The following is a 72089-nucleotide window of genomic DNA, read 5'->3' on the forward strand; positions in this document are numbered from 1 at the left end:
CTCTTTCAACTCTTTCTGAGCCACTCTGTACGGAGCTATAGATATTGGAGATGTTCCCGGTACCAACTCAATAGCAAACTCAACCTCTTTGAATGGTGGCAACCCAGGCAATTCCTCTAGAAATACATCCGAATATTCATAGACCACAAGCACCAATTCAATCTTCTTTTCAGACACTTTGGCATCTAAAATGTAAGCGAGATAAGCTTCGCAACCTTTTTTCAGAAATCTCTGAGCTGACATAGTCGATATCGCAATTGGTAATCCACCCGATTTATCAGATTCAATTCGAAGAATTTCATTATTCTGACATTTCAATTCAATCTTTCGTCTATAGTTCACAACGGCATAATGTAGAGTCAACCAATCCATACCCAGAATCACATCGAACTCATCAAATGGAAAAAGCATCAAGTCAGCTGGAAAACAATAACCCCGAGTCATTAAAGGACAGTTCTTGCACACTTTGCCAGCTAGAACATACGTTCTTCTGTACTTTTCCAGCTAGAACATACTTGCCTAAGTGGTTCGATACTTTAATTACGAATCCTGTAGACTCAATAGGCAATTTCTTACTAGACACTAAATTCTCACAAACATACGAATGTGTCGGTCCAAGATCAATTAAAGTAATCACATTAGTGTCGTAAAGAGAAAATGTACCAGTGATAACATCTGGTGACAACGCTTCTTCGCAAGTGCAAATAGCATAAGCTCTAGTTGGTACTCTAGCTTCGAATCTCACAGCTGAATCCCTAGTCACACCTCTACCACTGGATGCAATCCTCATATTTCTCGGTGGTCTCCCTCTCACAGTGGTATTACTCAGTTTTGCATTCTGAAATTTATCTTTATCGAATAACTCTGGGCAATCTCGAATTAAGTGATCTAGTGAGCCACATTTGAAACAAGCTTTAACACTCTTACTCCAGCACTCTCCAAAATATCTTCTCCCATATTGTTGACACTCAGGTTTGTTGTTTTTCATACTGCCAACGCTTGAGACAGAAGTTGCTTGAGCTTTAGGATTCACATGTTGATTTCCACGATCTCTATTCTGATATCCCACTGATGCATTTGATTGACTATATGAATCTCGGGATTTCGTTGATGAAGAATGTTAAGGTTTATTCATCGGTCTATTTCTCAAATCTTTAGCCTCTGAATTAACCTGTAACAGTCTGATTTTGACCCTAGTCGGAATAGTGGTTTCGGGACCACAAATTTGAATCTGAAAAATATTTTAATATTATTTTTTGTGTCTATGATATGAGAATTTGCATCTGTGAAATTTCTGTGATTTAATTTTTCTGTTTCTGTGCTTAATTTTGAAAAAGGATTTAATCGCGTAAAGTGTAAAAGTTGAGTGCTAGATGTTAAAGCACCTATTTGGCTTGGCTTTTAAAATATGGGTCCCTGCATGTCAAATTTACCATTTATGTTAATGGTGGACAATTATGGACATGTTAGGTAAGGTTTAATGATTTATTAATGAAGGGTACAATGGTAAATGCTGTATTAAATGAATTAAAGTAAATTAAGTGCATGAAATAAGCCATTTCTTCATGCATTCTTGCCGAAAATCAAAAGAAAATAGAAAGGAATAGAGCTTTAGGGTTTCGACACTTGCAAACATCAATTAGGTATGTGTTTTTGGTCGATTTTTTATAATTTCTATGTTTCTGTAATCGTTGCTTTGTGTTCTTCAAAACCCATATCTAAATTTCTATTTTTCTTGAAGATTATAAAATGTGTCATTGATGATTATATGAGCTTTGTAGTGCTCTTATATGGATTATGAAATATATATGTTAGATTATCATTTTATGTTCTTGAATTTTTGATGAAATAAGCTATTTGGGCTAATTTGTGAATTTAACATGTTGCATGGGTTTATATAGAAGCCATGAAAATTCGGCTAGCCTTTTTTGCAAAGAAATTTTACATATTGGTGATTTTGTGAAAATTGGACTAAATTGTCAAAGTGTGAAAATGTAAGGGCTAAAATGTAAAGTTCCTTAAAAATGTGTATATGGATTAAATTGAATGAAATGAATGATTAAATGGTTGAATTTGTATTGTATTAGATCAAGAACAAAGAAAATCGGACTTAGATTGAGGGAAGTCCAAGGTAGTCGAATAGTCGAATTTGTATTGTATTAGATCAACTTATGTGTTAAGTTGATTAAATTTTGTGTTTATAAACTATTATCTGTATTGGACGGCCTTGAGAGCCTGATAAAAGAACATTGGTATTAATCTAGATTATCGTATAAGACCGTGTCTGGGACACTGACATCGATTTGAAATTTACGTGTAAGACTATGTCTAGGACATCGGCATCGTATCTATTTTTGTATAAGACCCTGTCTGGGACAGAGGCATCGATACTGAATTACATGTAAGACCACATCTGGGACGTTGGCATTGTACTTGTCTATGAATATTTATTCCGTTTCTGGATTGTCTGATGATAAAGTATGAGATATGAAATGTATAATTCCTATAGGTACGTTCGTATCGTACTTAATTTCTAAATATGAAAGACTCTATTTCTGCGAAGTATGTTCGAAAATCATGGAAATGAATATGATATGCTTACAAGCAAATGAGCATGGTTAAGTTTATGAACAACTCTAAGAAATGGCTATGAATTCTTATTGTTGTTTTGAACTACATATATATGCTTTATGTAATTAAACCAATTGTGTTTGGCTTACTAAGCTCTTCGTAGCTTACTCTGTGTGCTTACTGTCTATTTTACAGTTATCGTAGCTACTTAAGGCTCGAGAATAGTCGAGGATTGTCATCACACTATCAAACTCTTTTTGGTACTTTTAGAATGTACATATTTATGTATGGCATTTATAAGCTAGAATGGATTAGTTGATATGTTTGTGCAAGTTATGCCATTTGAATTGGTTAGCAAATGATATATTTGTGTATTGTTTTGGTGTATGTCTTAATGTGCTATGTTCTAATGTGTTTTGGTCATATTTGAGCAATGAATTGGTTGGAAATATTGGTATACTTGTTGCATATTAATGTTTGTAGGATTGGAACCATATGGGGTGGCAAATTGATTTAAACCAAGCCTGCATTGTGCCACACGGCCAGGGAACACGGGCGTGCATTGTGGTTGTGTGAGAAAGTCAGTAGCTAGCTAAAATTTACACGGTCATGGCACACGGCCGTGTCTGTTGATCACGTTAAAAAGTCAGCTTTTTGGCACGGTTGGACCACATGGGCGTGTCTTGTGCCCGTATGAGTCACACAGCCGTGTGACATGGTCAGTTTTGAAAATATTGATTAAGTTCTGAAATTTCTGATTGGGTTCGGTTTAGTTCTGACCTTCCCTAAATGTACGTTTTAGGTCTCGTAGACCATCTTAATGGATGAATTATGAATGAATATTTATGTATTGATATTATATGATATCTGTGAATCTGTGTTACTCTGAAATACTCTGTCTGTCCGGTGACTTCCCTTTTCTATTCTGGCGACGGCTACGAGATAGGGGTGTTACATAACCTTCCTCTTTTCTCGACTAAAATCTCCGGCTTTACAAGTCCAATCAACCAACAAATTCTTTCAAAACTAGGATCTTGACTAGAAGTTTAGTGTCTTCGGTCAGCCCGTCGACAAACCGCTTGCACATGATCTCTTCAGTAGAAACATACTATTGAGCATATTTACTCAACCGCACAAATTCTCTCTCGTATTCGGCTATGGTCATATGGCCCTGTTTCAATTCTAAAATCTCTTTGTGTTTTTTATATAGAAACCGTTGGCTTATATATTTCTTCCTAAACTCGGTCTGAAAGAATTCCTAGGTGACTCTCTCTCTCTCTCTCGGTACCACTGATACTAGCGTATTCCACCACTAATATGCGGTGTCCCTCAGAAGTTATATAGCACATTTTAAACACTCAGTCGGTGTGCAAGAAAGTTCGTCAAATACTTAATTGTGTTTTCAAACCAAAACTCGGCTTTCTCAGGATCATCATCAATATTAGCTCTGAACTCTTTAGCCCCATGTTTATAGATCTTGTCAACTGGAGGCTTATTCAATCTTAAAAGCTTGACTCCTTGGGGAGCTATAGGAACCGGTTGGGGATTAGGAGGGGTGAAGGTTGTTGACTAGCTGGATTCATCCGAACATACTGAGTGAACCTTTTGTTCATCATTTGGAAGAAGGTTTCTCTAGCCTCTCCTCCCTGGCTACCCAACACGGGTCTAGAATTAGACAGTGCTCTCCTCTAAGTGGGAGCGAGCGCATTACTTTCAACGACATCAGCTATAGCTCGATTGGAATCCATTTACTATTTGAAAACACATTTTAAAATGTCAGGAGTTATCACGCTATCACAGTTTATATATGGCATGTATAGCTAGACTTTCACATACGCTATGTTAGTCCTAGAATCGACTAAATCTAGCTTTGATACCAATAAATGTAACACCCCTGAACCGTATTCACTGCTGGAATAGGGTTACAGAGTAATACTTGACTTTTAACACATTTAAACATTCAATTCACATATAATTTCACATTTCATGCAAACATTAATCAAAATCAAACATAATTTCCCTATAACGAGCCTACGAGACACTAAACATACTTTGGAAATGATTCGGGACTAAACTGATAGCTCAAGAAATTTTTACAAAACTTGGAAAATTTTCCTCAAAATAGGGGACACATGCCCGTGTGCCCAGGAAGTATGTCTCACACGGCACTAGACACGCCTATGTCACAAGCAGTGTGGACATTCGAAATGGGAGCACATGGCCGTGTCTCAACCTATGTCTGACCCAATGTAACTCTCTAACTTGTGTCACAAGGCCAACACACACGCCCGTGTGCCCTAAAAATGGCTATACACGCCCGTGTGCCAGGCCGTGTATTAGGCCATGCCAAACCTGTAGGGTATACTAACTTATGCCACATGGCCAAGTTACATGCCCGTGTGTGAGGCCGTGTAGAGCATACTGACTTGATTTCTAAAACCACACCTATAACTCCCCAAAATCTAGGCATTTACTTTTTTGTGTGTTGTGTCACATAAATGCATGCTTGTTTCAGTGGTTAAGTTTCTTGAAAAGTACTAAAGAGGTCTTGAGTTCAAGTCTGGGCTTGTGAAAGATTTTAATTTTTGGCATGAAGGAACCCTGTCTTCTGTTGGAGAGTTCTTAAGTAAATATGACTAGAAGATACCATAAAATACCTACTAGTCTAGGGGATAAGGTGTGTGGAGTGGTTTAAAGGGTCTGGGGTTCGAGGCCTGGTAACCCAAGAGGAGTTTTTATTTTGTTGTTGGCGTTGGGGAGGAGTTGTTGTTTGACTGGAATTGAGTGCTTGTATGGTGGAGGAAGTTGTGGCGAATTCTAGGTGGGTGTTGGAGTGAATTTCGAATGGTTGGGATATGGTTAGGTAGGATATGTTTGAAAAATCTTAGGAGTGTTATGGGGAGAGAAATTAGGAGGGGTTGGAGGGAGTGAGGAAGGTGTGCCATTTGGGGACTCTGTTTCTTTGCAATTTCGGCTTTGTGCTTTTGGCTAAAGGGGTGTTTTCGGTTCTATTCTTTCCTAGTATAATATTTCATTTTGGGGCATTCTTTTGATTGTGAATAGCAATTCTTCTCCTTTTCGGGTTAAGTCGGCATTCGGTTTTCTTGAATGGCTATTTCTTATCATTGCCAAATAGGCACTATCCTTGTCTTTCCCAATTGGTAACATTCTTTCTTTTCCTCTCTCTAGTATTGCCGATTACTCTTCCCCCATCCCTTTTTTGTGAATCATCATCTTCTTCTCATTTTGCTACTTAGGCTGAACTTCTTCATTCTCTTGTCTCACTTTCAATTTTGACAAGAGACCTTGGTACTGTTGGGTTTAGTTTCATGATTCTTACTCCTCTCCCTCAACTGCTTACTTTGGCCGAATATTGGTAGGTGCATCTCTATCTCATACATCTCTTTTTCCTTGTTCGGTTCTCTCTTTTCTGACATCATTCTCCCTCTCCTTTCCCTTAAAACCAATATTCTCCATTTTCTGTGTTGTTCTTGTAGATTAAGTTGTATTCACGTTATTGTTGTTACGTATTAGGCCTACAATTTCGTTTGCCGTTATTGGTAAGTGGGTGTAATGGGGAAGTGTGGTGCTTCAGTGCAACTCTAATATTAAAGGGGGTGATTTTTGTGTGTAGAGGGTCATTGAAGGCAGTTGTCATTCTTTTCTGGAAGCCGAAGGTGCAATTGCTATTGTTGGGGTAAGAAGTCGGTGTTTATTTTGAGACTCCGTTAATTTCTTTTGATATTTGAGTACAGTAACTAAATAGGTTTATACTAATTTATCTTAAGGTATAGGAATTATACGGAGCATAGATTAACTCCAATCGTATAAGGTGTGTAATCATCCCATCTCTATTGTGAAACGGAAAAAGCCGAAAAAGAGGTATCATTGATGCCACACGGGCGTGCACTCACTCGTGTGGTCACCTAAATGCTAAAGCGCAAGCATGGGAATGTAGAGACCCCCACGAGCAATTTCGTGGGCTTAGGTCGTTTTGGGCCACATTGGGCCGAAATGGGCCATGTGGACCCCACGGGCTTGTGGGCCTCACACCGATAAACCACACGCATGTGTGGAGACTATTGGGCTGACTGTTTGTCTACACGACCAAGGGCATTATTTGGGCTTAGTGGGCCACACGAGTGTGTGGGCCTACGTGGGCCGTATTATGGGCTTGGGCCCATTTTCACTATTTAATCGTTAAGGTGGCACGAGTCACACGAGACGACTATGGACCTACTATTGGGTCGGTAAGTACATCTAGACCCTAATTTATGTTATGACTATAATACCCCTATGAGGTAAATGATAGAACTACCCCTTTGTGATATATGAATGTTTGAGCATGCCATTTTATTTATGTACATTTATACTATGTTGCGTTGCATGGGGTGGGATATATGATATTGGAGGAAGTGTACTGAAAAGCTATAAGCCTATACTGGCAGCTTTGCTGCAAATACTGTTTGTGTTGAGACTGGTACTATTCTGGAGTGTAGGGATAGATGGGTCGATTTTATCCCCACATAGAGTGTAGGGATGGATAGAGTGGAGTGTAGAGTATGGATGGGTAGGATCTTTGTAGGCATTTATGATACTGTACTGATATGGGCTAACGCCCACACTGATACTGATACTGTATTGGGCTAAGGCTACACTGATATTACGACTGATATGGGCTTAGGCCCAGTTGTGCAACCCTATATGTTGATTGCTTGATAAGCAGGGATTGCACACTGAGTTTCATAAACTCACCTTTCGCTGCCTATCTGTACAGGTAATCCTTAGGCCGGTCAGTGCTGCAAAGGACTCAGAGATGGCCACACCATTGTTAATGCTTTCATTTTCATTTTAGTAAAAGTAAATTTTATTTAGGTAAATTTATGTAATAAGACCGTTTTAAGTTTTTATTATTATTTGTGATTTTATTTAAATTGACTTTAATCTATTAGCACTAGGACTCGGGTTTTAAAAGGCAAATGTTTTTCCACTACCACGCCAAGTAACCTATTTTAAAAAGCATCCGCTACGAACTATTTTCAAAATGTAGTAACAATATTAGTAAGAGATATGGTTTTGCTTAAGTAGTAACAATATTAGTAAGAGTTATGGTTTTTCTTAACAATCCTGAAATTCGTCAAGTGAGTAAGATAAGTAGTTTTTCTAAAAGGACACATCAAGGTTTTAGCACAAATGATCTTTATCCGATAAAACTATGTTTTTCCAAAACTCACTCCAATGTCCCATCACAAATTCGGCCATAACGTCTAGGCCGAGTTTGAGGTGTTACATTTAGTGGTATTAAAGCCAGGTTTTAAAACTCGGCTGTGGATTTAGGTTTTTCTAAAAACGTAAAATTTTCAAAAGGTACTGTTTCAAATAGTAAAAAAGAATTTTGAAGTGGTCTACCGAGTCTCCGGCGCTGATCCTGCAAGTTCTCTAAAACTACTGCTTGATTTAGCTGAAATGTTGAGATTATCGTAGATGATAGACTGTATTGAAACCTTTTCTAGGGTAACCTAAAACTGTAGTAAGACTATGATCAGCAAAAACAAATAACTCTGAGTTGTTGATGCTATTTTTTCATAAAACATCTGTAATAAACACTGGAACTGTAAAACTGATGCATAAAACTATTAATACAGATAATACACAAATCAATAAAGAGCACCAGAGGTTCTCTTGGAAGGGGTACCAGAGGCCGCGACTGGGGCCGTGGAGGTGCTCGGGTTGTGTCTTCGGCTTCAAGCCATATACCTAACATTGAGGTAATAGAGGCACCGACTTCACCCATGACCGAGACTGGGTCACACGACCGAGTAGCTGGGGACGAGATATTGTCCCAAGCTATGCTGTGGATTTTGGAAAGAGTTACTGGGTCCAATACTGATACTATGGGCCGTGGGTCGATAACGAAACGACTCAGGTCTGATGGGGCTGAGATCTTTAGGGGTATCGCTAGAGTTGCCCCTAATGTGACTAAATATTGGATAGAGGCCACAGAGAGGATCACGGATGACCTCGACTGCACCCTAGAGCAGAAACTAAAAGGTGCAGTATTGTTGTTGCGAGATGAAGCTTATCAGTGGTGGCTTACTATGAAAGAGGGTACTCAGCACGACCGATTAACTTGGGAGTTCTTCAAGAATGCATTCCAAGGGAAATATGTGGGTGCTAGCTATATGGATGCCCGCAGGAGAGAGTTTTTGAGTTTGATCCAGGGGGATAAGATAGTGGCTGAATATGAGTCTGAGTTTCTGCGACTAAGCCACTATGTACGTGGGATGGTGGCCACTGAGTATGAGCCCTTTTGTGCATTTCGAGGACGGACTCAGAGATGATTTACGGGTTTTGATAGCTCCATAGAGGTAGCAGGAATTTCCTGTGTTAGTGGAAAAGGCGAAGATCGCTGAAGATGTGAAACGCACTGAGTGCCAGAATCGTGAGTCGGATAGAAGAAGGAACAAAAGGGTTTGGGAACCCTCAAGTTCAACTATGAGGCTTAAGAAAAAGGCCAGGGTTGATGGACCAGTCAGAGTTGGGCCCCCTTCTGCTACTTCCGGGTCATAGCCTTGTATAGTTTGTGGGAAACGCTATCAGGGCGAGTGCTAGGTAAGGATAGGGGCATGTTAGGTGCAGATCTATGGAGCACTGTATCAAGGACTGTCTACAAAGGCTCAATCAGATGCAAGATACTGGTATGGGTACTGTTCAGCCGCAGAGAGGTTTTCAACAGCCACCGAGAGGCCATGGTTAGGTCAGCGGTGGTAGGGGTATGAGCCATGGATGTGGAGCACCAGGAAAAGGTGCGATTCATACTGAGTTGAGGCAGCCAATACTGGTTTATGCTGCTGTCATCGAGAGGATGGAGATGCCCCAGATGTTATTACGAGTACGTTCTTTATTCATCATGTACCTTACACTGCATTGAATGATGTTGGGTCTACGCACTCTTATATAGCATGCACTGTGTCTAAGACTTTAGGTATAATGGTTGAAAACAGTACGAGTGAGGTTACCATGTTGAGTCCATTAGGGCAGTCAGTGAGAGTGAACAAATTGTTTAAGGATGTACCTTTGGAGGTTCAAGGAATGATCTTTTTAGTTGATTTGATGGAACTTCCTTTTAGGGAATTCGACATAATATTGGGCATGGACTGGCTGGTTAAGCATCAGGAAAACTTAGACTGTGCTGCTAAGTGGATGATATTGAGAACTGAAAAGGGTGTTGAGGTAATTGTTATTGGAGAGCACCAGAACTATCCATCAAATGTGATTTCTGCACTTAGGGCTGAGAAGTTGGTGCGTAAGGGTTGCGAGGCGTATCTAGCCTACGTTAGTGCTTCGAGTTCTGAGGTTTCATCTGTAAAAGATATCTGAACAGTCAAGGACATTTTGGATATCTTTCCTCATGAGCTACCTAGATTACCTCCAAGCCGTGAAGTTAAATTTGGGATCGAGCTCTTGCCTAGTATAGCTTCGGTATCCATCGCTCCTTATAGAATGGCACCGAAGGAGCTTGAGGAGCTTAAAGCGCAGAGTCAAGAGTTACTGGATCGAGGGTTCATCTGCCCTAGCGTGTCTCCGTGGGGGCGTCGGTTTTGTTTGTGAAGAAGAAGGATGGAGCCATGTGTATGTGCATCGACTATTGGCAACTGAATAAATTGACTATAAAAAATAAGTACCCCTACGAGAATTAACAATCTATTTGACCAGTTTCAAGGAGCTTCAGTTTTCTCTAAGATTGATCTCCAGTTACGGTATCATCAACTGAGGGTTAAGGAGGCTAATGTTTACAAGATAGCAATTAGGACTCGTTACGATCATTACGAGTTCCTAGTGATGACGTTTGGGCTGGCAAATGCACTAGAAGCTTTTATGGATTTGATGAATCGAGTGTTCCAGCCCTATCTGGATCGGTTCATAGTGGTGTTTATAGATGACATTCTGGTGTATTCGAGGACTAAGGAGGATCATGATGCCTATCTCCGTGTTGTTCTGCAGATTTTGAGGGAGAAGTAGTTGTATGCTAAATTTAGCAACTGTGAATTTTGGATACGACAGGTAACTTTTCTGGGTCATGTGGTATCTGCTGAGGGGATTAGGGTTGTTCGTCAGAAAATTGAAGCAGTTCTGGATTGGACGCAACCTAAGTCGGTATTTGATATTCAAAGTTTCTTGCGAATAGCAGGGTATTATAGATGGTTTGTTGAGGTGTTTTCGTTGATTGCTGCACCTCTAATTGAGTTGTTGCGAAAAGGGGTACTGTTTAACTTGATTGATAAGCAATAGGAAAGGTTTGAAAAGCTTAAGAAGGTTTTGACTGAGGCCCCTGTCTTAATATAGCCAGAATTTGGGAAGGAATTCATTGTCTACAGTGATGCATAACATGTTGGGTTGGGATGTTTATGCAATAGGGTAAGGTAGTGGCATATGTGTCTCGTCAGCTTAAGACGCATGAAGTGAACTATCCGACTCATGACATGGAGTTGGTGATCGTGATTTTGTGTGATAAGTTTTATAAATCTATAATTAATCGCTCTTGAAACTAACTATTATCACGATGTAGGCAAGTGTAACTATCGAACAGTAGTATAGTTTTAGCAAGACCGGATTGTCGAACCCAAAGGAATTAAAAGTACTAGTAATGACTGTCTTTTTATTATCTAGCCTAAGAATAAGGGGGTTTGTTTTAACTAACTAATTAACTAAACTAAGAATTCACATAAAATAGAATTGGGGGATTACTTTTGGAAAACGATTGAATTAAGACAATACCTAAAGAAGAATCCACCTAGACTTCACTTGTTATTCTAACTCCGAATCGGACGATTTATTCATTTAACTTGTTCCGTAGGAATCCCTAAGTTATATTATTATCCCTCTCGAGACTAACAACGTCTAACCCTAGGTTTAATAATTGAAATATCTTCCTAATTGACTCTCTAAGGTTGCATTAACTCGATCTATGGATCCCTTTATTAGGTTTCACCCTAATCTGGCAAAATCTTGTCACCCTATCCTAGGTGCGCAACCAACTCCGCTTAATTATGACAAATGTACTCTTAGACAGGGTCTATTCCTCCTCTAAATAAGAGCTTAACTTGAATCAATATCCTGGAATATCAAGACAAGGATTAAGAACACATAATTAAGAACAAGCTAAATATTTATCATATAATTCAGAAAATAATAACAAGATTCGTCTTAGGTTTCATTCCCCTTAGGTATTTAGGGGATTTAGTTCATAACTAGAAAGGAAAATATCTCAGAAGAATAATGAATACAAAACATAAAGAAAACCCAAAACTCCTGAAGGGCAATTGAGGGGAGATCTTCAGTCTTGATGATGAATCCGGCTTCTAAGAGGGATCATTCGGCTTTCTTCGAGTAATCCCTTCCTTCCTCCCTATGCCTCCCTTTTTTCCTCTTCCTTTAGGGCGTATTTATAGGCTTTAGAGTGCCTAAAAGCCCTCAAAATTAGCCTTTTACAAATTGTACTCAACTTGGGCTCGGCAGGGACACGCCTGTGTGACACGCCCGTGTGCGATTACTTCAGGCCATGCTCGACCCTATTAGAATGGCACGGGCATGTGTTCTACCCGTGTGAGTCATGCTTTGATTCTGCCAAATTGACACGGCCATGTAGTCTGCCCGTGTGAGGAAGTCCAGGCCGTGTTGATTTCGTACGTTGGCCTATTTTCTCCGTTTTTGGCCTGTTTCTCGTTCTTTTCGCTCTCCTATGCTCACCTAAGTATAAAACATGACATTAAGGCATTAGGAGCATCCAATTCACCAATTCTAAGGAAAAATCATCCATAAAATGTGTTAAGCATGGGGTAAAAATATGTAAAAATTACGGTTTATCAAATACCCCCACACTTAAGCATTTGCTTGTCCTCAAGCAAAATTCTCAACTCAGAATCAAAATAAATTCTTCTCAACTTATAATCTCTATCGAAAATATCTCAAACTAATTCATGAGTAGTCGTACATTGAAAATTCAACTAAAAGAACATTAGAGCTTCAAACGTTCCAAGTTGAGTATTTAATCATGCAAAACTTAGGGACAATGAAAGTAGCACTCATCAGTCAATATGAAAAGTTATTACCATGGGCTTGCACGAAAATCAAATCTCCACAACTATAAATTGAGATGATACATCAATCAAAAGGTCTTTAGAGGGTTGTAATGAGGCTTGGTTAGGGGGTGTGGTCACAAGCTGAAAGAAAAAGTTAGAATCAAGATTGAATTGAAAAATTACTTAACTAGAAAAATTTTTAATCATTACTTGCGTACAATAGAGCTTTTTCTTAGAATATGGGATTTAAGTATCTAAGCTCAAAAAAAAAGATTACTACTAATATATATACACTTTTTTTAAGAACAAGTTACAAAAAAAGAATAAAACATAGCTAAGCAACTATTCCAACTCAAATCTCGACAAAAAAATAGGGATCAAATTAATTTAGAGGATTTCAACAATAATGAGTTATGGGTTAATATTGAGGGTAAATTAATGAATGGGTTGTTAGGCTCAATGGGGTTCACTAAGGGTTAATTGTGAAGGTAGGCGTTTGTGGAGTGAGTGGGTTAAACCTAAGTGCCTTTCTCATTTTGACATATCAAACCAAATGGTGTGGTCTTGACATGCATAATCAAACAAGTTCTTGAATAACAATTCAATACTGACGCTCTCATAATGAAAGTGAGCATGAAAGAAATAATAGATGCTCTAAAGGCTCAAGATCTCACAAAAATTATGGCTTTTTGATGTTTAAACTTGTGAATTCCAACTCAAGATAATACCTAAACTTGGGGGAACAACCTAAAAGTTTTTAATCTTCAAAAGTCAACTTATCATGCTTAATTCCCTAATGTCTTACAGTTTAAACAATCAATGTATAAATGCCTATGTTTTAATTCAAGATATATCAATAAACATTATAGACTAATTGTAATTCATTCTAATAATGATATGAGAAAATCGTATGAGAAATGGAACAAAATTCAGGGATTTTTCTGATATAAAAATGAATAGCCCCCACACTTAAGATGTACATTGCCCTCGATGTACAAAGATAGGTATATAGAAAAGACTATAAATATAAGATAAGGAGAAAAGTGAAACTTCCTAAGTGATGAATGAATTTCCTAGAACTGGAGTTTTGGAGGATAATCGGCATGAGGGTGGAGGAGGATACTCTGGCAGTGGTAGAGGTTCATTAGTCCATAAATCCTGCGCCAAAAGAATATTATATCTGGTGGTAGCTATGGTCGTGGTCGAGCAGGACATGGCAGTGGTGGAGAACCTTTCCTAGTGGAGTTCAAGTTCCTAAGTAATGGTGAGCTTTGTAGCTCTTTATAACTGTGATAAAATCAGGAACTTTTTAGGGGATATTAGGAAGAATAATTACTCATAAAGAATTAACTGAGATTTGTTTATAAAACCTAAAATAAAAGGAAATAACATTTAAAAGTTATAGGTGAAATTAATAAAATTAAAATTAAAATTAAAATAAAATTAAAAATTATCAATGCCGGATGGTTTGCGAGGTGGTGGTGGCAATGAGATGTGGAAGTGCTGACAAATCTGTTGTAGAGTAGCATCAGTGTTATGAAATCGTTGAAAACACTGCTACTCGAATCAAGTGAGGTGCTCAGAGATGTCAGCATATGAAGCTGCCACATGAACTGGACGAGAGGGTGGTGGTGGCTGAGACGGTGGGTCATCGTGCTGTGGGGGGACATCATCAGTAATGTCCTCAAGGGCCTCCTCCTCGGTAGATTGGGCGAGACGATATTAAGGAGGGTAGGTTCCTCAGCGCTTTTCGATCATCCTTATGCTTAGCATGCTCGAGATGCCTTGTGAAGACATCTGGCCAATGAAGGTCAAGGATGATTATTGGGCCGCGGTGTTGAGGAGCCCGAAGTGTCGAGCCAATCGAGTAACATAGGGGCTAATGGAGATAACCTTTTTCCTATGCCGCTTCGTCTGGTGCTGAATGGCGAGGGAAATGAAACAAGCAAGGTCTATGAGTTGCCCGTGCGACATACACCATAGAAAATAGGCGTCATGAGTGTTGACAACGCCAGTGCTCTCTCGCCTTCCTGTTAACGTGTGAGCCAAAATGGCGTGTAGGTACCTCAAAGATGGAGGGAGAGCCGATGCCTTTGAGCGTCTAGGATTGTAGGTGGCCGAACCTGGTACTAGTGCATCCCAGCACCGTGAAGGAGAATGATAGATGTGGTGGTTGAGATCATGTAAGTCATTCTCCTCCTTGAACTCCTCCGTATATAAGCCCAGTGCAGTACCGAATTCTGGGACGCATAGCTGGAGAACTAATGCACCTAGGCAAAATTGGACCGTGTCGAGATCATCGTAGTTTGTCGTTACGATCTAAAGATGAAACGTTGAGCATAGTTTCATCGTGAGCTCGAGATATGTCAACTCGATGATACCAAAGAAAAGCTCCTAAGGGTCAGTGGTTAGGAGGGCCCGAATCGCATTAGCCAACTGAACTTGTTCTATTGCAGCCCAGTCAATGCAGCGGCCCGTAATTAAAGGTCTGGCCTAGAGTATTTGGAAAAGTTCTTCTTAGGCCCAATAGGGAACTACAAGAAAGGGTGACAAATTTCCGAGGTAGGACCCGAGGAAGATGACACTTGCTTCCTTTTCTTTGAAGTAGGGACGATCACCTTTTTACTACGTGAAGACGACATTGTATACCTGGAATATAAAAAAGAATAATAGTAGGTAAACGAATTTGAAAAGGAAAAAGACATGAATTTGAACTAACAATTTTAGCCAAAACTACTAATACTAACCAAACTCAACTAAAATAATCAATTTGATAGCATAATTCTATGACATTAGCATGGTAATAGCATGAGAATGAGCATAGTAATGGCATAGGTATGAAAATAGAACGAGGCTTTCCTAACAACTCGATTCAACATGAAATGTATGATAAATATCCTAAAAATGCAAATTAAATGATAGAATAATGAGGAAAATGAAAATGGTATGAGGAAAATGAAGATTATTTTGATAATAAGCATTAGAAATAAGTAAAATAAAAGTGAAAAGAGTAAACAAACGCTAAAGGAGAGAGATTGGGCATCAAAAATAGAGGTGGAAGGGGAGCACGGGCGTGGCAGGGAGGCCGTGTGGACTTGCAGCGGCTAGGGTTAGGGATTTTGAGTGAAGAAGATAATGAATAGTGCAGGGTATTTATAGATTTGGGGACACACGGCCAGGGAACACGCCCGTGTTCCCCAATTTTTGCGTGTGTGATTCGTGAATTTTAAATTTGGGCGCGTCTGACAATTGGCCCACGCCCATGTTCCTTGGGCGTGTGGGTACACACAGCCGTGTCTGTCTTTGTTCGCTTCTCCCACGCCCGTGTATGTAGTCCTACGCCCGTGTTAATCTAACAGGTTTGACTACGGTTTCTTGGTACGGGAGTGTCGCACGCCCGTGTTAATTTGATAGGTTTGGCCACGGTTTCAGGGCATGGGCGTGTTGCACACCCGTGTTGTTTTGGCAGGTTCGCCCACGGTCATGTCGCACAGCCGTGGCTTTTTATGCTAGCCCGTGCTGGGGAAAATCTTTTCCCTGTTTCCACACGTCCTAAGGCACGCCCGTGTGCTAGGCCATGTCTGTATAGGAAACCTATATTTAAGAGCTTCGTTAGTAAGTTATGTGTTAAACACTAAAATTTAAAGAAGTTAGTACAGTTAGTGCTCCGATTACCTCCCGATGAGTGCTTATTTATAGTCTAAGCTTCACTTACTTCTCTATTGAATGGTCATGGTGGTTCGAGGAGTTTATACTCCTCATTCCTGCTATCATTCTCATCAAAATAAGGTTTTAGACGGGTGTTTTTTACCTTAAAAGTGCCGAACTTGGGATGATTTACCTTGACTGTACCGAATGGGAAAATGCTAAGTACTGTGAGAGGGACTTCTTCATTTGGTTTGGTAGCGACAATGTGAGGATCTGCGGCATCTAATAAAACTTTATCTCTAACCTTAAGTTGATTTGGAAAGGTATTGAGCTCGTTCTGGAATAGTTTTAGTTTATCGTGGGTTCTCGGTTTATGCATCCGCCATTCATCTTGCTCCTCGATTTGTAGCCTTCATTCTTCATGAAGAGGTCCTCTACTATTTCTTGAGAATGGCTCATTTCCTGCAAAGTAGGTTGCACCATATTGTCAGTTTTAGTAGAATGGTTTAGACGATCACCTTCAATTTCCTATGTGTTGCCAGAATTGCGAACTTGAAGGGTGATTGTTTCGTTTCCCACACAAAGTGTGAGCTCACCTGTGCCAACATCAATAATCGTTTTAGCAGTTGCTAAAAAGGGCCTTCCTAAACTCAAAGGAGTGTTTCTATCCTCCTCTATGTTTAGAACAATAAAGTCAACGGGAAATATAAATTTATCGATTTTAACTAGCATATCTTCAATAATACCCCTAGGAAATCTTATAGTTTTATCTGCTAATTGAATGCTCATCCTAGTCTGTTTGGGTTTCCCAAGACCTAATTGTTTGAACATTTTGGAGTGCATGACGTTAATACTAGCCCCTAAATCAGCTAATGCATTAGTAACATCTAAACTACCAATTAAGCAAGGAATTGTAAAACTCCCTAGATCTTTTAATTTGTTGGGTAGCTTATTCTGCAGAATAGCTGAGCAAATTGCGTTTAGCTCCACATGCGACGCCTCATCCAACTTTCGCTTATTTGCTAAAAGCTCCTTTAAAAATTTCATTGCGTTTGACATCTATGAGAGAGCTTCAATAAACGGTAAGTTAATGTGTAATTTTTTTAAGAGCTTAAGGAATTTACCAAATTGTTCATCTGAGCGGTCTTTCCTTGTCGCGTTGGGGTATGGCACATGAGGTTTATATTCAACATTCACTGATTTGTTCTTATTATGACCTACCTCACCTTGATCTCTGCTCACCACAGTTTCTTGCCTTGGTTCTGGCTCAGACTCAACGAATCCTTCTTCATCCTGAACATTAATTGCGTTGAGCTGTTCCCTTAGGTTAGGTTCAGTATTACTTGGCAAGCTACCTTGTGGTTGTTCGGAGATTAGTTTGGACAGCTGTCCTATCTAAGTTTTGAGCCCTTGGATCGATGCTTGTTGATTTTTAAGTGCTACCTCGGTGTTCTGGAAATGAGTTACTGACACTGAGGTAAATTTAGATAGCATCTCTTCAAGGTTCAGTTTCTTTTCCTGTTGATAGGGTGGTTGTTGAAAACCCGGAGGATTCTGTGGCCTTTGATTCCCTTGACTACCCCAAGAGAAATTTGGGTGGTTCCTCCAACCTACATTATAAGTATTGCTATAAGGATTATTTTGAGATTAAGGATTATTACCTATGTAATTTAATTGTTCGTTCTCCATGCTGTGGCCATAGGATTAATATTCTGAATTGCTTGATCCATGTCCACTGACTTCACAGTGCATTACTGGATGAACCTGCAAAGAACCAAGTAAACCATCAATCTTTTTATTTAGAAGTTCTACCTGGTTTGACAGCATAGTAATCGAATCGACGTTATAAACGCCTACTATTTTAGTTGGCTTAGTCCTCATGACTTTCCACTGATAGTTATTGAGTGACATCTCTTCAATAAATTCGTAAGCCTCTTCAGGTGTTTTGTTGTTGATGGTTCCCCCGGCTACTGCATCAATCATTTGCCTTCTCGTGGGGTTTACACCATTGTAGAATGTTTGAACTTGCAACCATAAAGGTAATCCATGGTGAGGACACCTTCGCAGTAGGTCCTTGTATCTCTCCCATGCATCGTAAAGAGTTTCTAAGTCCATCTACATAAACGAAGAGGTATCATTACGTAATTTGGCTGTTTTAGCCAAGGGGAAATATTTTAATGAAAATATTAAAAAGGAAAGAACCAAAGACGAATGGCATCGTCAGAAACGCCATTAATTTTAAATGAATCGCAGAATTCCAGGAAATTTACCAAGTGAGTGTTTGGATCCTCATCCTGCAAACCATCAAACTGAACAAATTGATGTATCATTTGAATAGTGTTAGGTTTTAGTTCAAAATTATTCGCAGTAATAGCAGGCCTAACTATACTTGAATCAGTTCCTGTTAAAGTAGGTTTAACATAATCATACATAGTATGACGACCAGGATTCTGATTTGCTAGTTCAGCGGGTATCGTAGGATGTATCTGATTGTCTTGATTTTCAGCCATCTCTCTGGTCATAGTTGAGATATCGTCCTCTTGCTCTTCCTCTGTGTATCTTAGGCTTCGCTTATTTCTCTTCAATTTCTACGAGCTGTGTGATCAATTATTTTCGTCAAAAAGTAGTGGTCCTGGAGGGTTTATTCTAGTCATAAACTACAAAAGCCTACCAAGAGAAAGAAAAAGTAAATTAATAAATAATAATAAAAAAAATAAAATTAACTTGCAAGAAAAATAAATGGCTAAAGTAATAAAAATTGAGTGTTCCTAATATCTTAGTTCCTCGACAACAGGGCCAAAAACTTGATCGTGATATTTTGTGATAAGTTTTATAAATTTATAATTAATCGTTCTTGAAACTAACTATTATCACGATGTAGACAAGTGTACCTATCGACCAGTAGTATAGTTTTAGCAAGACTAGATTGTCGAACCCAAAGGAACTAAAAGTACTAGTAATGACTGTCTTTTTATTATCTAGCCTAAGAATAAGGGGGTTTGTTTTAACTAACTAATTAACTAAACTAAGAATTCACATAAAATAGAATTGGGGGATTACTTTTGGAAAACGATTGAATTAAGACAATACCTAAGGAAGAATCCACCTAGACTTCACTTATTATTCTGACTCTGAATCGGATGATTTATTCATTTAACTTGTTCGTAGGAATCCCTAAGTCATATTATTATCCTTCTCGATACTAACAACGTCTAACCCTAGGTTGAATAATTGAAATCCCTTCCCAATTAACTCCCTAGGGTTGCATTAACTAGATCTATAGATCCCATTATTAGCTTTCACCCTAATTCGGCAAAATCTTGTCACCCTATCTCTAGGCGCGCAACCAACTCCGCTTAATTATGACAAATGTACTCTTAGACAGGGTCTATTTCTCCTCTAAATAAGAGCTTAACTTGAATCAATATCTTGGAATATCAAGACAAGGATAAAGAACACATAATTAAGAGCAAGCCAAACATTTATCATACAATTTAGAAAATAATAACAAGATTCGTCTTAGGTTTCATTCCCCTTAGGTATTTAGGGGTTTTAGTTCATAACTAGAAGGGAAAAAATCTCAGAAGAATAATTAATACAAAACATAAAGAAAACCCAAAACTCTTGAAGGGCAATTGAGGGGAGATCTTCAGTCACGATGATGAATTCGACTTCTGAGATGGATCAATCGGCTTTCTTCGAGTAATTCCTTCCTTCCTCCCTGTGCCTCCCCTTTTTCCTCTTCCATTAGGGCGTATTTATAAGCTTTAGAATGCCTAAAAGCCCTCAAAATTGGCCTTTTCCGAATTGGACTCAGCTTGGTCTTGGCAGGGACACGCCCATGTGCGATTACTTCAGGTCATGCTCGAGCCTATTAGAATGGCACGAGCGTGTGTTCTGCTTGTGAGAGTTGTGCTTTGGTTCTACAAAATTGACACAGTCGTGTGGTCTGGCCATGTGAGGAAGTCCAGGCAGTGCTGATTTCGTACGTTGGCCCATTTTCTCCATTTTTGGCCCGTTTCTCGTTCCTTTTGCTCTCCTATGCTCACCTAAGTATAAAACATGAAATTAAGGAATTGGGTGCATTGAATTCACCAATTCTAAGGAAAAATCATCCATAAAATGTGTTAAGCATGAGGTAAAAATATGTACAAATTGTCGTTTATCAGTTGGCAGTGGTGGTTTTCGCATTGAAGATTTGAAGACACTATTTGTATGGTGAGAAGTGTACCATTTACATGAATCACAAAAGCCTTAAGTATCTCCTCACCCAGAAGGAGTTAAACCTTAGGCAGCATAGATGGATAGAGTTTCTTAAGGATTACGACTGTTCAATTGAATACCATCCTGGTAAGGCTAATGTGGTAGCTGATGCATTGAGCCGTAGGGTTGTTACTAATTTGAGGGCGATGTTTGCTCATCTCAGTTTATTCGACGATGGTAGTTTATTGGCCAAACTTCAAGTTAAACTGAGGTGGATTCAATAGAATAAAGGGAAGCAGTTGGAGGATAAGTCGTTGGGTTCTTGTTTCCGACAGATTGAGAATGGAGCAACTTTAGATTTTGGGATGAATAGCGAAGGGGTACTTTGTTTCTGTGGGAGAGTCTGTGTACCGAAAGATACTGATTTGAGGCGGTCTATACTGCAAGAAGTGCATAGTAGTCCTTATGCTATGTATCCTGAAAGGAATAAGATGTACCGAGATCTTCGGGAGTTGTATTAGTGGCCAGGGCTTAAGTGTGAAGTTACTGACTTTGTGAGTAACTGTCTAACTTGCCAACAGGTTAAGGTGGAACATCAGTTACCTTCAGGGTTGCTTCAGCTGGTTAAGATTCCACTTTGGAAATGGGAGAGGGTGACCATGGACTTTGTTAGTGAGCTGCCCTTAACACCTACTAGGAAGGATTCAGTATGGGTCATCATTGATCGACTGACTAAATCTACCCATTTTATACCCATTTGTACAAATTACACACTACAGAAGTTGGCTAAGCTATATGTGTATGAAATTGTGAGGTTTCATGGGTATCAGTTTCCATCATATCAGATAGAGATCCTCACTTTACGTCTCGGTTCTAGAAGAAGCTACATGAGGTATTGGGTACAAGATTGGACTTCAGTACTGCGTTCCATCCTCAGACAAACAGGCAGTCAGAGAGGGTGATTTAGATACTGGAGGATATGCTAAAGAGTTGTGTGATTGACTTCCGAGGTATTTGGGAGGATTATTTACCGTTGGCAGAGTTTGCATATAACAATAGCTAACATACAGATGGCACCTTACGAGGCATTGTGTCGTACTCCTACGTGTTGGATGGAGTTGGGTGAGCGGCGTGTTCTGGGTCTGGAGCTAGTATCTGATACCGAGGATAAGGTCAGATTGATTTGGGATTAATTAAAAGTAGCATCAGACAGACAGAAGTTGTATGCAGATTTGAAGCGGAGGAGATCGTGTTTTCTGTGGGGAATTTGGTGTTTCTTACGGTCTCGCCATGGAAGAAAGTATTAAGGTTTGGTTGAAAAGGCAAGTTAAGCCCTAGGTTCATCGAGCCTTATCGTATAATGAAGCGTGAGGGACTGATCGCTTATCAACTTGAGTTGCCTCCAGAATTGGATCAGATTCATGATGTGTTTCACGTCTCTATGTTGAGACGATATCACTCAGATCCTTCACACATAGTTTCGATTGAGGAAATTAAGGTTAGACCAGATCTGACCTTTGAGGAAGAGCTGGTTCAGATTGTAGACCGCGATGTTAAAGTTCTAAGGAAGAGGTCAGTTTCATTGGTTAAGGTGCTATGGCGTAATCACAGTTCTGAGGAAGCCACGTGGGAACCCGAGGACGCGATGCGACAATAATACCCTCACCTATTTTGATAAGGTAAATTTCGATGCCAAAATTTCTTTTAGGGAGGTAGAGTTGTAATGCCCCAAAATCTAGGCATTTACTTTTGTGTGTGTTGTGTCACATAAACACATGCTTGTTTCAGTGGTTGAGTGTCCTAAGAAGTATTGGAGAGGTCTTGAGTTCAAGTTTGGGCTTATGAAAAATTTTAATTTTTGGCTTGAAGGAACCTTGTCTTCTGTTGGAGAGTTCTTAAATAAATGAGGTTGGGAGACACCATAAAATGCCTACTAGTCTAGGGGATAAGGCATGTGGAGTGGTTTAGGGGGTCTGGTGTTCGAGGCCTGGTAACGCAAGAGGAGTTTTTATTTTGTTGTTGGCGTTGGGGAGGTGTTGTTGTTTGACTAGAATTGAGTGCTTGTGTGGTGGAGGAAGTTGTGCCCGAATTCTAGGTGGGTGTTGGAGTGAATTTTAGCTGGTTGGGATATGGTTAGGTAGGATATGTTTGAGAAATCTTAGGAGTGTTATGGGGAGAGAAATTAGGAGAGGTTGGAGGGAGTGAGGAAGGTGTGCCGTTTGGGGACTCTGTTTCTATGCAATTTTGACTTTGTGCTTTTGGCTATGGGGGTGTTTTTGGTTCTATTCTTTCCTAGTCTAATATTGCATTTTGGGGCATTCTTTTGATTGTGAATAGAAATTCTTCTCCATTTCAGGTTAAGCCGACATTCGGTTTTCTTGAGTGGCTGTTTCTTATCACGGTCAAATAGGTACTATCCTTGTTTTTTCCAATTGGTAACATTCTTTCTTCTCCTTTCTCTAGTCTTACTGATTACTCTTTCCTCTTCCCTTTTTTCATGAATCATATTCTTCTTCTCACTTTGCTACTTGGGTTGAACTTCTTCATTCTCTTGTCTCACTTTTGGTTTTGGCAAGAGACCTTGGTACTGTTGGGTTTAGTTTCACGATTCTTTCTCCTCTCCCTCAACTACTTGCTTTGACTGAATATTGGTAGGTGCATCTCCACCACATACATCTTGTGACAGCCCTAAAATGACCCTAGTCGGAAAGCGGTTTCGGGACCGCTAAACCGAGTCACCAAATTATTTGAATATGATATTTATTGTCTAAAATATGTGAATATGAATGTGTGAAAGTTTTGAGCTTCGATTTAGTCGATTGCATGTGAATTTAATTAATAGGACTTATGTGTGGCACTTTTAAAAGGTGATAGGTTAATCTATAAGGACCTATTAGTGCATGTTATGAAAATAATGGGCTTGCATGTCAAATTTCCACCTATGACAAGTAGTGGCCGGCCATGCTATGGGTTAAAGCCTATTATAAACATTTTTGTGTTAGTGATTTATGTTAGAAATAATAAAATAAAAGGTTAGTAATAAAGTAATAAAAAGGGAGGGGTGATGAAAACAAAGTTGTCTCATCCTTGCTCCCCCTATTGTTTGACTTGAGGAAGGAAGAAGAAGAGGATTTTCTTGCTTCATGATGGGTTGGTTGATGTTTAGGAAGAGGTATGTTAATGCTCTTTCATTGAAAGTCTTTGTATATTTGGAGTGGTCATCAAGTATAGAAGCTAACTCATGGCAAATGTTTTTGTAAATTTATGAAGATGGCATTCGGTCATGGATGTTTGTATTTCTTTGATGTTGTTTTTGATGCTTAGGTGTATTGAGGGTTGATTATAGATGAGTTGAGCTTGGTAAAATTGAATATTTGTGGCTTAATTGCTTAATGACAATTGGCTATGTTGAAATGCCAAATTAGTGCTAAATTGTAAGTATTTAATTGAGTGTTCGAATATGAATTTAAGAAGAATGATACATTCGACTATGCTTTGATGTGCTTGGATTATTGTTCATTGAGTAAGTGATTGAGGAATGATTAGAAGAATTTGAATGCTAAACTAGTTGATTTGTTTATAATGTCCGATTATGATCAATTATAGAGATGTGAATAAAAATTTGTTTGGTGATATATATATATATGTATTCGGCAATGGGATAAAATGTGTATCAAGGTAAGTTTCATGGTGATTATGCTTGTGATGTTGGGTTAATATTCGGCATTGAGTAATGTTGGGGTAAGGTGATTAATCGGCTATGAAATTAGCTAAATTAAATAAGCATGAAATCAAGTCATGGTATGTTTTATCGAATATGATACATATTGAAATCTATTGTTTTAGATATAGATTAAATGATATGTGATTGCCCAATGTGATAGTTAAGTGAATAATATTGGTTAAGTACTTAAGCAAATCTATTGTTTTACTTAAGCTTAAGAGCAAAGAGGATCAAAGTCGGATGGGGGAAAAGAGAAAGTAAACAAATAGCCGTGGATATCTAGTCGTCGACCACTTCCGAGGTAAGTTTTAAGTGATTAAACGTTGAGTAAATTCAATCATAATAGGACATAATGAGTTGATTTAATAAGATATGATGTGGCCATGATATGTCTTAAACTCAAATGGTAAGTTCATATGTGTTTGGACTTGGAAAGTTAAGAGCAAATTGTAATAATTTGCTTTGGACAGCAGCAGTAACGTGATTTTAGAAAATCACTATAAATTGTTGGTGTGGAATTATAGGCTGAATAAAATATGTAATCAAGGCTTAATTAGTCTAGTTTCTTATAAAAGAGACCTTGTGAGCAAACAAATTTCCTATAAAGAGATGTTTAAAGTTGTGTGAGACGGTGTCAGAATGACTCCGAAATCCCCTGTTCTGTTTTTAGAAAATCATTATAAATTGTACAAAAATGGTTATAAGATAAAATTTATATGCTTAGACTCCTTAATGAGTCTAGTTTCAAATGAAATCAAATACAACACATTTTGAATTCTGTAAAATGAGAAATTTGATTCGTAGTGAAGAGTGGTCAGATTAGTCAAACAGTGAAACAGGGGAAACTTTAAGAAAAATATGTTATTGATTGGCCAAACCTAAAATTCTAAAAATTTTATGGATGGAAGATATACGAGTCTATATTCAGGGAAAATTAACGGCAAGTGATTTGGAGTTTTGTAGCTCCAGTTATAAATAATTTAGTGACTACTGCTCAGGAAAACAGCTTGTAGTGAATATGTGATTTTGTTGTAAACATGGATAAAACTTGTTTTAGTTACTCATAAGCTATTGATTAAACCCATACGTGAATTCTAAATCGTGATATTGTAAAACGATACATGAGTGTTAGATGGATCTTTGATATTAAAATTTGATAAATTGTAAGTTTACGAGTATTCGAATATGAAATGATAGTATGGCGTGAAATTGAATTATTCATTGGGAAATGATTAATGTAGATTCGGCCAAGACAAAGTGTATACATGATAGTATATGTGATATGTGAAGTATATTTGGATAATTGTGATGTGAATGTATATATATGTGATAAGGCCGAATGGCCGATGTGATGAATGTGAAAGTGTATATATATGTGATAAGGCCTAATGGCCGATGTGATGAATGTGAAAGTGTATATATATGTGATACGGCCTAATGGCCGATGTGATGAATGTGAAAGTGTATATATGTGATAAGGCCTAATGGCCGATGTGATGAATGCGAAAGTGTATATATATGTGATAAGGCCTAATGGCGGATGTGATGAATGTGAAAGTGTATATATATGTGATAAGGCCTAATGGCCGATGTGATGAATGTGAAAGTGTATATATATGTGATAAGGCCTAATGGCCGATGTGATGAATGTGAAAGTGTATATATGTGATAAGGCCTAATGGCCGATGTAATAGCCGATGTGATGAATGTGAAAGTGTATATATGTGATGAGGCCTAATGGCCGATGTGATGAATGTGAAAGTGTATATATGTGACAGGGCCGAATGGCCAATGTGATGGATGTGAAATTGTATAAATGTGATAAGTCCCGAAGGGCAATTGTGTCAGTACTATATCCGGGTTAAAACCCCGCAGGCTTTATGCGAGAGTATTATCCAGATTAATGTCCGTAGGCTTCGTGCTCGTAGTATATCCGAGCTTTAAAGACCCGACGGCTAAATGCTAGGATTCAAGTAAGACTTTGATATTGAGTATCTGCATTAAGTTACCATCAAATAAGTATTATGTATTCAAGATGTTCAGGTACGTATTACTTACTTATCGGTGGAGTGATTTCGAGGTGAATTATCAGTATCAAAGAGGTAGGTAAATGTGATTAATATTATAACTCCAAATGTGAGAATGTGCTTTGGAAATATTTGACCATCTAGGTCATTATTATTCGAAAGTATATATGTGGCAGCCAAGTGTTGCGTTTAATGATATTATAGATCGAGATGAAGCTCTAGATTAACTTCATCGAACAGTTGAAATGAATGACCAATAATAGTGATTGAGAACACTTTGTCTTGCTTAAAACTTACTAAGCATTAAATGCTTACTCCGTTCTTTGAATCTCTGTTTTATAGATTTTGGTTCGTCAGCTATCGGACTCGGGATTATTGAAGTCGAAGTCGCCCACACTATCAAAGCCCTTTTGGTACACTTTTGGTTGAACTCTGAAAATGGCATGTATAGGACTACCCTTTTGTAGTGGGTCATGGACCCTTTGGATTTGTATAATTTTGGATAGCCATGTGAAAATGGCTTATATATGTTTGAGCATAATGTTATAATCATTTAGTATGGATATGGTTATTGAGAGGTGTGGATATGCTTAACAAGGATTGGCCATGGGAATGGTCAATCACTATCATAATTTGTGCTATTTATGCTAAAAGGGCTAGTTGAATCATGGAAACTATGAAATAGGTAAAGTCTACCTTAAAGGCAGATGCTGACAGCAGCAGTGATGTAGATTTGGAAAATCACTAAAAATAGTAGGAATAGAATTAAATAGTGAATAAATTATTTAAATGAACCTTGATGAATCCACTTTCATATGGAAGAAACGAAACGGTCATATGAGTGGTATGTTAAGAGATAATTAGGTTTTCGTGAGACAGGGCCAGAACGGTTTCTGGATTCCCTGTTCCGACTTTGGAAATTCATTATAAATTAACCAGAGATAATTAAGAGTCATGCCATATATGTATAGATTCCTCTCTGAGTCTAGTTTCTATAGGAACAAACGGCATCAGTATTGAAGCCCTGTACAGGGAGATATCCGAATTGTAATGCATGAAGGTCAGTGTAGTCGCACCCTGTAACAGGGGAGACTTTAACTAATAAACTGTACTAATTGGCCCAACCAAAAATTATAGAAAAAAATATGTAGATGGACATAGGAGTCTAGTTTCAGGGAAAAATCACGAAACTGATTTTCGAGTTTTGAAACTCAAGATATGATTTTTAAGGTGACAGCGACACAGTTATCCAGCTGTCTGGAAAAATTTAAAATGGACTGCGATAGTAAGCGAATTTAGTCTGTGAACCCCTCGTGTCTGACTCCGGCAACGGTCTCGGGTACGGGGTGTTACACATCTCTTTTTCCTTGTTCGGTTTTCCCTTTTCTGAGTCATTCGCCCTCTCCTTTCCCTTAACACCAACATTCTCCCTTTTCTGTGTTGTTCTGTTAGATTAAGTTGCATTCACGTCATTGTTGTTACGTTGGGCCAAAATAGGCCGTGTGAGCCCCACGGGCTCGTGGGCCTCACACTGGTAAACCACACGGATGTGTGGAGATTATTGGGCCAAATGAGTGTATGGGCCCACGTAGGTCGTATTATGGGCTTGGGTCCATTTTCACTATTTAATCATTAAGGCGGCACGGGTCCCACGAGACGACTATAGACCTATTGTTGGGTCGGTAAGTACACCTAGTTTTTGTGACTAAGCCGATGTGCGGGTGGGATGGTGGCCACTCAGTATGAGCGCTGTGTTCGTTTCGAGGACGGACTCAGAGTTGACTTACGAGTTTTGATAGCTCCACAGAGGGAGCAAGGATTTCCTGTATTAGTGGAAAAGGCGAAGATCACTGAAGATGTGAAACGCACTGAGCGCCAGAATCGTAAGTCTGACAGAGGAAGGAACAAAAGGGTTTGGGAACGCTCAAGTTCAGCTATGAGGCCTAAGAAAAAGACCAAAGTTTATGGACCAGTCAGAGTTGGGCCCCTTGCTGCTACTTCCCGGTGACAACCTTGTACAGTTTATGTGAAACGCCATCAGAGTGAATGTTGGGTACGGATAGGGGCATGTTTTAGGTGCAGATCTATGGAGCACCGTATCAGGGACTAAATCTGGGAGTGTTGTGGCATGATTATATGAGAGTATAAAAATTTTGGTGAATTAATTTTAGTGATTGCATGCTTAAATAGGAAAAAAGACTAAATCGCATAAAGGGTAAAAGTTCTATTTTACTTGAAAGACATACCAAATAACTAGAGAGTCATTAATGGAGGTCTTTAAAGGGCAAATAGACCCTTAAAATAGAGGTGGCCGGCCATAGGGGGCAAAATGAGGCATGTTGACTAGGTTAGGTGGGTTTTGGTGACAAAATTGGTTAAAAATAAAATTTAATTAGGAGAGAATGATATTTTATATTCTCTCATATTCTTCCCATCGTTCATACCAAAATAAGAGGGGTTTTTAAGCTTCAAAAATTTCAGCAACTTAAAGCTTTCACAAGTAAGTGATTTTGATGATTTTCCTTGATGATTTTTGCACTTTTAGAACCCTTGTAACATAAGCTTTCAAATAAGGGGACTATTTTGCAAAATGGTTGAAAGTCTAGGGTATTACCATGAGTGTGTTCATGTTGTTTTTTAAAATTTTATAAAAGAAAATGAGCTATGGTAGTGTAATAAACAACTTTTGTGAAGTAGTTTCCATGAAAACCCTAACTAAGGACCATTTTGCATAAGTTGTAAAATAGGTGATAAATGTGTGAAATAATGAGAATTTTGGGCTGCGTTTAGTATAAAAAGTGACCGGCTAGGGTTGGTTAGTGAGAAAATACGATAAAAATCGATTTTCGAACTTAGGGGGAACATAGTCATTTTGCAAAAGCTTAGGAGTAAAATGGTCATTTTGCCCAATTTTGAATTGTTGAGTACTTAGATTAATAAAATGATTAAATTCATGAATTTTTATCATTATAGATCAAGAATTACAAAATCCAAGCCTAGACCAGGGAAAAGCCAAACTAGCAGAATAAGCTGAGATAACTGCCAAATTTTGAATATAGAGGTAAGTTGTATGTAAATAATACAATTACATTGATACTATATGTGCTTATATTGAGATAGCATGAATTGCTTGTTTATGGAAATAATCATGTCTGATGAATATTGAGATAATAGGACTCCCGTTTGAACCTTAGGAAATAAATCGGATATTTAGGCCATGACATTCAGGATATTTGTGTGCTAGTGTAAGACATGTTTGGGACATGCATCGGCCATATTATGAGAGCCAGAGTAAGACCATGTCTGAGACATGGCATAGGCATTGAGACGAGAGCTAGTGTAAGAAATGTCTAGGACGTGCATCGGCCTCGAGATGTAAGCCAATGTAAGACGTCTCTGGGACATGCATCGGCTACAAGATGTGTTAGTGTAAGACCATGATGGGACATGGTGTCGGCCTCGATTTCGATAGTCAGTGTAAGACAATGTCTGGGACATGGAACCGAATTGATGGATGAGCCAGTGTAAGACCATGTGTGGGACATGGCATTGACATTATACCCTATGTTTGAGGCTTAATGACTATCCGATAGCATTCCAAATGGTTCAACGGTGAAAGTTATAATTTAAGTTAAACAAGAAAAGTATAACCATGTTGTGTGTGGTACAAGTACCTATTTGAAATGAATGAGATGTGAGCTCAATATATCCTATGTGAATTGTATTGGATAATAAGGAGTAAGTTGTGCTTATGCCAATTGTTGTGTTATGAGCATGGTGTTGTATGGTAAAGTTGTTATATATTTATTTTCATGTAACTTACTAAGCTTTATACTTACTCCCTTTCCTTTCCATTTCTTTATAGTGCCACCTATTAGCTCGAGTATAGTAGGATGTCGGAGGCATCGATCACACTATCATCCGAAGCACTTGGTATAGTTAGATCTTTCATTTTGATTATGGCATGTATAGGACCATGACTTTTGAGTTTTGTGTCATTGTTAATTGGCCAAATGTGTTGGCTTACTTTAACATTTGATTCAATTTGTATAAGGCCATGGAAAAATGGCTAATATTGAAGGTTATTATGTGAATGTAAGCTAGTATTTCCTGAATGTGAAATTGTTGGCATGGTTGAATATGTAAGATGTATATAGATCTTGGCTATGGTTGTTAGTTGTGAAAATCATACTAAGTTAGATTTTGTTATGTTGTTTGGTGTTGGATTGTGTTTCAGGGTGTAGATAGCCTTATATTGTCCACACGGGTAGACACATAGGCGTGTGTCTAGGCCGTTTGTGACACACGATCAGCCCCATGGACATGTAGCTTGGCGATGTGTCCCCTGCACGTAAATTTTACAAGTCAGTGCACATGGTAGTAAACACACGTACAGAGACACGATCGTGTGTCTCAGTCGTGTGGAAGACACTGCCTATGGCGACGGGTGTGTGCCCCAACCGTGTGTCCTAAATAAGATGCTGACGTTAGAAATTAGACATGGGCTAAGACACGGGCGTGTCGTGGCCATGTGAGGGACACGGGACATGGACATGGGCATGTGTCAGGCCATGTGAAAACCCCTATAGGTTGGAATTTACAATTTAATTCACACAGGTTTGGAACACGGGCATGTCCCTAGATGTTTAGGCCGTGTGTGTCACACGGGCCATTAGCACGGCCATGTTGTTACGACCACACAGGCGTGTTACCCTTCCACACGGGCGTGTGCCCTGTTTTCAAGGGTTAACTTTTTGAAGTTGGTTAAGGGCTCGAACTGGTCCCAAATGGTTTCGAATGGACGTTTAAGGCCTCGTAGGCCCATGTTAAGGAATTTAAACAAAGTTTGAAAAATTTTTAAGTTTGATCAAGTCTTAATGATTCGAGAACATTGAAAAGCATTTGTTTAAGTGTGGCAAAGCCTCGTATCCCATTCTAGCGACTCGGGTGTGGGGTGTTACATTTAGTAGTATCAGAGCTATGGTTTAGTCGATTCTAGGACTAACCTAGCGTGAGTACGAGTCTAGCTATACATGCCATAACTATATATTGATAGTGTGACGACTCCTGACGAGATAAATTGTGTTTTATTCATATAGTAAATGGGTCCTGATGTAGCTATGGCGGGTGATGTGGAGAGCAATGCGCCGGTCTCGCTGAAGGGACTGCGCTAGTAGATAGTGAGCCCATGATGATGAGTCAGGGTGGAGGAGCTAGAGAAACTTACCTTTATATGATGGATGCTTGGTATACGGAGTTTGTTCATGTGAATCCAAACACTCCACCTCCTTCACCTCCTCTGATTCCTCAATATGCCCCTGCAATTTTGCAAAGAGTAGATACGGTCAAAAGATAGAAACCTCCAGTGGATAAAATACGAAAGCAAGGGGCTGAGGAATTTCGGGCTAATGTTAATGATGATCCAGAAAGAGCAGAGTTCTGGTTGGAAAATACCATTAGGGTATTTGATGAGTTATCTTACATGCCTGAGGAGTGTGTAAAGTATGCAGTGTCACTCCTACGAGACTCGGCCTACCAATGGTGGAATACTCTCATGTCTGTTGTACCAAGAGAGAGGATAACCTGGGAATTCTTCCAGGAAGAGTTCTGAAAGAAGTATATCAGTCAAAGGTTTATAGATCAAAAGGGGAAGGAATTTCTAGAATTGAAGCAGGGGTAAAATACCATAACAGAGTATGAGCGTGAGTTCGTGAGGCTCAACAAATACGCTAGGGAGTGTGTGTCTACCGAAGCTATCGTGTGCAAGAGATTTGAGGATGGATTGAAAGAAAACATTCGTCTAATAGTTGGCATCTTGGAGATAAGGGAATTTGTGGTGCTCGTGGAGAAAGCATGTAAGGCCAAGGAATTAGCCAAAGAGAAGAGAAGAGCTGACATCGAGTCCCGAGACTCAAGGAAAAGATAGATGGGGAAATCACAGCAGACCTCATTTAAGAGACTGAGAGAGTTTCCTACCCAATCAAATGCATCAGTAGGGTTCTCAAATAAAAGCAAGAATAAGCAACATACGGTGTTTAAAGCCCAAACCACTTCTATCCGAAGTGTTGGAAGTGCTCGGCCAAATAGGCCGGAGTGTTCACAATGTGGTAGACGTTATTTTGGCGAATGCCAAATGAATGAAAGAGGTTACCTCAAATGTGGATCTTTGGACCACTTCATTCGAGACTGCCCTGAATCAGATGAGTAAGAGAAAAAGGAAGACATGAGGGCGAGTAGTGCTCCTATGAGGGGTAGACCACAGGAGAACCCTGGCAGTGGGGCTACCAGTAGAGGTGCCCCTAGAGATTCAGCTGTGAGGTCTGAGGGTCTTGCCCCTGCAAGAACTTATGCCATTCGCACTTATGAAGAGGTATCTTCACCATATGTGATTACATGTACTTTTTCTCTTCACAATATCTCTGTTATTACTTTGATTGATTTGGGGTCTACTCATTCCTATGTATGCATGAAATTAGTACCCAGTATGAATATGTTTGTTGAGTATATAGAATTTGTGATAAAAGTGTCAGACCCATTAGGCAAGCATGTGATAGTTGGTAAAGTGTGTAGAGACAGTCCTTTAATGATTAGAGGTCATTGTTTTTCGACTAACCTCATGCTATTACTGTTTGATGAATTTGATCTAATTCATGGCATGGATTGGTTGACTGCTCATAACGTGATAGTGAATTGTGGTAGCAAGTTCACTGAAATGAAATGTGAGAATAGGGATATTATTTGGGTTGAATAAGGTGAATTGGATAACTCACCAATACTGATATCGTCTTTGACTGCAGAGAAATATTTGAGAAAAGGGCATGAGTCTTACCTAGCATTTGTGTTGAACACTAAAGAGTCTGAAGTGAAAATTGAAATAGTGCTTGTGGTATGCCAGCACACGGATGTATTTCTGAAAGAGTTGCCTTGGTTGCCTCTAACCAGAGAAGTTGAGTTTAGTATCGAGTTAGTCCCTGGTACAACGCCTATCTCGATCGCTCTATATATAGGATGGCTCCAACGGAATTAAAAGAGTTGAAGGTACAGTTGCAAGAATTAACTGACAAGGGCTTTCCAAGTCCGAGCTATTCATAGTGGGTGCTCTGGTAGTTTTTGTGAAAAAGAAAGACGGGTCGATGAGGTTGTGCATAGACTACCGACAAGTCAACAAGGTGACTATGAAAAACAAGTATCCCTTGCCAAGGATCAATGACTTGTTCGATCAGTTGAAGGGAGCCACCATGTTTTCTAAGATCGACTTAAGGTCGGGCTATTACCAGTCAAGGGTTACCGAGTAGGATTTATCGAAAACCTCGATTAAGACGAGGTATAGGCACTACGAGTTTCTTGTCATGCCCTTTGGCTTAATGAATGCCCCAACGATTTTTATGGACTTAATGAACCGTATTTTCTGACCATATTTGGATAGTTTTGTCGTCGATTTTATCGATGACATATTGATTTATTCGCGTGATGAGAGTGAGCACGTAGAGCATTTGAGGACAGTTTTACAAACCTTGAGAGATAAGCAATTATATGTCAAGTTCAGTAAGAGCAAATTTTGGCTTGAAAAGGTCGGATTCCTAAGACACATTGTGTCTGGTGATGGGATCAGAGTTGACCCAAGCAAGATCTCGGCTATTGTTGAATGGAAACTGCCTATGAATGTGACAGAGTTTCAAAGCATTCTGGGTTTAGCTGGATACTACAGAAGGTTTGTAAATGGATTTGCTATGATAGCCACTTCAGTGGCAAGGTTGTTAGAAAAGATGTCAAGTTTGAATGGATAAAGAAGTGCTAACATAGTTTCAAGAAACTAAAGGCTTTGTTGATCGAAGCCTCAGTTTTTGTGCAACTGAAACCGGGAAAAGAGTTTGTGGTGTATAGTGATGCATCCTTGAATGGGTTAAGATGTGTGCTCATGCAAGAAGGCAAGGTTATAGCCTATGCCCCGAGATAGCTAAAGCTATACAAGAGAAATTACCCAACCCACAATTTGGAGCTAGCAGCTATAGTGTTCGCATTAAAGATTTGGAGACACCATTTGTACGTGAGAGATGTCGGGTATTCACCGACCGTAAAAGTCTAAAGTATTTGATGACTCAGAAGGAGTTGAATCTACGGCAATGAAGGTGGCTAGAGTTGATAAATGATTATGAGTTAGTTATCGACTACCATCCGGGAAAGGCGAACGTGGTCACCGATGCTTTGAGTAGGAAATCATTGTTCGCCTTGTCTGTGACTAATGATGGTTTGATTCTAGCAGAGTTGAGAGCTAGACTGATGTTCCTACAAGAGATTTGCGAAGCCCAGAATAACGAAAGTGAATTGCAAGCCAAGAGAACTCAGTGTGAGTCGGGTGTTGAATCATATTTTTAGATTAGTACCGACAGATGCTTGATGTTCCAAGATAGAGTTTGTTTACCTAAGGATAATGAGCTTATTCAGAGGATTTTATGAGAGGCACATAGTGGTTGCTTGTCTATCCATCTGGGTAGTGTAAAGATGTAAAACGACTTGAAGAAAATGTACTGGTGGTCGAGGATAAAAAGAGACATTTCTGAGTTTGTCTCTAAGTGTCAAATTTGTCAGCAAGTGAAGGCTGAACACCAAGTACCCTCAAATCTTCTTCAGCCTGCGATGGTTCCCAAGTGGAAGTGGGACCGACTAACCATGGATTTTGTGTTAGGGTTGCCTATGACACGAAGGAAAAAGTATTCAATTTGGGTAATTGTTGATAGACTTACTAAGTTAGCACATTTTATACCAGTGCGTATCGATTATTACCTTGAGAAATTGGCCGATCTTTATGTTTCTGAGATAGTGAGACTTCATAGAGTGCCCTTGTCAATTATTTCGGATAGAGACCCTAGGTTTACCTCGAGGTCTTAGAAGAAATTACAAGAGGCTTTGGGAACAAATTTGAACTTTAGCACAGCTTTTCGCCCGCAAATCGAAAACAGTCATAGAGAGTAATTCAAATCTTAGAAGATATGTTGTCGTGTTGTGTTCTCGAGTTCCAAGGCAGTGGGAAAAATATTTCCCGCTGGTGGAATTCGAGTACAACAATAGTTATCATTCGAGTTTGAAAATGGATCCTTATGGGGTTTTATATGGGCGTAAGTTCTGAAAGCCTTTATATTGGACCGAGTTGAGAGAGAACCAGATTCACGGGGTCGATTTGGTCAAAGAATCTGAGGAAAAGGTTAAGGTTATTCATGATTGCTTGAGAGCTGTATCGGATAGACAAAAATCCTACGCGGACTTGAAATAGAAAGAGATTGAGTTCCAAGTCGAGCATAGATGGTTTTTGAAATTATTCCCGTGGAAGAAAGTCCTTAGATTCGATAGAAAATAAAAGCTCAGTCCGCGGTTTATTGGACCTTATGAGGTGATTGAGAGAACTGGGCTGGTAGCATACCGATTGGCCTTGCCTCATGAACTAGAGAAAATTCATTATGTATTCCATGTACCGATGCTACGTCACTGCCGATCTGACCCCTCACACGTGATTTAACCGGAAGAAATTGAAATAAGCCCGGATATGACCTATGGTGAATAACAGATTAAGATTTTGGATTGAGAGGTCAAGAAGTTAAGGAATAAAAGTGTAGCACATGTAAAGGTTTTGTGGCATAGACATGGAGTCGAGGAAGCCACGTGGGAACCCAAAGAGACTATGAGAGATCAATACTGGAACTTATTCTCCCGTAAGATTTTCGAGGACGAAAATCTCTAAGGGCGAGAATTGTAACAGCCCAATTTTGGGCCTAGTCAGAACCGTGGTTTTGAGACCACTAAACTGGGGTTGGAGAAATTATTTTTATATTATTTTATGTGTTTTGGCATGATTATATGAGAGTATTAAAATTTTGGTGAATTAATTTTAGTGATTGGCTCCTTAATTAGAAAAAAGGACTAAATCGCATAAAGGGTAAAAGTTCTATTTTACTTGATAGACATACCAAATAGCTAGAGAGCCATAATTGGAGGTCTTTAAAGGGCAAATAGACCCTTAAAATAGAGGTGGCCGGCCATAGGGGCAAAATGAGGCATGTTGACTAGGTTAGGTGGGTTTTGGTGACAAAATTGATTAAAAATAAAATTTAATAAAGAGAGAATGATATTTTATTTTCTCTCATCTTCTTCCCACCGTTCATACCAACAAAAGAGGGGTTTTTAAGCTTCAAAAATTTCAGCAACTTAGAGCCTTCACAAGTAAGTGATTTTGATGATTTTCTTTGATGATTTTTGCACTTTTAGAACCCCTGTAACATAAGCTTTCAAATAAGGGAACTATTTTGCAAAATGGTTGAAAGTCTAGGGTTTTACCATGAGTGTGTTCATGTTGTTTTCTGAAATTTTATGGAAGAAAATGAGTTATGGTAATGTAATAAACAACTTTTGTGAAGTAGTTTCCATGAAAACCCTAACTAAGGACCATTTTGCATAAGTTGTAAAATAGGTGATAAATGTGTGAAATAATGAGAATTGTGGGTTTCTTTTATTATAAAAAGTGATAAGCTAGGATTTTTTTAGTGAGAATATATGATAAAAATTGATTTTCGGACCTAGGGGTAAAATGATCATTTTGTAAAAGTCTAGAGGTAGAATGGTTATTTTGACCAATTTTGAATTGTTGAGTATTGAGATTAATAAAATGATTGAATTCATGAATTTTTACCATTATAGATCAAGAATTACAAGATCTGGGCCTAGACTTGGGAAAAACCAAACTAGTGGAATAAGGCGAGATAACCACCAAATTTTGAATACCAAGGTAAGTTGTAAGTAAATAATACAATTACATTATTATTATACATGCTTGAATTGAGACAGCCTTGTTTGTGGAAATAATCATGTATGATAAATCTTGAGATAGTAGGACTCCTGTTTGAACCTTGGGATATAAATCGGATATTCAGGCCATGACATTCGTGATATTTGTGTGCTAGTGTAAGACATGTCTGGGACATGCATCGGCCACATTATGAGAGCCAGAGTAAGGCCATGTCTGGAACATGGCATCGACATTGAGATGAGAGCTAGCGTAAGACATGTCTGGAATGTGCATCGGCCTCAAGATGTAAGCCAGTGTAAGATGTCTCTGGGTCATGCATCGGCTATCAGATGTGTCAGTATAAAACCATGTCTGGGACATGGCATCAGCACGTATATGTGAGAGCTAGTGTAAGACCATGTCTGGGACATGGCGTCGACCTTGATTTCGATAGTTAGTGTAAGACCATGTTTGGAACATGGCATCGGAATTATACCCTATGTTCGAGGCTTAGTGACTATCCGATAGCATTCCAAATGGTTCAACGGTGAGAGTTATAGTTTAAGTTTAACAAGAAAAGTATAACCATGTTGTGAGTGGTACAGGTGCCTATTTGAAATGCATGAGATGTGAGCTTAATGTATGCTATGTGAATTGTATTGGATAGTGAGGAGTAAGTTGTGCTTATGCCCACTTTTGTGTTATAAGAATGATGTTCAATGGTAAAGTTGTTGTTATATATTTATTTGCATGCAACTTACTAAGCTTTATGCTTACTCCCTTTCCTTTCCATTTCCTTATAGTGCTGCCTATTAGCTCAACGATCATTGGACATCGGAGGCATCGATCACATTATCATCCGAAGCACTTGGTATAGTTAGATCTTTCATTTTGATTATGGCATGTATAGGACCATGACATTTGAGTTCTGTGTCATTGTTAATTGGCCAAATGCGTTAGCTTACTTTAACATTTGATTCAATTTGTATAAGGCCATGGAAAAATGGCTAATATTGAAGGTTATTATGTGAATGTAAGCTAGTCTTTCCTGAATGTGAAATTGTTGGTATGGTTGAATATATATGATGTATATAGATCTTGACTATGGTTGTTAGCTATGAAAATCATACTAAGTTAGATTTTGTTATGTTGTTTGGTGTTGGATTTGTTTTAGGGTGGCAAAGGGCTTTGTAGATAGCCTTATATTGTCCACACGGGTAGACACACGGGTGTGTGTCTAGGTTGTCTATGACACACTGTCAGCCCTGTGGGCGTGTTGCTTGGCCATGTATCCCCTGCACGTAAATTTTACAAGTTAGTATGCATTGTACTAAACACACAGGTAGAGACCCGGCCGTATGTCTCAGCTGTGTGGAGGACACGGCCTATGGCCACAGGCATGTACCTCGGCCGTGTGTCCTAAATAGGATGCTGACGTCAGAAATAGAATGTCAATGTTTTTAGACATGGGCTAAGAGACGGGCGTGTTGTGGCTATGTGAGGGACATAGGACATGGACACGGGTGTGTGTCAGGTAGTGTGGAAACCCCTGTGGGTTCGAATTTAGAATTTAATTCACACGGGTATGAGACACGGGCATGTCCTTAGATGTTTAGGCTGTGTATGTTACACGGGCCATTAGCACGACCATGTTGTTATGACCAAACGGGCGCGTTACCCTTCCACACAGGCATGTGCCCTACTTTCAAGGGTTAATTTTCTAAAGTTGGTTAATGACCCGAACTGGTCCCGAATGGTTTTGAATGGACGTTTGAGGCCTCGTAGGCCCGCGTTAAGGAATGTAAACGAAGTTTGAAAAAGTTTTAATTTTGATCAAGTCCTAATGATTAGAGAACGTTGAAAAGCATGTGTTTAAGTGTGGTAATGCCTCGTATCTCGTTCCGGCATAGGACTCGGGTTTGGGGTGTTACATAACTTATGTTTTACTCAATCAAAACATACCAAAACACATATACAAATCAACTAACTAAGCCTTTACCAAACGTACATTATTTTGCACCAATTCACAAGTACAATTCAAATCTAATATCAACCATTTAACATTTACTATATTAATATCCACAAGCCTCGTAATATAATCCATTCACATATCGATCCATGTATTCAAAATATCAACCATATATGTACATATATGCACATAACCAAATTCACCAAATTAAGTCAACTCTCATGGCTAAATTTACAAACCAAAACATATACATTTACAAGGCATTACAAATAACCAAAATCATTATCAACCCATAATCAAAATGACTCAAAATGCCTATACATGCCATAAACATAAAATACCAAAGTTTATACCAAGTGATAGGTGGATAGTGTGAAGCGATCTCCGACGATTCTCGAATCTGAGCTAGCTTGTTAGCACTATAAACACAGGAAAAAAAACAAAGTAAGCTATAAAGCTTACTAAGCTCGTATGACATAAACTTAATGCAATCACATAAACATAACTCAATAATTTGAATACACCAATATGTAGCTTACATTAGCTAACAAACCTTTCAAATTCTCCTTCACAAAATTACATAATTACATCATCATTTCTTCTATTCAACGCTAAAATAGTTTATGCACATACCTGTATTGTCTCGTATTAATCTCATATACATTCTCGTCTTTCATTTACCCGTTGAACCATTCAAAATAGAACTCAGATACTTAAGGGTCTCACATGATAAATACCTATACCATGGCCCGTAGCCAAATCTCTGAAGTACTGATATCATGGCCCAAAGCCAAATCAGCAGTTATGCATGGCTCGAAGCCCACTCAGCATATCCCTTAATGACATGTCACTAGTATCCTAAACTATTCCTAAGGTTCAACCGGGATTTCAAATGTCAAATCGTCGTCAAATCACTATAGTTCATATCCATAGTTTTGTATTCGCAATTTATGCAATATCAAAGCATATGGAATACATTTGTATTAAAATTAATCACATACGAACTTACCTCAATTGTGGAAATGACGAAATAAATTGTTTAGTCGAAAACTTTCATTTTTCCTCGATCCAGATCCGAATTTCGTTTTTCTTGATTTAAATATATTCAAAATTAACTTATTTAATCATCTCTCTATTCAATTTAATCCAAAACACACATTAGTGTTGTTTTACACATTTGCCCCTAAACTTTCACATTTTTATAATTTAGTCCTTATTACACAAAATCACAAATTCATACAAATTTCAAGATTCCCATGCTTAGTCGAATTACTAATATGCCTCTAGCAGTCCATATTTTTCATTTATTTCACATTTTAACCACAAAGTTTCAACATTTCTTAATTTAATCCCTATTTTTTATTTTCACTAAAAATCACTTAACAAAACTTGTATATCTATCAACAAACATTCATAATCTATGAATAAATTTTAAAATACACATGTATTCATTAATGGCATCATTCAAAATCTGTAACAATTTTGCAAAATAGCCTCTGGGCTAGCTAGTACTAGTTGCAATGATCATAAAAACATAGAAATCATTAAAAACGGAGTTAAAAATCATACCTTAATAGCAAAGTGAAGTTGCCAAAATTTCAAACTCAACAATGGCTAGGTTTTTGTTCTAAATTCGATGGATAAAGGAATTAAAAGATGAAGACTTATTTTGATTTTGTTTAATCTAACATTATTTCATAAATTACTAATTTAACCTTAGTTTAAAACATCAAAATTCACTTAATAAATGCCCATAATTGTCCACTCGTAATTAAAATGGTATATTTACCAGATAAGCACTTCCACTATTCAATTTTATAGGAATTTGATACCTTTAATTAATAGAACAATACTTTTACACTTTACGCGATTTAGTCGTTTTTCTCAAATTGACCATTTAAACGATAAAATTTCTTAATGAAATTTTCACACAATCATCGTACAGTGTTATAAACATTAAAATAATAATAAAATAAATATTTTTACCTCGAATTTGTGGTTCCAAAACCACTATTCTGATTTGACCAAAAATAGGTTGTTACAGCAAGACTGATTCTACTTTCAAAGTCAATGGCCAATGTTTAAAGCATTACTTTGGAGCTCCTATAATTCATGATAAGAATTCCATCACTTTTAAAACTGCTTAATATTTCTCCCTTGCATTGTTTTATTCATTTACTTTGTTTTTAATTTCTTTATTTAATTTATTCAATAAGTTTACTTAAGTTTTATTTTCTTTTGTTGCAAGCACATTATGACCCACGTTTTTAGAAATCAGCCCATTCAATATATTAGTTCTTTCAGTTTAATAATTTTTTCTATTATTTTCTTTTTCCCGCTCAATTTTTTTTCGTCAGGGCACAATTTTAGGTTAATCTTATCCCCTACGTCACTCTTATATTTTCTCTTACGTTTTATCCTAGTTGATTCACTTCTTTTCTTGCTTTTCATTTCATCTTATTCATCCTTCTCTGTTTAAAGGTCTCACCTTTTTTCATTTTACAATTACTATTTTCTCTCAAATGGCTTGCCAAACACCATCTTCCTCAACCTCTGTGCATCCGTGAACTTTCTTTAGCAAAATCGTGAAAGAAAAATATAACAAGAACATATCAAAGAAACCTTTTTGCATGGAAAAAGGTTTCCTTTTCCAAGATGCCCCCTTTATGGGCTATTATGAACCCATCTCATCTGTTGTCAAGAAACACGGGTGGCAAATCTTCTATCTCTACCCTAATGACGTCCTCACTAAGGTAGTGGAAGAATTTTATGCACATTTAACCTTTCCTGAAAATGCTTTCATCTATGTGTGCAGTGTCTCGGTGTTATTCGATGAAGACTTAATCAATGTGCAATACGGGTTACTTGTAGGCCCTGATGAGCACTCTCAATTTGTGAAGGCAATGACGACTGACAGACTCAACCAAGTTTTGACAAATTTATGTGTAGACATTTTCTCAAAATGACTGCTACACCATTGACCGTGTATCTTTGAAGCCTCAATGTAGAGTATGGTATCATTTCCTTAAATCCCTTATTAGCCCTTCTACATACAACTCTACTATTTCCAAGGAACGCATGTTGTTGCTGCACTCTATTATGACTAAAAAAAAGATAAATGTTGGAAAAATTATTTTTAGAGAAGTCCACCGATGCGCACAAAAGAAAGCTGGTATCTTAAACTTTTCGCCGCTCATTATGACACTATATCAAAGAGTAATCCTACTCAGGAAAATGAAGAAAAATCCCCAAGAAATGAGTCATAACTAAGCAAATTGCCCTAAGAAGTTTAGGGGAGGAAATGCCAAAGAATCCTAGCTCTTGTCATGTGTGAATATGTAATGCGAATGTGCAAGTATACATGTGGAATCAAGTAATAAAGTGATGAGTGAGTATCATCTCCAAAGGGATCAGGATTGACTAAAGTAATTGGTTATGCTATTACTACGAAATTGATTAATTAAATTTTGCAAAAGAAATAGGTGATTAATTGATAAAGAAATCTAATGAATGTATTAACAAAATCAATTATGAATAAAAATATGCTAGAACAATTAAAATGATGTGGCAATTCTCAAAGAATAAGTGGCAAAGAGTTTGTACTATTGAATGATAAAGGCTGGAATTACTTGGTCTTGTTTCTATAACATAATAATGCCATGGAAAAATCTTGACCATTCTACTACTTAGTAAATTAGTACTGTAGTTTGCTTCTTTTGAAAGCCAGACTTTGAGCTATCATTCGAAAGCCATTCTGCTTTTATGTCTAGAGTGCTGCAAATATTCTTTTGAATACTTTCCTATATCAACTGGTTATAATACAATCTAATTAATACTTTCAGAATTAAATCAGATCAAATATCATACCATATAGTCATCTATGTCAAGAGCTTGCATGCATGCATTAAAAATAATCACAAATCGAATGAAACTGTATCCTACTCAAAATCAAACCATGAGTATTAAAAATAATAAAAATTCACCCAAATAATTCCAACCAATTGAGAATTAGCTCATGGGTTGAACATTTGAATCCAAAACAAAACCATTTAACATCATTATTTAAAATCATGAATCACAAAGTTCAAATAAGAAAATAAAGGTAGAATTGCAGGAAGCTTCTGCTACTCCAGCTTTCACTCTAAAAATAAGATTTGATGCAAAACCCAAGGCAAATTTCTCTTTCCCTTCCTTGCAGCTGTATTTCTTCTGCTCTGTAAGCTGCTACCCTTTCCTCTCTTCCTTTGATTTTTTTTCCATGAGAACCTTCTATAGAAAAAAAAGCTTGTTTTCTAAATTCTCCACTCTCTCCCCAATTCTCCTTTTCCCTTTCCTTCTTTATCGGGTAGGTCCCTCCCTCTCAACACACACCTTTTGCTACCTCTTTTTTAGAGTGGTTTATCTAGTACAAGTATAGCTAGCTAAGAGTTATGTTGGTTGAGTGTTGCGTCATTTTCCTGGAATTGCATGGCATTCAGGTTGGCAATCTAACCAACATTTTTTCATGGCAATATTTCACTTCCTTCATTTTCCTACTCTTTTTCTCTTCACTTCTTCATCATGTACCTGCTATCAACCACAAACAACACATTTCTTCCCCAATAATAGAAGTAACAAATAATAACATTTATAGCATAATCCAAGCTTTGCTATGCAATGTTCTAAAAATATCTAAAAATGCAAACATATTTAATTACAAGCAATTAATTTAATCTAGAGGCTTGAAATATAACTCTTTTCAAGAGTTATCACACCTCTAAACCTAAATTGTTACTCGTCCTCAAGCAAAATGTACACGAGTAATCATGAATGCATGGATATTTTCCAAAACATACAGTTACCATTTCCACTATTGAACCATATGAAGTATATTTAATACCTCCATTCTTAACAGTCTTTTAAAAAAATTGGTTCTAGTTTTATAGGCTTGTTTAGCAAATGAAGTGCAGAAAATATTTCCTAAAAATCAAAGTTTCGACTATAACAGGCCTCTCCTGATATATTTAGGATACCTTTCCTCTACACTCAGTTTCACTATTCTCACTTATTCAGTCATTTCAAAATTTTAATCACCAATATTAATCTATAGGGAAATCAACTTGTTACATGGTTTCTTTACATGACAATCTCAATGGAGGATACTGTAACACCCCTAACCAGTATCCATTGTTGAAACAGGGTTACAGAGCATTACCGGGGTTTAGAGTTCAATTACAAGTAATATATGTCATTTATTGATCATTTCCAAAAATCAATCACAATCAATCATAATGTCCCTCATATGGGTCCTCGAAGCCCAAAATACATATTAAAATCGAGTTGGAACTAAACCGATATCACATAAAACTTTTCGTAAAATCACAAAATTTCTCTTAGGTTCAGGGGACACACGCCCGTGTGGCTAGGCTGTGTGGCTCACACGGCCAATGGCATGCCTGTGTCCCAGGTCGTGTGTGTGACAGACCTACTTTGACCCTAGTCAGAATGTGGTTTCGGGACCACAAAATCGAGTCATAAAAATTTACTTCAATTTTAATTGCATATATTTGATGTGTAATAGTGTGTGTATGAAAAATTAATGTTTTAATTTAGTCTTAGGAATGTGAATTTTCTTGAAAGGACTTAGTTGAGAAACTTAGAAAAGATGATAGGTAAATTGTAAGGATCAAATAACATCAAGGTGAGAAAACTTGGGTTTGCATGTCAAATGGCCCAAAACTCAAGTAGTGGCCGGCCAAGTAAGGATGATTCTTCCACTAAGTTGAATTTTTAATGTAATTCTTTTTATTAGTTAATGGTTAAAATAAATTAAAGAAAGGAATTATTAGAAAAAAAAAGAAGATGAATAAAATAAGAAAGCAAGAGAAAGTCTTCATCTTCTTTCTTTTTCAAGTGTCGTAAGCTAGGAGAAAGAAGGAAGAAATATTCTAAGACATTCGGCCATCCTAAGGGGTTGATTAAGGTAGGATTCATGTTAATTTTATTAAAATTTTTGTGAAAATCTAGTTAGTAGCCAATGCCTTATTATATCCCATATGTTAATTTTCTACCTAAATAAGTAATTAAATGGCATACGGTTAGGGGGAGGTAAATGCTAAGAGTATGGTGCTTTTGATGTTGTGAATGGAAATAGTAGAAAGGTGAAAGAAAATTTAGGTAGAAATGTAGTTATATGTGGATTTATATGATGTTACAAATAGATGTGAAGCTATGCTAGATTAGGAAAAATTCGGTCAAGTGTTCATGAGAGGAAACTATGTGTTTAAATGAATTAAAAATGATATTATAATTGATATTATATGTATTCGGCCATCTAATTAAGTGTATAGGTGATGTTAAATCTAATTTTTGCACATTCAGCTATATAAGTATGCCCATTTGTGATATTACCTTTAATTGTATAAAATCGACTAAAATGAGTAATTAGTAAGGGTGGTTGCCTAATATACAACTATATATATATGTATGTGTAATTGGATTATTGATAGTAAGGTGATATTATATGGTTATTAGCCGAATGGCTCAAAAGCATAAGGTAGAAAGATAAAAATTTACCATGTGCTTCTTATGATATGAAATCATTAATATTTTGATATAAATATTTAGCAAGACGGTTAAACTAGTTAATTTATTTGATTAAGCTCAAGAAATTAAAGGAGGGGAATCAAGCAAGGGCAAAGCAAAGAACATCGAGTAGCCGAGTTGGAACCGTTTTACCCAACACAAGGTAAGTCCTTAAGCATTTTTGTAAGGTTGATTAGTTTGTATATAAATAATACTAGTGAATCATAAAAGAATTCCTTTTTATAAGTATTCTTTTGGAGTGATTTTCCTATTTATTAATATGACCATATGCTATTTGAATTAAGTAAATTGCCCTATCATAATGAGTTAACTTATGGCACTATGTGTGCGGAATTAAGTGGCACTATGTGTGCCGATTTGGATGTTGAAGCATGAGTGAAAATCCAATGCACTGAGTGTGCGGTTTACTATGGCACTATGTGTGCGAGTGTGACGAGCACTATGTGTGCAAATTCAGTTGATAATATAAAATGTGCATGAAAGAACGAAGTGGTAGAACTAGTAACTAAAATATCGAACTTGAGACATGTGCTGAGTAGGTATAAATTTATCTAGTGCATCATGGTTCCATGCTTTGAGGAATCGGGTCTAAATCAATTGGGTTGTTTTGGTATTTGATTTGATTGTAGGACTTGGCATGAGATTGAACCAAAATTCTAAGAAATTATAGCATAGATCGGTATGGTTAGAGTAATTGATTTTGCATTATTTGTTTTCTCTTATGATCTTTTATTAATGGACGGTATGTAAGGCTTATGACTTACTGAGTTATATACTCATTTGGTGTATTTACTTGTTACTTATTTAGGTTTCTTTGATCCATTTTGTGTGCTCGGGACTATCATCGAAGTCATCACACCAGCTTGCAACTTTTTGGTATCCTCTTCTTAGTTGGTCTAAGAGAACATTTCGGCATGTATAGGTTATTATGTTTTTGTTTGAACTTTGATATGTATACTTTAGCCATGCGAATATGGCTTGCTATTTATGTTTGGATTTGGTCTTATGGGTGCTTAGTTATAAGGTTTAGTAAGTTTGGTCTTGATAATTTAGTTATGCTTGATAGTGGTTTAAATTCGTTTTAGTTAAAGTGATCAGTACTATGAATGGATGATGTTTGTGGTAAGTATTTCATGCATTGAAAATGACTTTAATCTTAGGTTCGAATTCAGTTTTGGTTGAGTAATAGTCTAAGTCTATTTGATTATTATGCCGTATGTCATGGCTGATCATTTTTGGTGTTATTTTAAAAATGTATCTAAGTATATAAAACTTGTGAAGGTACTTTGTGTTTCGCCTATATGTTTTTATGGGATGTTAATTAAGGTAAGGTTGGCCATGTGCATGTTAAGTAAAAATCAAGACTTATACATGGTATAAGTTGATGTTCACTTATAATATATACTAAGGCATGTGTATATAATATTCGACCTTATTATGTTAATTGAAATTTTTTTTATATTCTTTACTTGTGTATAAAGGTGTGTATATTATAGGTGTTACAGACGTGAATTTGAAAAATCACTAAAAATAGTAGAAATGAAATTAAATAATGAATAAGTTATGGAATCGAAGCTTGATGAGTCTATTTTCATATGGAAGAAGCGAAACAGGTATATGAGCTATATTTTATGAGATGTTTAAATTTTTGTGAAATAAGGCCAGAGCGATTTCTGGATCCCCTGTTCTGACTTTGGAAATTCACCATAAATTTGACAAAGATAATTTGAAGTCATTCTTTATATGTACAGATTCATTACTGAGTCTAATTTTATTAGAGACAAACGGTATAGTTATTGAAGCTCTGTACAGGGAGATATCTAATCCGAAATACACAGAGGTCAGAGTAGTCGAACCTTGAAACAGGGGAGACTTTAACTAATAAACTGTACTAATTGGCCCGATCAAAAATTATAGAAAAAATTACTAGATAGATATATGAGTCTAGTTTCAGGAAAAATTTACGGAATTGGATTTCGAGTTTAGGAACTCGAGATATGATTCTTAAAGCGACTGTGATGCAGTTAGCCAGCTTGTCTGGAAATTTTAAAATGAATTGTATGAGCTGTTTAAGTAATGAATTAAGTCCGTTAACACCTCGTGTTCGACTCCGGAAACGGTCTCGGGTACAGGGCGTTACATTTTATTGGTATCAGAGCTATGGTTTAGTCGGTTCTAGGACTACTATAGCGCGTATGAGTCTAGCTATACATGGCTTAATGTTAGTATTTGATAGTGTGATGACTTTTGACGGTCGAAATTATTGTTTTGATTAGTAAATGGAACCCAATCTAGAGAGAGCCTTAGCGGATGACGTTGAAAGTGTAGCGGCTGCTCCTGCGCAAGGGACACCACCTGTTGAGCCTCAATCATCCGCGAATAATCAAGATGATGGGGCAAAACAAGCCTTCTTTACCATGATGAATGAGTGGGTCGCACAATATGCCCGAACAAACCCGGCTGCTCAACCATTCCCAAATTTAAATAATCCACCTCAGGTGCCTATAATACCATCAATTACTGTCATGTAAGGCCGAGTAAACCTTCTGTGGATTTGATCAGGAAGCACGGGGCCGAGGAATTCCGAGCCATAGCTATTGATGATGCTGAAAGGGTCGAGTTTTGGCTTGATAACACCATCCGGGTTTTTGATGAGCTATCTTGCACACCTGATGAGTGTTTAAAGTGTGCCATATCTTTGTTACGAGACTCAGCCTACTATTGGTGGAGAACCTTGATTACTATAGTCCCGAAGGAACGAGTTACTTGGGATTTCTTCCAGACGAAATTTCGAAAAAAATATATTAGTCAACGGTTCGTCGATCAAAAGTGTAAAGAATTTTTGGAACTTAAGCAAGGCCGTATGACAGTATCTGAATACGAACGTGAGTTTGTAAGACTCAGTCGATATGCTCGGGAGTGTGTAGCTGATGAAATTGCTATGTGTAAAAGATTTGAAGAAGGATTGAATGAAGATTTAAAGCTACTAGTGGGTATTTTAGAGATAAAAGAATTTGTAACACTAGTTGAACGAGCTTGCAAGGCAGAAGAGCTTGGAAAGGAGAAAAAGAAGGCTGAATTTGAAACTAGAGACTTTCGAAAAAGATCGGCGGGTAAAACTTCATTCTCGGCTGTAAAGAAGTTCAGGGAAGATACTAATAAATCGAAGACGACTGGAGGAATTTCTATTAGAGAACGACCATCATCGGACTCTCAAGCTACTTCGGTTGCTAGTGTGGGTAACAATCGCCAAGAAAAACCTGAATCTCCACAATGTGGAAGACGACACGTAGGTGAATGTTGGGGTAAGTCTACTAACAGGGCCTGTTACAGATGCTGTTCGAAGGATCACTTCATTAGAGATTGCACGAAACTTGATGAGAAAAATAAGATGCAAGGTGCAAGACCTAGTGGAACAATGACTAGAAGTAGACCACCGAGAATTTCAGGAGGTAGGGGTGGTAGTCAGAGAGGGACTTCTGATACGGCTGTTCGATCTGAGACTCGTGCTCCTGCCAGAGCTTATGCCATCCACGCACGAGAGGAGGCATCCTCTCTTGATGTTATCACTGGTACTTTCACTCTTTTTGATACTGATGTGATTGCATTGATTGACCCTGGCTCTACTCATTCATATGTATGTGAGACTTTAGCATCCAGTAAGACTCTACCTGTTGAGTCTACTGAGTTCGTAATTCGAGTGTCAAATCCTTTCGGTCGATATGTACTTGTTGACAAAGTGTGTAAGAAATGCCCTCTACTAATCCAAGATTCCTGTTTTCCGGTCGATTTGATGCTTTTACCGTTTGATGAATTTGATGTTATTCTTGGTATGGATTGGTTGACCGTACATGATGCAGTGGTGAGTTGCAAAAGGAAGACCATTGATTTGAGGTGTGCAAATAATGAGATAGTCCGAGTTGAGTCTACTGACTTAAAGGGAGTACCAGCAATAATATCCTCGATGATCGCTCAGAGATATGTGAGAAAGGGGTGTAAAGCATATCTTGCGTACGTATTTGATAGCAAAGAGGTGAAAAAGAAACTTGAATCAGTACCAGTGGTTTGTGAGTATTCAGATGTTTTTCCTGAGGAGTTATCGGGATTACCACCTGCTCGAGAGATAGAATTTGGCATCGAACTTGTACCTGGTACCACACTAATCTCGATAACTCCGTATCGTATGGCACCAACGGAATTGAAAGAATTGAAAACACAGTTACAAGAGTTGACGGATAGAGGCTTTTCTCAACCGAGTTTCTCACCTTGGGGTGCACCGGTATTATTCGTGAAAAAGAAAGATGGAACCATGAGAATGTGCATCGAGTATCGTCAATTGAACCAAGCAATAATAAAGAATAAATATCCGTTACCACGTATTGATGATTTGTTTGACCAGTTAAAGGGAGCATCAGTATTTTCAAAGATAGATTTGAGATCGGGTTATTATCAATTGCGAGTTTGAGACTCAGACATACCTAAAACTGCTTTAGAACAAGATACGGTCACTACGAGTTCTTGGTGATGTCGTTTGGACTCACTAACGCCCCTGCGGTATTTATGGACTTAATGAATCGAATTTTCAGACAATATCTGGACAGGTTTGTGGTTGTGTTTATAAATGACATCTTGATTTATTCACGAGATGAAACTAAACATGCTGAGCATTTGAGATTGGTATTACAGATGTTACGAGACAAGCAGTTATACGCAAAATTCAGTAAATGCGAGTTTTGGTTGAGAGAGGTTAGCTTTTTGGGGCACGTGGTATCCGTATCGGGTATTAGAGTTGATCCAAACAAAATTTCGGCCATACTCGATTGGAAGCCTCTGAGGAATGTTACTGAAGTTAGGAGCTTTTTGGGACTTGCTGGTTACTACCGACGGTTTGTAAAGGGTTTTTCGATAATAGCTACACCGCTGACAAAACTACTTCAAAAAGATGTTGAGTTTGAATGGTCAGAAAAATGTCAGGAAGGTTTCGATCGATTAAAAACCTGTTTTGTAACACCCTTCGCCCGTATCCCTCGCCGGAACAGGGTTCGAGGTGCTACCAAATTTAAACTCATCCATTTATATAAAACCAGACTGTAAAAATTTTTGATCAATTTTAAAATTTTCATACACACGTATATTATCCTTTAATCGGGCTTACAAGGCCCAAAATATTCATGAGGCATTATTAAATATTTATCAATATCTTAGTCTTGTATCATTTACTTACTCAACTTTACAACCCTATACATGCCATAGACTCGAAACACTAAGATTTACTTACGCCGATAGCGTAGACTTGACAATGTGATAATATCTCTGACGGCCTCCAACCCGATCTAACCTGGCAACCCTAGGGAATATGGGAAAGAAAAGGGGAGTAAGCTTTACGCTTAGTAAGTTCATAAGAAAACAATAAGCAACTCATTAACAAGTTTTATCAATGTTTACAACATAATCACAAATTCACGACAAGTTGTCTTCCTGAGCAATAGTCACTAAATTATTTATAACTAAAGCTAAAAAACTCCAAATCAATTGCCGTTAATTTTCCCTGAAAATAGACTCATATATCTTCCATCCATAAAATTTTCAGAATTTTAGGTTTGGCCAATAAATACCAGATTTTTCTTAAAGTTTCCCCTGTTTCACTGTTTGACTAATCTGACCACTCTTCACTACGAATCAAATTTCTCATTGTACAGAATTCAAAATATGTTCTATTTGATTTCATTAGAAACTAGACTCATTAAGGAGTCTATTCATATAAATTTTATCTTATAACCATTTTTGTACAAATTATAATGATTTTCTAAAAACAGAATAGGGGACCCCAAAGTCATTTGACTCTATCCCACGCCACTTCAAATATCTCATTATCAGCAATTCTTTTGCTTACACGGTTTCTTTTATAAGAAACTAGACTCATTAAGCTTTAATTACATAATTTATTCAGCTTCTAACTCGACTCCAACAATTTATGGTGATTTTCCAAAATCACGTTACTACTGCTGTCCCAAGCAGATTTATTACAAATTTACTCTTTCACACATTCTTTGCATTTCACATTATTTAAACATGTATGTCACCAATCAATTTCATCACATATCTATAATTTCACTCAAGCATAATCTCAATACAATACATCATGCTCAATGATTCGCACACAACCGTTCAAATTAGCAATTATAAGATGATTCCGCACATAGTCCACCCTTATCGATAATTTACGATGGTTTTGCCCTTCCTCACATATATGACATAGGCATTTTCACCTATGCTTCTCATTTCACACTCATGATTCAATTGCAATTGATATAACATGCATAAGAATATATCACATACCTGACCAACTTAATGCATTGAACAAATTCAATTGCCGATTTAACACAAGGTCTCATAGTCTTAGGCTTTTATCAAATCACCGGCATTTAGCCTGCTAGGTTTTAAACCCGATAATATTATTCACCAGCTTAAAGCTTGCTAGGCTCAAAGCCCAAATATCACCATTATAAAGTCGTCTCATAAACAGTTCATATAATATAGCATGTATACCTGTTCACTTTGCTCTATTTAATCATTCAATCACAATTTATAATTTCCCTTTGAATCATTCGATATTTTGCACACTAAGTGTCATTCTCAATATCTCGCACACTAAGTGCCATTCTCAATATTTCGTACACTGAGTACCATATTTGATTTCCCCGCACACTAAGTGCCACATTTTGTCGATATGTCGTCAGACATTAAAATATTCACGTATATACAATTTATACAATATTAAAGCATTAAAAACATCAATTTAACAATGCTTATTGCATACGAACTTACCTGGCTAAATTGTAGAGATACCAAAGTTCAGGGGCATTTTGGTAATTTTCTCATTTTTCTCGATTTTCCACCCGATCTTGATCTAAATTAATAATTTCATTCAATATATTAATTTAGACATTAAAACACCTCATTTCATACAATTTGGTCATTTTTTTCATTTTTACAAAATTACCCCTAAAGTTTTACTTTTATTCATTTTAGTCCCTTAGCTCAAAACATGCAAATTAACCATTTTTAACCATAATTAAGCTTAGCCAAATGTTCATGGTATCAAAACAGTCCATAATTCACTTTATGGCAAAATTATAGTTTTGCCCCTAATATATTCAACTTCTTTACAATTTAGTCCCTATATCATAAAAATGCAAATTCATGAAATTGAGTAAAATTATACTATAGACGAATATCACTAGTGTCTCTAGCAGCCCACACATTTTATTTATTTGACATTTTAACCACAAAGTTTTCACATTTATCGATTTAGCCCTTAATTGTCAATTTTACAAAAATTCACTTAACAAAAAGTGTTTAACTATCAACAAGGACTCATATTCTTCCATTAAACTTCAAAGCCCTATTATACTCATCAATGGAAAATATCAAACTATTCAATGGTTTTGCAAAATAGTCCCCTCATTAGATAGATTAAGCAACAACGATCTCGAAAATATAAAAATAATTAAAAACGGGACTAGATATGCCTACCATGCATTAGCTGAAAGTTGGAAGCTTCTTCCATGGCTTCTCAAGCCTTCATATTTGGCTGGTAAAAAGAGAATGAAAAAGATGACACCTTGATTCTTTTATTATATTCATTTTATTATTATTTTTAACCAATTTACAATATTAACCTTTATACACTTTATTTATTACACCAAATGCCAAGCCATCATATCCCACTATCTCTTTAATGGGCTAATTACCAAATAAGGACTTCTACTTTTAAGTTCTATATCTATTTAATACCTTTAGGTTATAGAACACAACTTTTGCACTTTACACAATTTAGTCCTTTTTATTTAATTAACTATCGAAACGATAAAATTTTTCAACAAAACTTTAATACCATCTTATTGCCACTACGTAAATATTTGTAAAAATATTTACAACTCGGTTTATAGAAACAAGGTCCCGATACCTCATTTTCTAAACCCACTTGACCTTAGGGTCATACCACTTAAACTTAATAAATCGCTTCTAAAACAAAAATCATAATATCAAAAACATTTTTAAAATCACAATTAACTCGTAAATATTAAATATAATATTTACCAACCTACTCGTTCGTATTTGGTGGCCCTGAAACCACTGTTCCAATCAACTCTAAAAAAAATGGGCTGTTACATGTTTAACTGAAGCTCCAGTGCTAGTATAGCCGGAATCTGGTAAAGAGTTTGTTATTTACAGTGATGCATCCTTGCTTAGGCTAGGTTGTGTGTTGATGCAAGAAGGTCGAGTTGTGGCTTACGCGTCGAGACAATTAAAGCCGCATGAGAAAAACTATCCGACCCATGATCTTGAATTAGCGGCCATAGTATTCGCCTTGAAAATATGGCGACACTACTTGTTTGGAAAGAGGTGTCATATTTATTCGGACCACAAAAGTCTTAAATATTTGATGACTCAAAGAGATTTGAATCTGCGACAAAGACGTTGGCTTGAGTTGTTGAAAGATTATGAACTCGTCATTGATTATCACCCAAGAAAGGCTAATGTGGTTGCCGATGCTTTAAGTCGTAAAGCGTTGTTTGCTTTGAGAGCGATGAATGTTCACCTGTCCGTTTCATCCGATGATGTGCTAGTAGCAGAATTAAAGGCCAAACCATTATTGATCCATCAAATACTTGAATCCAGAAAGTTGACGCTGAATTGGTTGCTAAACGAGTTGAATGTGCTTCAAATATGGACTCCGAGTTTCAAATTGACGACAATGATTGCTTGATGTTCAAAAGTTGATTATGTGTTCCAAGAAATTCAGAACTTATTTTAATGATTTTGAGCGAGGCTCATAGTAGTCGAATGTCAGTTCACCCGGGGAGTACAAACATGTACAACGATCTGAAACATCAATTTTGGTGGCCTGGCATGAAACGAGACATTTCTGACTTTGTTTCAAGGTGTTTGATATGTCAACAAGTGAAAGCAGAACATAAGTGCCTTCAGGATTACTTCAGCCGATCATGATACCCGAATGGAAATGGGATCGAGTAACGATGGACTTTGTAACTGGCTTACCGTTGACATAGAGTAAGAAAGACTCAATCTGGGTTATTGTTGATAGATTGACGAAGTCTGCTCATTTTATCCCTGTTCGTATGGATTTCTCGCTCGATAAATTGGTAGAATTATATGTCTCCCAAATTGTCCGATTGCATGGAGTACCTATTTCTATTGTGTCGGATAGAGATCCGAGATTTACATCGCGATTTTGGAAGAAATTGCAAGAAGCATTGGGTACCAAGTTGCATTTTAGCATCGCTTTTCATCCCCAGAATGATGATCAATCTGAGCAGATAATTTAGATACTCGAAGATATGTTGAGATGTTGTATCCTAGAGTTTTGTGGTTCATCGGAAAGGTATTTGTCTTTGATTGAATTCACTTACAACAATAGTTTTCAATCAAGCATTAAGATGGCACCTTACGAGGCTTTGTATGGTCGTAAATGCCGTACACCCTTGTTTTGGACTGAACTTAGTGAAAGTAAAATTTTTGGGGTTGATTTAATTAAAGATGCTGAGCAGAAAGTAAAAGTAATCCGTGAAAGTCTGAAAGCAGCATCGGATCGTCAGAAGTCGTATGCGGATTTAAAAGAAAAGACATTGAATATCAGGTTGGAGACAAAGTGTTTCTTAAAGTTTCACCTTGGAAAAGGTGCTCAGATTTGGCCGTAAGGGCAAATTGAGTCTGAGATTCATCGGGCCGTACTAAATATCCGAACGAGTTGGACCAGTCGCATACCGATTAATTTTACCCCCTGAGCTTGAAAAGATTCACAACGTCTTTCATGTCTCAATGCTTCAATGATATAGGTCTGATCCATCGCACATAATTACTCCATCTGAGATCGAGATTCAATCTGATTTGAGTTACGAAGAAGAACCGGTTCGCATTTTAGTACATGAAGTAAAAGAATTACGAGATAAAAAAATCTCATTAGTGAAAGTAATGTGGCTTAAGCATGGGGTTGAAGAAGCTACTTGGGAGCTTGAAGAATCTATGAAAGAACGTTATCCGAATTTATTCGCTGGTAAGATTTTCGGTGACGAAAATTTTTAAGTGGGGGAGAGTTGTAACAGACCTAATTTGACCCTAGTCGAAATGTGGTTTCGGGACCACAAAACCGAGTCATAAAAATTTACTTTAATTTTAATTGCATATATTTGATGTGTAATAGTGTGTGCATGAAATATTAATGTTTTAATTTAGTCTTAGGAATGTGAATGTTCTTGAAAGGAATTAGTTGAGAAACTTAGAAAAGATGATAGGTAAATTGTAAGGATCAAATAACAACAAGGTGAGAAAACTTGGGTTTGCATGTCAAATGGCCCAAAACTCAAGTAGTGGCCGGCCAAGCAAGGATGATTCTTCCACTAAGTTGAATTTTTAATGTAATTCTTTTTATTAGTTAATGGTTAAAATAAATTAAAGAAAGGAATTATTAGAAAAAAAAGAAGATGAATAAAATAAGAAAGCAAGAGAAAGTCTTCATCTTCTTTCTTTTTCAAGTGCCGTAAGCTAGGAGAAAGAAGGAAGAAATGTTCTAAGACATTCGGCCATCCTAAGGGGTTGATTAAGGTAGGATTCATGTTAATTTTATTAAATTTTTTGTGAAAATCTAGTTAGTAGCCAATGTCTTATTATATCCCATATGTTAATTTTCTACCTAAATAGGTAATTAAATGGCATATGGTTAGGGGGAGATAAATGCTAAGAGTATGGTGCTTTTGATGTTGTGAATGGAAATAGTAGAAAGGTGAAAGAAAATTTAGGTAGAAATGTAGTTATATGTGGATTTATATGATGTTACAAATAGATGTGAAGCTATGCTAGATTAGGAAAAATTCGGTCAAGTGTTCATGAGAGGAAACTATGTGTTTAAATGAATTAAAAATGATATTATAATTGATATTATATGTATTCGGCCATCTAATTAAGTGTATAGGTGATGTTAAATCTAATTTTTGCACATTCGGCTATATAAGTATGCCCATTTGTGATATTACCTTTGATTGTTTAAAATCGACTAAAATGAGTAATTAGTAAGGGTGGTTGCCTAATATACAAATATATATATATGTATGTATGTGTAATTGGATTATTGATAGTAAGGTGATATTATATGGTTACTAGCCGAATGGCTCAAAAGCATAAGGTAGAAAGATAAAAATTTACCGTGTTTCTTATGATATGAAATCATTAATATTTTGATATAAATATGTAGCAAGACAGTTAAACTAGTTAATTTATTTAATTAAGCTCAAGAAATTAAAGGAGGGGAATCAAGCAAGGGCAAAGCAAAGAACATCGAGTAGCCGAGTTGGAACCGTTTTACCCAACACAAGGTAAGTCCTTAAGCATTTTTGTAAGGTTGATTAGTTTGTATATAAATAATACTAGTGAATCATAAAAGAATTCCTTTCTATAAGTATTCTTTTGGAGTGATTTTCCTATTTATTAAAGTGACCATATGCGTTATTTGAATTAAGTAAATTGCCTTATCATAATGAGTTAACATATGGCACTATGTGTGCGGAATTAAGTGGCACTATGTGTGCCAATTTGGCTGTTGAAGCATGAGAGAAAATCCAATGCACTGAGTGTGCGGTTTACTATGGCACTATGTGTGCGAGTGTGACGAGCACTATGTGTGCAAATTCGGTTGATAATATAAAATGTGCATGAAAGAACGAAGTGGTAGAACTAGTAACTAAAATATCGAACTTGAGACATGTGCTGAGTAGGTATAAATTTATCTAGTGCATCATGGTTCCATGCTTTGAGGAATCGGGTCTAAATCAATTGGGTTGTTTTGGTATTTGATTTGATTGTAGGACTTGGCATGAGATTGAACCAAAATTCTAAGAAATTATAGCATAGTTCGGTATGGTTGGAGTAATTGATTTTGCATTATTTGTTTTCTCTTATGATCTTTTATTAATGGACGGTATGTAAGGCTTATGACTTAGTGAGTTATATACTCATTTGGTGTGTTTACTTGTTACTTATTTAGGTTTCTTTGATCCATTTTGTGTGCTCGGGACTATCGTCGAAGTCATCACACCAGCTTGCAACTTTTTGGTATCCTCTTCTTAGTTGGTCTAAGAGAACATTTCGGCATGTATAGGTTATTATGTTTTTGTTTGAACTTTGATATGTATACTTTAGCCATACGAATATGGCTTGCTATTTATGTTTGGATTTGGTCTTATGGGTGCTTAGTTATAAGGTTTAGTAAGTTTGGTCTTGATAATTTAGTTATGCTTGATAGTGGTTTAAATTCGTTTTAGTTAAAGTGATCAGTACTATGAATGGATGATGTTTGTGGTAAGTATTTCATGCATTGAAAATAACTTTAATCTTAGGTTCGAATTCAGTTTTGGTTGAGTAATAGTCTAAGTCTATTTGATTATTATGCCGTATGTCATGGCTGATCATTTTTGGTGTTATTTTAAAAATGTATCTAAGTATATAAAACTTGTGAAGGTACTTTGTGTTTCACCTATATGTTTTTATGGGATGTTAATTAAGTTAAGGTTGGCCATGTGCATGTTAAGTAAAAATCAAGACTTATATATGGTATAATTTGATGTTCACTTATAATATATACTAAGGCATGTGTATATAATATTCGACCTTATTATGTTAATGAAAATTTTTTTTATATGCTTTACTTGTGTATAAAGGTGTGTATATTATGGGTGTTACAGACGTGAATTTGAAAATTCACTAAAAATTGTAGAAATGAAATTAAATAATGAATAAGTTATCGAATCGAAGCTTGATGAGTCTCGGGTATGGGCGTTACAGTGTGGGCATTCGACGTGAGGTACACGGCCATGTTCTAGCCCGTGGCCTTACCCGTGTAACTCTTTGACTTGGGTCACATAGCCAGCCACATGTCTGTGTGCTAGACTGTTTGGACAATTTAATTTTAGAAAATTAGGTGTAGGGGTTAGATGGCCAGGACACACGCCCATTTGTTGGGCCGTGTGTCTCACACATCTGAGACACATGCCCGTGTCTCTCCCAATGTGCTCAATTCTAATCATTATGTTTCTTTATTTTTAAGATGTAGGGGACACATGGCCAAACCACACACCCGTGAGCATGGCCGTGTGTCACACACGGTTGAGACACACGCCTGTGTGTCTTCCCGTGTGGACAAAATAAGGCGATTTTCCAAGCCTTATTTTTCACCATTTTTACCTTGCACCTACATGAAAACTTCAATATAATCAACAACCAATTCAAGGCATATAAATCAAACTAATATTTAAGTTTTATCCATGACATGTTCCTCACACTTTCAAGTATTCATCTTACCCTTTTCTAATCATATATTTACCCAAGAGTGATTATATCTAAGTTACTAATCCAAGAATACCCACATACCAAACGTGATATAACTTCATCCATAAATATAAATATGTTATCACTAGTCATTCGAATGGCTATTGACAACCAAAACATTTACATACCCTTACTTGTCACCATTAGCCTATACATGCCATTATACCAAAGCAAGTTTCCTGTTTTTACCAAAACAAGTTGGAGGATAGTGTGATGATGCTCTGATCGATGACCAACCTTTACGAGCTTCCAAGTACTATAAAACAAAGGAAAGAAAATCTAGTAAGCATTTCAAATGCTTAGTAAGTTCATATAATAGGAATTTAACTTACCATATATTTTCATTAAAGATAAGCACACAAAAAGTCATCCAAGCAATTTGGCTAATAGCCTAAAACACACAACTTCACCAATCATGTTAGTCAAGTAATTCACATAATATCAAGAACATGGATGAGCTCGTCATTTAATGATTTTCATATATATATATGTTTTTCATATCATTATTCCATATTACATGTACATTTCCATGACAAATCATTTCAAGTTTAGTTTAGTCACGTTAGAACTTTACCCATTGAATTTATTTGAAATATTGATGGATACGCTCATGTAGTACACTTAAAGTGTACAAACCTGAAATCCGTCAATTCATATCCACGGGTACCCAATTAGGGCACATAATCAGGATGCACACTCTTGAGCCATATATCAGGATGCTCAAATGAGCCATGTAACAAGATGCTAATCTGGGCTACGCAGGAAACTCCTAAGAGTTTAGAACAGGAAGCTAGTTGAGCTTAATAGGTAACTCCGAAGAGTTATTAATAGGGAGCTCCGGATAGCATAATAGGGAGTTCAAGCGAGCCATGTCAGGAAGCTCATAAGAGCCTATATCGGGATGCTCATGAAGAGCTATGTTTGTGTTTGCAATAAATGCTGGATCACAACCGATCGAATCATGTAACAAGACTCTCACAAAGAGTTACGGTAGTGCGTAACACATGCAGGATCAATACCGATCAGGATGCTCATGAACTATAAAATAGGAATGCTCGAGAAGGCTTTTAACAGGATTGCTCGTCCAAGCTATATTCTGTCCGCAACATATGCAGGACCATAATCAATACGGGGAAAATGCTTTACCCATTGAATTTCATTATTCACATGGGACTTAGCATTTATCCAGCTTTATCGATCATGTATTGAATTTCACATCAATAACATTTACACAATTCAAACATACAACATTCAATTTAAGCATATAAATACACACGATTTAGTTACACGAACTTACCTCGTTACTTGTTCGTATACAGAAATTTACTAATCTGATATTTTTTCTTTTCCACTATCTAACTTCCTATTTGAGTTTTCCAGATCTAAATCAATGAATTTAACATCAATTTAATCCATTTCATACTCAACTGAATGCAATTCATTTCCTAGTAATTTTGCCCCTATACTTTTCATAAATGACAAATTTGTCTCTAAGCTCGAAAAATGAAATTCATGCAATTTAATCATTATTTCAAGCCTAACTGAGTTTTACATGTTACAATAATAGCCCATGAATTTCACAAAAATCAAAATTTTTCCATGGGTTTTACAACTTTTCAATTTAGTTCCTAAATCATAATTTCATCAAAATTTTCTTTGTAAAAGTTGTTTATCTGATAACAACCTTTGATTTCCTACCATAAATTTCAAACTTTCAGTATATTCATCCATGGAAAAATTTCAATACTTTGATAACTTTACAAATTTATCCTCAAACTAGGTAGATTATGTTATTCCGATCTAAAAAATATAAAAATTACTAAAATCGGGACAAGATTTCTTACCCAATTAGGCTTGCTTGATTTTCTTTCTCTTTCCTAGGGTTTCCATAGAATTTGGGGATGAAGATGATATAAAATGATGATATTAAGCATTTATTTAATTTATCATCTTTTATTTATTTCCATTTCCAATTTAGTCCTTTTCTTTTTCTAATTTTCCATGGATGATTCACCAAAAATATCTACTAACTTCTCTTAATGGTCTAATTACCATATAAGGACCTGAAGTTTTGAATTCCATAGCTATTTGATACTTATAGGTACTAGAACTCAACTTTTGCATTTTATACAATTTGGTCCTTTCCTCAATAAAACATGAAATCGGTAAAATTTTCTTATCGAAATTTTCATACGTCTTTCCTATCATAATACAGACCATGAAATATTATTAAAATAAATTTTCTTTCTAACTCAGATTTGTGGTCCCGAGCCACTGTTCCGATTTCACTGAAAATTGGTTGTTACACATACACTAGATTTCCAGGTAGTATATCATGCCACAATTTGAATGTATTTCACTCGTAAAGCTAAGGCTCTTAACTAAAGAGATGGATGGAGCAAACAACTACTTCCTTAGCTAATCAGACTATTACTACAGTAGAGTGTCCCTAAATTATTATTAATACAACTTTTTTTTTACTCACTCTTATATGAACTCATTTTTCTGATCAATAATATGATGGAGCAAACAAAGCATTACTGACCTATTCAATAGTTTCAAAAATTGGAGTGTAAAACTATTGCTAGGGTATTCCTAATCATTCATAACGAAATTATTGAATTTAGGTTCAAGAAATTCTAAATGCATTAAAAGAACCTTACTACAGATTTACTTGCATTTCTACTTAAGTTATTATACTTTTAGGAATCAATTTTCAAACAATTATCCTAAGCTAAACATGGTTAATCAACTTCCACAATTTTCTAAATTAGCCAAAGAGTTATTATCCTCATTGAACATCACTGATATCGATATACTCAGCGTAGTCTGGCAATTATTTGGCATTTGTATGTAATGGAAAAATGAATGAATATTAAAGCATCTATCTACGACATACTATATTTACAACACAATACACCCCAAAACCTAAGAGATGCATTGTCCTCAATGGATGAATAATGAATCATGTTAAAATGCAAAAACAACAACTGACAGTTATAAAAATGCAATGACAACCAAATATGAATGCATGAAACATATAGTATAAAATGAAAGAAGAAAACAAAAGCTTGTACAGAATTGGGGTTACTCTAATTGGGTTGGTTGGATTTCTTGACAGACGTTTGTACTGCTGCTTCCTTTCTACTTCACCAGTATCAACTTGCATAGATTTTCCAATAGCTCTCTTGTATCACTTCCATTTGAGCTAGTTAATAGGCACATCTTATTCTTCATCAGTGTATGACTTCGTGAGATCATCAATGAGTTGATAAACTACACGTTTTTTTAAATCATAGGTGTAGTGGTCGAGTAGTGGTGGTGTCTATAGGTGTAGTAGCTTGAGTCACATCATCGTCATCCTTCTCAGATTCAAAATGGAAAGATTCATTTTTCTCCACTTCTCCTTCTTGTTTTGTGGTCTTTTTCTCCGCAATGGTTTCTTCGCCATCGTCATCATCATCATCTAGCTCCAAAAATAATTCTTTAAGAAAAAATAGGGAATGTAGGCATGGGTCGGGAAAATTAATTCTAAATAGAGTTCTTAATGGCCTTATATCTTTCTCAGACATACCCTTAAAAGAGAGCCATTTCCTCATGAGTTCAGCCAAAATCAATGGCCAACCTTTATTGGTGCTTCTCCATTATTTGGAATTGTTTCTGCAACATTTCAAGTGCAGCAATCACTTCCTGCTTAAAGTTACTATGAGATGTTGATGGAGCAGTATCAATATTCAAAGGTGGTGGTGATGTAGATGTGGAACCCGGATGCCTTAGCATTTCCTCCCCAGGAAATCTTAGGGCGAGTTGTTTTGTTATGGCTCCTTTGCTGGGGATTATGTCTTCAGTCATTTGAATAAGAACCTTCACCTGCTGACATAGTGACGTAATAAGTGATGGAAAATTTCAGGAACCAACATTCTTTTGAGAGCAACGGTGGACTTCTCTAAAGCTAATGCTTCCAAAATTGATTTTTCTGTCTGTCATAATCAAGTGCAATAATAACAGTTGTTCTTTTAAAAAAATTAAGTTGTGAGTAAAAAAGATGAGACGAGTTTTAAGGAAATGATACCAGACTCTGTAGTGAGGCTTCAATGGTACACGGTAAATGGCATAACAATCATTTGAGATACTGTCCACTTTGTCCCTTGACACATAAATCCGTCAGAACTTGGTGGAGTCCTTCAGTGGTCATAGTCTTAAAAAATTGGGAGTGTTCATCAGGGTTGTCAGATAACCCATATTATGCATTAATGGAGTTTTCATCGAACATGACCGAGACACCGCGCACATATATAAAAGCATTATCCAGAAAGGTGAGATAAGCATAAAATTCTTTCACTACCTTAGTGAGAACGTCATCGGGGTGGAAAATGAAGATTTGCCATTCATGTTTCTCTACTACAGAAGAGATAGTTTCAAAGTAACCCATAAATGGGGAATTTTGAAAAAGGAAACCTTTTTCCAGACAAATTGGTCTCTTTGATATGTTCTGGGTATACTTTCTTTCGTGATTTTACTGAAAAATATTCGTATAGCATAGAGGTGAAAGAAGATGGTGCTTGGCGAGCCATTGTATAGACAATAGTGACTGGAAAATAAAAAAGGTGAGACTTTTATAGTTTGAATGGAGTAAAAGCAGAGAAAGCTGAAGAAGATGAAATGAAAAAGAAGTGAAACGACTAGGGAAAAACGTGAGAGAAAATATAGCGGTGACGTGGAGGGTTAAGATTAATCTGATAGTGCGCCCTAACACAGAAAAAATAAAAAATTAGCGAGAAAAGAAAAATAGCAATAAAATTAGGAAATTAAAATTAACTACTGTAGTGAATGGGCTGATTTCATCAATCCTGGGCCATAATATACCTGTAACAAAAATAAAATAATAGTTAAACAAACTCATTGATGAAATGAAACAAAGAAATTAAAAGCAAATTAAATGAATAAAATTGCGTAGGAAAGAAATATTAAGCAATTCGAAAAGTGATGAAATTTTTATCACGAATTTTAGGGGGTCCAAAGTAGTGCTTTAATCGTTTTCCATTGACTTTGAAAATGGAACCAATCTTGTTATTTGTAACTTCTACAGCTCCATGAGGATAAACATGCACTATCTTGAATGGGCTAGAGCAACAAGATTTCAATTTGCCAGGAAATAATTTAAGCATGGAATTGAATAAAAAGACCAATTGTCTAGGTGAAAATTACCGTGGCAAATTTTTTTTGTCATGCCAACGTTTAATATTTTCTTTGTACACTTGGCATTATCATAGGCTTCTGCTCAAAATTCTTCCATCTTATTCAACTCCAATAAATGATTGGTACCAGCAGCACTCCAATCCATATTCAATTTCTTAATTGCCCAATATGTCTTATGTTCAATTCCAATGGGCAAATGATATGGTTTCCCATAAACAAGCTTGAAGGGCGACATCTCCAATGTCGTGTTGAATGCAGTGCGATATGTCCATAAAGCTTCACCCAATCTAGATAACCAATCTTTTCAGTTGGGATTGACTACCTTTTTCAAAATTTGTTTAATCCCTTTATTAGAGACTTTCGTCTGCCCATTTTTCTGGGGATGGTATGTTGTGTCAATTTTATGTTTAACTTCATACCGATTTAGAGCATTAGCAACTAATTTGTAATCGACGTGTGAATCTTCATTAGTAATTAGAGCGCGAGGAGTACCAAACTTGGTAAAAATATTAAAAGTATTCTTATGTAGAAATTTCAATATTGATTTGGCATCATTTGTTGGTAAAGCAACAACCTCAACCCACTTGGAGATAGTATCAATGTAACACCCTAAACCCGACCTAGACGTGCGTCACATCAAACCATTTTTCAAATTTGATCTTTCCGATGAAAATCCATTACTGAATCTAAATTTATTATTAAACCACAGTTCCCATCAAAACGTTTACCAATTTGTTTGCCTTTGGTATATTACCTCATTTAAAATCGCGGAAGCATTTTGAAAACTTTGTTGTTGAAAGCTAGTATTCCTTAGAAAAATCATGCCATTTTGAAATCTCGAGTTTTCCTAGACTAGCAGTTTAGTATAAGAAATCACAATCCAAATTAAAACTTAAAACCCACCAACGGCCTTATTACATAAAAAAACCCAAAACAAAATCTAATTTGCAATTAAAAGAAACAGAAACAGTAGTGTGGCCATCTCCGAGCCCCTCGCAGCTCCGATCCATCTAAAGCTGGAAATTACCTGAAAGGTTAATAAACGGGGTGAGTTTACGAAAACTCAGTGTGTAATCCCAATAACAAACAAATAGTGAATAACACAGTATCAGTACAATATGGGCCAAAGCCCTATTCAGTCTCGACATATACTGGGCCGAAGCCTTTCCTTTAACGGTTACTGGGCCGAAGCCTTTTCATAAATCATATCACTGGGCCGAAGCCTTTACTATAAACGGTATGGCCCATAGGCCCATTTCAATATCACATGTAAATCCAATGGATTTTTGCAAGCCCATTTGGGGAGACTACTCAACCCACCATCCGCTACTCTCCACTCGTACCAACCAAGCTCTCCATGTAGGGAATAACTCAACCCACCCAACCAAACTCTCCACTGGCAGCATAGCTACTTTATCATATAACTGGAGGCCTAGCCTCTTTTAATAACTAGGGCAAAACCCTTTTTGATAAACTGGGGCAAAGCCCTTTTCGGTAAACTAGAGCATAGCACTTTTAGCACTTCCTCCATTTACAAAACCCAACCCATGCAACATGTCATATATGCAGAATGTCATGCCCATATTTGAATCAAACAATCACAGTCAAGTTAGTCACTTGCCCACAAGGGCAAAACAGTCATTTAACACCCTAGGGGCAAAATGGTAATTTTACCCCACAAGGTTATCTCGGTAATTCTACCCTACAGGGGTATTTCGGTATTTCTACCCTACAAGGGTATTTTGGTGATTCTACCCTACAGGGGTATTTCGGTAATTCTACCCCACAGGGGTATTTTAGTATTTTTCAAAGCAATGGTATTTTGGTAATTTAACAAACTAGGGGTATTTTGGTAACTTTGTAAACTAAGGGTATTTTGGTAATTTTACAAACCAGGGGCATTTTGGTAATTTTGTAAACCAAGGGTATTTTGGTAATTTTACAAACCAGGGGTATTTTGGTAACTTTATAAACCAAAGGTATTTTGGTAATTTTACAAATCGAAGGTATTTTAGTAATTTTACAATCGATGGTATTTCGGTAATTTTACAAATCGAGGGTATTTCAGTAATTTTACAATCGATGGTATGTCAGTAATTTTACAAATTGAGGATATTTGGGTAATTTTATAAATCGGGGTTATTTTGGTAATTTGGTAAATTAAAGTATTCTAAACAGGGATAACAATACGAATGGGCCTAAAGCCCTTCTCGACCCAAATGGGCCCACATGCTCGTGTGGCCCTTTTAGCCCAAATCTAGCCACAGATATGAGATTCACCTAGCCTAGTCCAATATTTACTACACAATCAAACAACTTATCCAATTGGGCCCGTAGGCCCATTGGGCCCACATGGCCCCTTTGGGCCCATCGCGGCCCGAAGTAGCCATCCTACAGCTAGAGTAGTGAGAAATACACACCTGATTGGCGACTGGAGTTAATCCACTCTCCGAGCACTCTTAGCCGACGCCCAACCCAAACGAGCACGCCATAAAGCGAAAAGGATCAGCTAAGAAAGGTACCTCTACTCTCCTCATGGTTCTCTCTATTTAAAGCCAGCTTCGCATCCCCTCTTATGTTAGCTTCCCAATGTGGGATCCCTCCAACATCAGAGTTTAAATTTAACACCAACTCTTGCCGCCCCCTTTTAGCAAAATAAATGCGTTTTGATTGCCATGAGTTTCGAACCCTGGACCTCCTTGCCAACTCTATGACGCCACCTTCCTGCCTCTTATGTGGCGCTACTTTTCCATTAGACCACAAGGCTTTTTATGGCACAATTTCTCTAACAATATTCTTAAGGCCTACCTACTACACCTAGCGTTTGATTCACCTTAAACCAAAATTTTGGCTAGAGTCCAAGTTTGAACCCAGGACTTCTCCAACACTTCTCAGTACACTTAACCATTAAAACAAGCCTTCATTAACGAAATTTACATGCACAACAAAATATTATAAGCTACCTTCAATCGCTCCCATGCTCAAGGCCCAAAACTTCTAGGCCCAAATTCAGGGTGTTACAATCAACAACTAAAAGTATGTATGCATTACCCAAGAAGGTTCCCATAAAATCAATTCCCAAAATGTCAAATAATTCCACTTCTAAAATAGTTAGCAAGGGCATCTCATAACTACTTGATATATTTCCAGTTCTTTGACAGCAATTGCAAGCTTGGCAAAATTCATGAGTATCTTTAAACATGGTTGGCCAATAAAAACCAGATTGGAGAACTTTTTTTGTAGTCCTTATGCCTTCAAAGTGCCCTTTGGACGGTGCTGAATGATAACTCTGAGACTCATCATCTAGAACACACCTCCGAATTATCTACTCTGTACAATGTTTGAATAAAAATGGCTTATCCCAATAATACTGCTTGGCATCATGGAGAAATTTTTTTCATCTTTGATTTGTGAGGTCAGTTGGCAGTAGTCCACTCAACAAAAAAATTACAATATCAGCATACCATAGTAATGCCATGGCAACTAACAGTTGCTCATGTGGAAAATCATCCTAAATGCGTTGAATATTACCGATTTCATTTCCTACTTCAATTTAAGACAAGTGATCAGCCACTTGATTTCCTGTGCCTTTCCTATATCTAATTTCTAGATTTAATTCTGGTAATAATAATATCCATCAAATCAACCTGGGCTTGAAATCTTTCTTGGTCACCAAGTATTTAATAGCAGAGTGGTTCATATAAATCATAACTTTGGTGCCTACTAAATAAGCACTAAATTTGTCGAAGGCAAATACCATAAGTAATAACTCCTTCTCAGTAGTGGTATAATTTAGATGTGAACCAGTCAACGTATGGCTTACATAGTAAATAGCATGAAATAACTTATTCTTTCTTTTCCCAAGTACTGCCCCTACGTCCAATCTAGTGCTATGACTATTAGTGCTGTGACGAGCAGCTTTTCAGCTTCTCAAATGCTTGTAAGCATTGATCATTAAAAATGAGAGATCTGTTGTTTTCTAACAATGTGCATAGGGGTTTTGATATTTTTGAAAAATCTTTGATGAATCGTCTATAGAATCCTGCATGGCAAAGAAAACTATGAATACCTTTAACTGTGGAGGGTAGTGGCAATTTCTCAATAAATTTGATTTTTGCTTTGTTGATGGCAATCCCTTGCTTTGAAATTTTGTCCCAGAATAATGCCTTCACAAACCATGAAGTGGCATTTCTCTAAATGGAGAACAAGGTTGGTTTCTTCACACTGATAAAGAACTAACTTAAGTTTTTTAAACAATTTTCAAAAGTATCACCATACAACGAGAAGTCATCCATAAAAACTTCTAAAAATTTCTCCACCATGTTAGAAAATATTGCCATCATGCAATGTTGAAATGTTGTAGGGGCATTGCATAATCCAAATGGCATACGTCAGAATGCAAAATTTTTAGAAAGACATGTGAATGTAGTATTCTCTTGATCAGTATAAGCTATGGTAATCTGGTTATACCCTGAATAACCATCTAGGAAATAATAGAAAGCTTTCCCCACTAATCTATCTAACATTTGATCGATAAATGGCAGAGGAAAATGGTCTTTCCTTGTTGCTTTGTTGAGTTTTCGATAGTCAATACAAACCCTCCATCTCACGATAGTAAGAGTAGGAATGAGTTCATTGTTATCATTGCTTACCACAGTGACACCTTTTTTTTACGTACACATTGAATAGGGCTTACCTAAGAACTATCTAGATTTGGGTATATGATTCCAGCATCCAACCATTCGATAATATCCTTTTTGACAACTTCCTTCATAATGAGGTTCAATATCCTCTGTTGCTCAATAGGTTTACCATCGTAATCCTTCAATAATATTTTGTACACGCAGATTGCTAGATTGATTCTTTTGATATCTGAAATCGTCCATCACAATGCTTTCTTAGATTTCTTCAAAAATTTCAATAATTGAGCTTTTTAATTTAATGTCAATGCCATAGAAATAATTACTGGCAATGTGCTATTATCTCCCAAGTAACATACTTCAGATATGCTGGCAAAGGCTTCAATTCCAACATAGGAGGATCTTCTATGGATGGCCGAGGAAGTTTAAAAGAATGGTCCGATAAATTTAATAATTCAAAGCTTCTCATTAATTTATTCTCGATTTGTTTAACATCTAGTAGTTCACCACGCTCTTCAATCATTTTTACTTCAATTAACTCAATTAAATTTGCACCATCATTACAATTATTGTGATAAAACTCTTCAATTTCTTCCTGAACTATTGTGTTAATAATCTCTATAGTGTGACATTTTTCATCTGTATCTGTACACTTCATAGTATAAAAAACATTAAATGTTATATGTTGATCGTTAACTCTCATATTTATTTCACCTTTTTGAACATCAAGTCATGTTCTTACAGTTGCTAGAAAAGGTCTCCCAAGTATGATTGGTACCTCTTTATTAGCCTCACATTCCAGAATAATAAAATCTGCTTGAAAAATAAATTTTTCAACTCTTACCAACACATCTTCTATTTTACCTTTTGGATGTACATATGAAGGATTAGTTAATTGCAAAGTGAGAATTATAGGTCTTGCCTTCCCTATCCCCAGCTTCCTGAAAACAAACATAGGCATTAGATTTATACTCGCACTTAAGTCACGTAATGCTTTGCCAACATAATGGTTTCCAATAGAACAAGGTATAGTAAAACTCCCTGAATCCTTTAGCTTTGGTGGCAATTTGTTTCTCAGCATTGTTGTGCATACTTCAGTGAGAGAAAAGGTTACAAACTCCCCTAACCTTCTCTTTTTTTATAAGATATCTTCCCTGAATTTCACATAGTTGGGAATTTGTTCCAATGCTTCCACCAATCGTATGTTGATATGTAATTGCTTTAGGACATCCAAGATTTTCTTTAATTGAAAATCTTTCTTAGATTTTTGGAAACACTGAAGAAAAGGTGGTGGTCGCCTTCCTTCCATTTCTTGAGGTTGTTTTACCGTGGCATTTTTATTCGCAATATAAGGTGAATTTGCTTCAACATTTGTTTGGTTGCTCTTTTACTTTGTAGCTTGCTCTACTACTAGTTTTGAATTCTTCTTAATTGTGAAATCTAAACTACTTTCTTCAATAGTGGTGTTACTAACAACCCCTAGTCGCGACATACCACTTTAGAGAGTAATAACTTTACACTGTTCCTTTCCTTAAGATCGTGAATTTTTGGTATCGCTCGACAATGCTCCTTGCGGTCTTGAGCGTAGTGCTTTGGCAATTTGCCCCACTTGATTCTCTAAAGCTCTTAAAGGTACAGCTTGACTTTGATTGATAACATTATTCTTGGCCATCTATTCCTTCAATAAATCTTCCATCGATGAATAACTCAAAGTTGAATTTTTTTGAACATTTTTCCATGGCATAAGATAATTGTATCCAGGTGGTGCACCCGCAACATTCTGTCGAATAGCATTGCAAGGATTTCCCACCGCTAGATTACTCCAACTAAAGTTGGGATGTTGCTTCTCGGATTATATGTGTTGGAATATGGGTTGTTGTTGCTGCAACTAAAAATTCCTATATAATAAAATGAGGTTGGATTTGATGGAAATTCATCAAAAACATGATCCTCTCCATAGTAAACACATGCTAACTCGGTTGCTTTTATTTCTTGCACTGCAGTTGGTCTTTTCAATGTTTTAATCATAGTCATCAGAGATGATACCTGAGTTGTTATGGAATTGATTGCATCAAGTTCCATTGCTCCAGAAACACTTCTGTTTGTCCCTAATATGGTAGTGGGGTATTGATAATCATTATTTGCTATCCTCTCTAGAATTTCATATGCTTTATTATATGATTTATCAAGCAAAGTCCCATTGGTAGATACGTTAACCACCATTCTTGTATGTGCATTCAATCCATTGTAAAACATTTCCATTTGCGTCCAATGTTGGAAACCATTAATTTGGAATTTTTTAATTAACTCCTTGAATTGCTCCCACGCTTCATAATTTTTCATCCTCAGATTGCCGAAAGGATGTAATATCGTTCCTCAGTTTGGCATTCATGGTCAGAATATTATATCTCAGTAGAAACCCCTCAGTTCATTCCAAGATGCCACAATTCCTGACGGTAATCCATTTAACCATGCTCTGGCACAATCTTACAATGAATAAGGGAATCACTTCAGTTTCAGGGCATCTTCAAGAGCACCCTGCTTCGTGAATGAATCGCAGACTTCCAAAAAGAGTCTTAAGTGCAACCGTGGATCTTCAGTAAGCAATCCACTAAACTTCCCCACAGTTCGTGACATTTAAAACATCACCAGTTTTAACTCAAACTGTTGAGCCTGAATATACAGCCTGAAAATTCCCGGATTTAAATCATCCAAGATCGGCACTACAAGTTCTTTTATGGGTATATCTTTCTTATGTATTATTTGAGGAATATCAGTATGCCTTCCTTCCCGATGTAATGGCTCTTCTATAACCTGATTGTTTCTAATTCTTTCCATTTCTCGCAATTCTTTCCTCCTTCTTCTCAAGGTTTTCACAATTTTTGGATAAAACGAATACTCTTCAATTGCTAAAATATCACTATTCATGCACCAACAAAAATCTTGAAAAGCAAAAAAAAAAATCAAAACAACTAATTAAGCTAAACTAATAAAAGTAAAGTGGTAATAACATACCAAATATTTCACCAAAATTATCGACCCCCGACAACAACACCAAAAACTTGTCAGGTGTGAATGTGTAATGCAAATGTGCATGTATACACGTCAAATCAAGTAATAAAGTGATGAGTGAGTATCATCTTCATAGAGATCAAAATTGACTAAAATAATTGGTTATTCTATTACTACAAAATTGACTAATTAAACTATGCAAAATAAATAGGTGATTAATTGATAAATAAATGTAATGAATGGATTAA

The 72089-nt window shown here is 37.0% G+C and overlaps 1 non-coding gene across 1 annotated transcript; it reads left to right on the forward strand.

Annotated features, from left to right (window-relative positions):
• Positions 1-71107: 71107 nt before the first annotated feature.
• On the forward strand, positions 71108-71212 carry LOC121227573 (small nucleolar RNA R71). The gene has a single exon (XR_005925142.1). It is a non-coding gene; the product is annotated as a small nucleolar RNA R71 (small nucleolar RNA).
• Positions 71213-72089: the final 877 nt, after the last annotated feature.

The sequence above is a fragment of the Gossypium hirsutum genome, chromosome A03 (genome assembly GCF_007990345.1).
Source record: "Gossypium hirsutum isolate 1008001.06 chromosome A03, Gossypium_hirsutum_v2.1, whole genome shotgun sequence".
Lineage (NCBI taxonomy): Eukaryota > Viridiplantae > Streptophyta > Magnoliopsida > Malvales > Malvaceae > Gossypium > Gossypium hirsutum.